Source organism: Choristoneura fumiferana, chromosome 24, assembly GCF_025370935.1.
Source record: "Choristoneura fumiferana chromosome 24, NRCan_CFum_1, whole genome shotgun sequence".
Taxonomy (NCBI): Eukaryota; Metazoa; Arthropoda; class Insecta; order Lepidoptera; family Tortricidae; genus Choristoneura; species Choristoneura fumiferana.
Genome location: NC_133495.1, coordinates 9,485,802 through 9,551,889, shown reverse-complemented (window position 1 = coordinate 9,551,889; position 66,088 = coordinate 9,485,802). Strand labels below are relative to the sequence as shown.

The 66,088-nt window shown below is 37.8% G+C and overlaps 5 protein-coding genes across 5 annotated transcripts; 4 read left to right on the top strand and 1 right to left on the bottom strand.

Moving 5' to 3' along the window:
• The first annotated feature begins 9,042 nt into the window (after positions 1-9,042).
• Positions 9,043-9,837, top strand: LOC141441954 (uncharacterized). Its single transcript, XM_074106842.1, has one exon. It carries the CDS (start codon positions 9,043-9,045, stop codon positions 9,835-9,837), a length of 795 nt encoding a protein of 264 aa, XP_073962943.1.
• Positions 9,838-11,875: 2,038 nt separating this feature from the next.
• Positions 11,876-13,642, top strand: LOC141441953 (uncharacterized). Its single transcript, XM_074106840.1, has 2 exons — positions 11,876-12,026; positions 13,476-13,642. The coding sequence occupies exons 1-2, from the start codon at positions 11,891-11,893 to the stop codon at positions 13,640-13,642; spliced, it is 303 nt and encodes a 100-aa protein (XP_073962941.1). The 5' UTR covers positions 11,876-11,890.
• A 1,958-nt stretch (positions 13,643-15,600) lies between these two features.
• LOC141441511 (uncharacterized) lies at positions 15,601-34,356 on the bottom strand. Its single transcript, XM_074106271.1, has 14 exons — positions 34,078-34,356; positions 33,370-33,501; positions 31,615-32,094; positions 30,605-30,732; positions 28,891-28,965; positions 27,928-28,063; positions 25,720-25,841; positions 24,206-24,269; positions 23,729-23,751; positions 22,860-22,950; positions 21,099-21,221; positions 19,835-19,945; positions 17,624-17,739; positions 15,601-16,405 (listed from the first exon to the last, which is right to left on the bottom strand). The coding sequence occupies exons 1-14, from the start codon at positions 34,183-34,185 to the stop codon at positions 16,204-16,206; spliced, it is 1,911 nt and encodes a 636-aa protein (XP_073962372.1). The 5' UTR covers positions 34,186-34,356; the 3' UTR covers positions 15,601-16,203.
• A 5,455-nt stretch (positions 34,357-39,811) lies between these two features.
• LOC141441671 (ecdysone oxidase-like) lies at positions 39,812-45,321 on the top strand. The gene is made up of 4 exons (XM_074106469.1): positions 39,812-39,961; positions 40,958-41,091; positions 42,207-42,370; positions 43,823-45,321. The coding sequence occupies exons 1-4, from the start codon at positions 39,817-39,819 to the stop codon at positions 45,219-45,221; spliced, it is 1,842 nt and encodes a 613-aa protein (XP_073962570.1). The 5' UTR covers positions 39,812-39,816; the 3' UTR covers positions 45,222-45,321.
• A 9,136-nt stretch (positions 45,322-54,457) lies between these two features.
• Positions 54,458-60,882, top strand: LOC141441570 (ecdysone oxidase-like). The gene is given in 5 exon segments (XM_074106343.1): positions 54,458-54,608; positions 55,094-55,227; positions 55,586-55,749; positions 59,364-60,652; positions 60,655-60,882. Coding segments are annotated over 5 exon segments (1,839 nt in total). The 5' UTR covers positions 54,458-54,463; the 3' UTR covers positions 60,762-60,882.
• The last annotated feature ends 5,206 nt before the right edge of the window (positions 60,883-66,088 follow it).

Sequence of the window (66,088 nt, the reverse complement as noted above, 5' to 3'; positions counted from 1 at the left end):
TATAATAAGTTACTCTTGAGCTTAGGTACAATGTTTAAATGCAAGTAATGAAATCGCTCCCTTCTTAACCGTGGTCCGGTTGTGTAGTCCGGCCAGCCGGACTGTGGAAATTTATTTTTTCCGTGATACGGTTAACCGCTCCAAGGAAAAGAAATAATTTTCAGCTGTCCGGTCAACCGGACCTTGGAAAATCTTAACCACTTGTAATAAATGCAGAATGTAAGCACATTTGAAACTGTAGAATGAATGAAAATTATTGCTTTCCGCATAACGTTCACAATATCTTGCGTATGTGCTTGACTAACATTTTCACAAACATTTGGTGCCTCTGTCAGGATCTCCCAAGTACCAGCTGCCAAATGCGCGCCGCACACACGAGTGTTTTGTGGTATTTAAAAGTTCAAGTCACACAGTAAGCGTACCCTTACCATGTCGGGTATCATTAATAAAGGCGTATTAGGACACCCGATAAATATACAATGATTTATATTTTCGTACGCTCGTACCAGACTCATTTTTCATACAACGTCAACCACTAATCTATGAACGTCAATAACAAAGTTGAGTGAACATAGGACATTATTGACAAGAGCGTCCAATGCTCCTAGTCCATTAGGTGAGCAACAAGGTTATATATATATATATATATATATATAATATATTATAATATATAATATATAGATAGTTAGATAGATAGAGACATATTTATATGTATTGTGTCATTTAGGCCTCGAGACAATTTAACCATTACACGTTATGTCGATTGTATATTTTGGCAGTGTACTTTTGTGCCACAGGATCATTATGATTGTGAGAACATTATGGGGATTTGTTCGCGTTCGCCAGCCGGACTATGGAAAATTTGTACTTTTCGATTGTTCGGTGGCGATATTACCGGACCAAGGTACAGTGTACAGATGTACAACCAACCAACAGTATCGCCACCGGACAATCGAAAAAAGAAATTTTCCACAGTCCGGCTGGCCGGACTACACAACCGGACCACGGTTAAGAAGGGAAATCGCTGCAGACCCGATATCATCAAAACTGACAGCTGCCATCGATTTTAGCTTGCATTTCCTTATATTGTGATCTGTGAAGGCGACAGGCTAGCAACCTGTCACTATTGTACCGTTTTTGTCAAACTTAAAACCTAAAATTGCTAAAAGTGGCTCCGAAGCGGTAACGTTTCGTTTCGTGTGCTCTGCCTACCCCATTTGGGAATACAGGCACAGAATAAAAATAATAGTAGTAGGTACGTAGTAGTAGTGCAGGCGTGATGTGTGTGTGTGTGTGTGTGTGTGTGTGTGTGTGTATGTAAGATAAATAAAGTAATATTACCGAATTACCATACCAACCATCGATAAGCCAAGGTTTGCGTTACAACATGAAAACAAGAAGGATTTTAAGTTTTTAACTCGCATTATATGCATTATAATATATTCTAGATCTACAGAAAATCAAATTGCAATATAACAGCGATGTACACGGTGATAATTTTGACAACTCGAAGCGGCAAACGCGCGTCCACGGTCACGCCGAAAACGCGCATGCGCGAGAAACACGCGCCATTGTAGCGACGCACGTTCTTGCAGAGCTGCCGGAAGTCATCTGCAACATCGAATAATGAATTAATGAATGAAAAAAGTTGAAAATTACAAAATTAGTTGAAATACAAATATGACAATGAAACAAGACAGGTGTGTACTCGAAAACTGACATGGCTACTACGAAGTTTGTGTCATGCGGTCTCTCTTACACTTATACGATACTTATACGACCGCACGACACGATTGGTGGTTGATATATAAGTGTTGTGGTGATGGTTTATATAAGTTTTTAATTTATTATCTTCAATCTACCTACTATTTTTCTCGCTGTAGTGAGGTGAAAAATTGTGTGTTTCGCTCGGCTGTAAAGTTGTTTAGCATCTCGTGCCTTTGAAACCCTTGACTACGCTCAGGATTCTTCTTTTGAACCACTCGCTTCGATCGTGTCGTGTTTCAATCCTAGAAAGCCTCGCTTGCTCGGGTTTCAATATAAGCACTCGCGCCAAACAGTGACTTTCCACCCTTGCATAATAAATAACTATTTATTTATTGTCTTTCTTATTTGTACCGTACTGTACCTAATTGTCTTCGACCTTAGTTAAGCTAATCTAGATTTGATTATACTTGGCGAAATAAAAATGGTTTGTGATATAAATAATGCCTAAATTACCTGTAACTTGGAACATAAGTGCCTTATTACAAATCACTTCCGCTGTCTTCACATGCGAGTAGAATTTTTCACAGGAATTGCAAAGGATAAACAGCAGGAAACAGTTTTTTAGGGTCCAAAAAATCATCAGTATTTTTCCGTATTGTGCCATGAACTAAAATCAAGATATGTTTTGAATATCAAATAATAAAATGTAATAAAAAAAATCGACTCCTTTAAACTATAAATAAAACCAATAAAGGAAAAAACAAGTCTAGCAATGCTAACTCTGTTACAAATCTATTGAATAATAGATTTTGAATAATATTGTATCTATTTTGCAGGTGGTACCTAGAACCTTTGAACTCCTGTAAATTTATGATTATGCACTTGTACCATTATACTTAGGAGGTGTCGAAACAATAACTCCATAGGATGGGGCCTACGCTAACTGACGCGGCTTTCACGGAGCGGGTTGACGCCTATTTAATAGTAGATTATTGTCGTGGCCTGGAAGTAGGCAATTGCTGGCTGAGTATGAGTATTAAACGGACGAGCTTGCGAGTCCCTTTAAGTAATACGAAGCTAGCAATTGCTATTCTAGCCAAGACTAATATAAAGCTTTTCTCAAAAATGGTGAATAATTCTGAAATAGAATACACTTTTTCTCAAAATATTATATTATAACATTTAATTTTATTCTAATATTTTTCTTATGCTTTCCCGCCTTTTTTTCATTAAAAATAAACTGCAGGTGTATTTTTTCCACAGAAAACACCACAAGCTGTTTCAGACCCAATTGAAAAAGTCCGGAGTTCCAACAAAATATCTGATACCGGCCATTAGACTTGGCTGTATACGACTTGTGTCATGGCCTTTTTAACTTTAAAAAAAAATTGTGACTGATTGCAGGCGCGCTAATTAATTATTGTCGAGCTAGCGCGCCTGCAATCTTTTCAACTTTTTAATTTTACGCTGACCATAAACTACTTATGCACTTCACCTTCCGATATGTAAAGAATAATGTCAACTTTTACGGACATTTTTAAGAAAAAAAATAGTATGAGCAGTACTAACTGGGCAGTGTGGTGTCGGTCGAGAATTACACCACCCCCTCTCTTCCCGTGGGTGTCGTAAGAGGCGACTAAGGGATAAACCGGAGGATGGGCAGCAGCGTCCTCCGCGAACTATCGGGTATAACTGCGGTCGCCAACCCGCCTTCCAAGCGTGGCGACTAAGGCATTTCCCCCCCCCCCAAGATACTTGGGGGAGGCCTATGTCCAGCAGTGGACGTCTTTCGGCTGACATGATGATGATGATGATGAGTACTAACTGCGCGCGTCGCGTGCGATGGATTTTAGCTGCACCCGCGCCCGCAGTCGTGCGCACGCGCAGTGCACCCGCTCCAGTTAGCGTAGAACCTTAAGTGAACAATCCTCAATTGAACATCCTAAATGAATAATCTAAAAAAACTTACAGAAGCAAGGCTTTCTTCGGGTCTTTGTATTTTGATCTCAATATTGACCTGCAGATAGATGATCACATGAGTAAATATTTCGAGTATTTCAAACATTATCTGTAAGAAAAACTCGTTATTTGGTACATTTTTCTAAAAGAGAGTAATATTTGTTAGTTAGGGTGAAGACACCAGTCATATCGCGTATGTTAAGCACGTAGTTATGGACAACAAGGATTCAATGCCTTATAGCTCACCATTCATAAACTTTAGTAGTTATGATCATCAGTAATCTGAGCTTATGCTCCCCCTTCTTTTTTGACTAATAATAATATGTACCTATTATTATTAGTCAAAAAAAGAAGGGGCCGTTTTTTAAAATCTGGGTTAACTGCAAACAGAATATTAGTTTTTCCATGACTGATGCCATCATCCTAGGTAAGTCTCTATTTTTTTGCCTACTTACCGGTACTTTACAGACTTTCTTGAACATGTCATATGCGTTTAAAATATATCTATAAGTTTGAAACATTCTTAGTGCCTTCTTGTTTTCGATAAACTCCAGTTTTACAATACTTCTGCTGCAGGCCTGCATCTTATTCAACCACATATCTAATTCATTTTCAATCAACCACATCATACAAAACGTGTAGACAACAATTACATCAAAATACACAAGAGGGAAGAGATTCAAAAACGCCGCAGTGCTAAAATCACCTACTAGAACAAAAAGAGCGCAAAAGTAAACTGGAACAGCAACCATTGATACCCAGTTCCAAAATATTAAGCGATTAACGCTTTTCTCTACAGAAACGAAATTCCTAAAAGCCTTTTGGAGGCTTAGGAGAAGGTTGACGTAGTTATCCGTGTTCATGATATTTGAGACAAATAAACAAATGAAAGCGACGCTATAGTAAAACCAGTCAAAGTAGACAGTAATGACGATGACAGACACACGAGTTGTCGTTTCGTTTAACACAGGGGAGGATCTAAAGCGAAAATAACAAACAACCAGAAGACCAATGGCTAATGTAAATGATCTTAATTTCCGACAAAGATTGTTTGGGGTTACAAAACCATCACAGAACTGAAAATGTGGGACCAATAACAAAGACATTGCAGTGTTGATTGGGTAGAGGATATTTTGAAAATTTTTGTCTATTAAATTGTTAAGGTATCGTTTTTTGGCTGGTAACTTTGACATTTTCCGATGATTTTGATGTTCTTGAACGAAGAGGCCATGAATAAATGTAACTTCAGTTAAGTGCCCGTACAAAAAATAATTCGTATGAGTGAGTGGTTTGGTGCCAAGATTATCTATGATTAACTAAAGTGTTAAGTTAAGGTTGGTTATTTGTCATGTCGGGACCTTAAACGATATACCAAGGCAATTTATCATCCTTGTCAAATAACCATCTATCTACAAAGTTGTTGCTTGCATAAACAGAAATTAAGCATCCCATTTGCCATAAAGTAATATATTCTGCCACTCGTCTGCCAACTTATGAACACCCTGCTACTCGACTCAATCCGTCTCGCTATCTCCTTTTCTATCTGCCTTTCCTTCGACCGTCCCAAGAAATCCAATGGGTAGCGATGAATTACACTATAGGTACTTACCGGCACAAATGGCACTCTAGATAGGTACCAAATTATCTATCTATTACTGCATACATTGGTGGGACCGATTTTTTGCCACTCAGTGTAAGTATTTTTAACATTGTTTCTCAGCTAGGTACACCATCAGTTACGACTGTGTGCCACATTTATGTTAACATTGAGGGCATGCTACCCCGGCTGGCCGGTAACATGGGTCGCTTCGGTGGCTCCGAGGAGTAACCTTCCGTAAATAATCCGGCACCAGCAGGGGAGGGCGGCGAGTCAGCCTGGCTCTATTACTACGAAGTGCAAAATTCGAACTTTATACGGTTAATACACGTACTTTTTCACATGTGTAGCCCATCAGGCCGTCAATCGTTGAATCGAAAGGAAAGGTTACTCTGTTTCTTAAAAAAATCAAACAAAACTTTGCCAACGATCAACATTTATAAAAAGTTTGTCCGAAATTATGAAAATAAATAGAAATATGCCTGTGGAGTGCTTGCTTACAATTATCTCACTGCGGAGTTCATATCCGCTTTCAAACCGTTTATACCATCCCCAATCATTATATCTCATTCCCCAATTCAATATTACTGACGGATTTATAACTCCCACCAATAAAACATCTTACATTAAATCCTTCTTCGGTGCAAGTTTTCTTGTCCAGTACCACTAAGTACCATGAGTTTACAGTGAACGTACCTACTCGATAGCGACGGCGTAAATTATATGTAGAGGCGTGACTATTCTCCATACAAATAATTTACGTCGTCGCTATCGAGTACGGTCACTGTAAACTCATGGTAGTGGTACTGTACAATTCTCCATATTCAGTGGTACATGAGTTTACAGTGACCGTACTCGATAGCGACGGCATAAATTATTTGTATGGAGAATTGTACAGCGCCTCTACAATTAATTTACACCGTCGCTGTCGAGTACGGTCACTGTAAACTCATGGTAGTGGTAATGGTAGTTGTACTGATGATCGTCTACCGTACCTTATTCTTATGGACATTGTGAAAAAATCACCCGCAAACACTCCGACATTTTGCATGACAACAACTTATTTTATTCTCAATGTTATCGGCGTTATTCTAACTTACATTGTCACTTTGCCAGAACATTGTGATTCTCATGCTTGCACTCACAAATTTTAATTGTAACATATTTTACGATATATGGCGTTTATATCAATTTACACCAAAATAGTGTTAGGTACATCGCAATAACAACTTAATAATAAAAAGTTGTAAAAAACAAAATGTATACAAATAAATCAATGCAAAATGTTATCATATAAATTTACAAAAGTAAATAAACTACAAAAACAGTCAAGACGTCCAACAAGCCGGCTGATATAGATTAGCTCAACATGTAGATCGTTTCTGCTGATAATTTATTAATTAAAATTATTCAGCTTTGTTTCTCTGACGAATTATTTATGTATTATAAATTTTTGGATCAGTAGCCCAACCTCCCAGGGTGGGCACTAGACCATACTGGGGTGGGCATAATGGCCCACCCGGCCCCCCTTTATATACGCCTATGCTCGTGTTTTAAGGACCCCTATTACGATACAGTTGCATAAATAACTAATGAACGCTAACATGCCAAGTCATGTTTTCATTCGATACCTATACCACAGCCTATACTTAAGTAGTTAAAAATATAAGAAAGATGAATATATAATTTTTATCATTACTTATTATGTGTCCATCACTTAAATTGTATTTAGTGTGTAACTTGAGGTCGTTTGTTTGTACATTGTGTAATGAAATGTTTAATTGTACGAGTGAACTACTTATTAATTTAACAAACCACTTTTAACACAAGTGATAATATGATTTGTGTAAAATAAAAACCGGCTGGATGTGAGTCAGATTAATAATAGGTATTTAAACTATTTACGAATTCCATATCGAAAATACAAACTGAGACATGGATGCACAGAAAAACCAGAAAAAGAGACCAGCGCTGGGAATCGAACCCAGGTCCAGCGGTGGTGTAGGGGTTATAGCACGCAGCACGGATTGCTGAGGACCTGGGTTCGATTCCCAGCGCTGGTCTCTTTTTCTGGTTTTTCTGTGCATCCATGTCTCAGTTTGTATTTTCGATATGGTTTCACGGGATACCCGTAAAAGTAACAAATTTGGAGTTGAAATAAAAAATACAAAAAAAGACTCCAAATAACCAATCATTATTTACGAATTATTTATGCAAAAACTTACTATACTTATATCAGTAATAAATAACAAAGGATTTAAACTTCAACACTACAATAACACAACATGAAAAATGTAATGCCTGAACTACGACAGGAAATTTGCATTTAAGTATAATTTCAATTAAACTTATAGAGTAAAAATGTTTTAAAAATAAAAACACGAACTATAGGAAATTCCTGTTAAGATGTACAAAATTAAACTTAAATATTAAATCACATTCAAAAAACAAGATACAAAGCATTTAGGTACCTATATTAAATAACGAAAAATTATATAGGTAGAGATAATTAATAACAATAATAATAATTATATAGGTAGATAATTATTGACAACTAGCTGTTGCCCGCGGCTTCGCCCCGTTGTAATTTTACCAAATTTTCTTTCATAAAAACCTTCTCCTCACAATAACAAACAAGACAAAAAAAGAATTAGCGAAATCGGTCCAGCCATTCTCGAGTTTTGCGCTTAGCAACACATTTTACGAACAACTCATTTAGCAACACATTTTACATTTTAGAAGATATAGATAGATAAAGTATTCTTAATTGAACTACAATCCACATAATTTGTTGAAGTGCTTCTTAGACACATTTTACAAGCTTTTATTTAGTTTCACCTGTCCCGTTGTCTGTCCGTCTGTCTCTCCGTCTGTCTGTCTGTAATCAAATCTTGCAAGTTTTTGACCAACTTCCAGTAGTCAGATTGACATGAAATTTGGTATGCAAATGTAGTTTGGGTGAAAATACAGCTACAGTCAACAAAAAGTACATAACAAATTTGGAGTTGAAATAAAAAATACAAAAAGACCCCAAAAACCAATCATAATTTGATTGCTTAGTAGCGACATCTCTTGTCTGGATGAGCGGTTGGTTCCGAAAGAGTGTGACGTCTGACGACGCCACATAGATGTCGCTAGTGCTGCTGCATAAGTAGCAAAGTAGAAATAAGCAACCTGAGATATATATGCATAGGAAAAAGAAGTCTAGATTCCTGTCCAGCAGTGGTGTAGGGGTTAAAGCACGCAGCACGGAATGCTGAGGACCTGGGTTCGATTTGGGAATCGAACTGGGGTGCTGGTCTCTTTTTCTGGTTTTTCTGTGCATCCATGTCTCAGTTTGTATTTTCGACAAAGGATATAGGTTAAGGTATACCGTAGGCGACAGGCTAGCAACCTCTCACTATTGTACCGTTTTTGTCAAACTTAAAACCTAACGTTTCGTGTGCTCTGCCTATCCGATTTGGGAATACAGGCGGGATGTTTGTGTTTTTTTTTTTAAGTTTTTATAAAACTGTGAATTTATGCATTAATTCTTAGCACAAGACGGAAGCAACTTTTGAACCAGTAAAATAGGCATATACCAATGAGCCCAGTAGGTAAAAAACAATTTGTCAAAAGGTCATTACATTGATGGATTTTATGAAATAATTGATAATTATTTTTTCCTGTAAGCCTTACTTCTATTAATCAAATGACTTACGATCGACGTGTTCACTAAGTAAAAAAAAATTATAATAATGAAATCTACCTTAAATAAAAAAACAAATAAGGTCATAAATATGCCTGTGGAGTGTCTATTAAACAATTACATGGAAAATGAATTTCGCGTAGCATATAGATCTCTTAACTTCATCGACAAACTGTTTCTATGTCCGAAATTTAATATTACGAACAGTTTCATAACACCGACGACTAAAATCACGAATATTCTCATCGTTTTCGGAGCTATACTACAAATATCGATGCACGTTTTTCGCTTCTGTTACATGAACAACGTATTCAAGAATCGTTCCAAAGGCTTCGCTGTCACCTTAACACTTTTTATTAACCAAGCTATGTTTGTTACCATCACAATATTTCATTACGGAAATATTATCATACAAAGCAAAAACTCGGTGCTGCTTATGATCAAACTGCAGCAAATATTTAGACTCGTTGATTTGGAAAAAGCTAAAATTTTGAACAATCACCGAAATTGGAATATGATCAGTGTATTTTTTATGTGTTTAATTTATTTCATATATACGTACGCACGTATACATATGGCGTTCATACGTCATATTTATGAGGACATGGCACATGGGATGATGTTGATAATAATAAGTTTGATGCTCATACTACCACCGATGATTTTTGATATGAATATAATATACATGACTCGGACAATTTATTTGATCAGTGGAATGCTAGCTTCGTGGAAAAACAAAATGGTGGCAAATGACGTGGAAATAGCGCATAAATATGAAGTAACACACGATTCAAAGTCAATTAAGTCTCTGTATTCTGTTTATACCAAATTGATAGGGGCTTTTTGCCTTTGCAAGAACATATTTCAAGTTTCGGTAAGCGAATAGGTACCTACTTCAAAATTATTACTTGCAGGAATATGTACAACTCAGCACATTATTTATTCACAATTGATAATGTTTTGAGCCGTGGTGGCCTAGTGGTTTGACTTATGACCTTTTAAACGTAGAATCGTGTGTAAAAATCTGGACCTTTGACATTTTCGAAATTACATTTGAAATTCACCACGAGTTGTACGGTGAAGGAAGCACAAGCTCTCTTATTCTGAGAGAAGGCCTGAATTTAATAGTCAGAAAAGTTATAATTCAGAAACGATGAAATTAATTTAATTTAATTCATGAGGAACTAATATTTATAACCTATGAACTAAAATAATTTCCTTGCTCACCCGCGACCTTACGATAGCTAAGCTTATGCAAAATATGCGTGTTTCATGCAGTCCTCCACCTCCACACTGTAAGAACACACACAAATCACAAAACCATCTATCACCACCACCACACTACACTGACGCGTTTCGAACTCAAACAGAGCTCATCCTCAGAGTGACACAACCGTACACCATCTACCAGTTGTTAGACTAACGAACCACAACCACCGTTTTAACTTGTCACTGTAACTCCCCAAGTACCACATACGTTTTATGAAACAAAACAAAACTACCACAAATTATTATTAAATTTTTTAACCGTCCTTCAAAACTGCCTTGATTTTTATTTATTTACTGTCAAGGCATGTTTTATTAACTACCATTGCTGAAATTAGATCCAAGCCGTAGCAAGGGAGATGAAACTAAATTTACCTGCTCATTAATAATAGACCCATACATAAGCTTAGCTATCGTAAGGTCGCGGGTGAGCAAGGAAATTATTTTAGTTCATTGATATGGACCTCCGCAAAGTAACGCCTGATTCAATAAATTATTTATACCTAGTTATTTCACTTGTTTTCTTTTTCAGATATTTTTCCACGTATTCCAACCTTTGCGTTTGCTTTGACCACACTGCAAATAATAATTGAATTGGGATCTTTTGAAGTCAACGTAAACAATGTAAGTGTTAAATCAACGAAAAACTATACCCTACCTCAGGCCCACGCTAGCTGGCGCGGGTGCACTGCGCAGGCGCACGTCTGCGGGCGCGGGCGCAGCTAAATCCGTCGCACACGCAGTTAGCGCTGCTTATACTATTTTTCAACAGTACCACTATACCATGAGTTTACAGTGACCACTACTCGATAGCGGCAAATTATTTGTATGCTGGATATAAACTTGAACCAATAAACAACCTAGTTTAACGGTTCCGTAGTCGAAACGACAAAACGGAACCCTTATAGTTTCGTTCTGTCATCCTTACCTATACTTTTGTCTCCGTCTCTTCTTTATTATAATCCCTTTAAGGGATAAGTTCGCCTTTATACATCTTATTACCCTGTGTTCTGTTATTTTCATGTGTTTTTATGTACAATAAAGAGTTTTACAATACAATATAATACAAAGTAGGTATCTAGGTATCTCAAAAGGCGATTGCTCTATCCGCCTAAATTTAATTCATTGAGCTCTTATCTTTGCGACCAACATGTTAGTTTATTGTGTCGTAGCTTAGAGCTGCTATTTTTAACTTCCGACGCAAAAAGAGGGGTGTTATAAGTTTGACCGCTATTGTGTGTCTATGTGTGTGTCTGTCTGTGGCACCGTAGCTCTTAAACGGATGGACCGATTTGAATGCGGTTTTTTATTTGACAGCAGGTTTTCTAGCGATTTTTATTCAACATTAGACATGTTTTAATAAAATCATTTTAGCCTTTTTGAGATATTGAACTTTGAAGGTAACAAAGTAGGGGGTTTTAGCTTAACTTAACAAGATTTATTAATTTCTTGTTTTTGTTTTACTTTAATTATAGTTTTCAATTTTAAGGGGCTGTTTCACCATCCATTGATTAGTGTTAAGTGACGGTTAAATGTGCCGCCGTCTCCGTCTATTCCAACAAAACAAATAGAGACAGCATCACATTTAACCGTTACTTAACACTAATCAATGGATGGTGAAACAGCCCCTAAAAGTTCCATTCAAATTCTAGGTTACCACTATTTTATCACAGATGTCATCGGTAGCATGGAATCTCAAAAACATCGTATTACTGATAAACATGAGCATGGCATGCAAGAAGTTTTATGAAATTGTAGAGACTAGCGAAGCTGCTTGCACGCATTTGGTGACTTCTTCCCATAACGAAGGTACCTATGCTTAAACAACACTTCATTTCGGGCCGAAGTCCGATGAAATTTACAGCCACCCGGCACCCAACCAGTGCCCTTAGTGTAAGTTTTCGGTTACAAAATACGTCTCTATCGCGTTCGCGTTAAAATCTCAATTTGTATGGAACGAACATCGCAAACGTTCCGCTAGAGGCGCTGTTCGTGTTTCCATATAAATTGAGATTTTAACGCGAACGCGATCGAGACGTATTTTGTAACCGAAAACTTAAACTAAGGGTACAGTACCACTACCATGAGTTTACAGCGACCGTACTCGATAGCGACGGCGTAAATTATTTGTATGGAGAATTGTACAGCGCCTCTACAAATAATTTACGCCGTCGCTATCGAGTACGGTCACTGTAAACTCATGGTAGTGGTATGCTATGCATCGCACCGCCTCGCTTCGAGCGGTTAGTATTCTTCTTATGGATTTGTATGGGTATGCGCTGACTACATCAATGAGATTTTAACGCGAACGCGATCGAGACGTATTTTGTAACCGAAAACTTACACTAAGGGGCTGTTTCACCATCCATTATAGTGTTAACGGACGGTAAAACGTGATGCCGTCTCCGTCTATTCGAACAAAACAAATAGAGACGGCATCACCTTTGACCGTCAGTTAACACTAATCAATGGATGGTGAAACAGACCCGGATACTGATATATCGCTAAAAGCGTTAGTCCGTTTAACGTCACAGTCTTGCTTGTGATTGGCTTATTTAGTTATTTACCAAATCACAAATGTCACGCAAATGTCAAAGTTGTCGAACAGACCACACAAGGCTAGCGCCATAGTACAGTCAACGTCATAAATAAGTGATAATTTCTGTACCTTCTCGCTTTCAGTCGTTACACAATTCGTATGGCTTTTCAAACATGACGTTAAAGTGACAATACAAAAGTGATCACTTATTTATGACGTTGACTGTATTAGCGCTGACTTACCTGTCACAGACACCCTAATGAGGGCTATCGCGTATGAATTCGCCACTAGAGGCGCTAGTGTAGCGTGAGGTCTCCGAAATGTCAAATCTCATAGTTTTTGGGTGAGCTTCCCGGGATTATTTATAATTAGAATAATTTTGTGAAAATTTTGAAATATCTGGAATTAATTATGGCAAATATGCGTTCCAGGGATTCATTGGAATGTCTGCGTTTTGAGACAGTTTTGTCTTTCAGAAACCTTTGTCCTCCCTTTTTTCCAAACAAAACGCGGCGGGGACTATGCAACACTGTGGCATGCTCGATATATTTATGGTACGGTTTTAAGGTGTATTAAATATGATTTTAATCTAAACTTTGTTTTCACGCCCGTAATAACAGACTTTGAAAGACATACTTAAAAACCTCACGCAACAGTGCGCCATCTAGTGAGACAAGAAACGATAGTCATTCTGAACTTATCCAGTTATGAAATTACAGATTTACGCAAGACATGTAAAAACGTGTTGCGGTTCAACCGCGCAGCGTTCCGCAAGTTGTCCGCTTTCGGCGTGTTCGCGGTGGACGCGGGGCTGCCGACGCGTGTGCTCGCTGCCGTGCTCGCTTACACAGTCGTGCTGCTGCAGTTCGCATTCCTGTCTGGCTAGATGTATACCTAACATGCCTGTATATCATCATCACATCATCATCATCACATTACCATCACCATCATCATCATTATATCAGCTGTACCCTACTACTTACCACAAACCGTCACTTGCTTCGGGTGCAAGCGGCATGCATACACTGAATAAGAATAATTTTATTTAGCAAAAAAACACACACGCACGCACGCACGCACAGTGGCAGTGTTGTGTGTTCTGTTTCGTGTATATGTATATATTATGTATTTTACATGTAGTTTATTTGTCTTGATATGTATTAGTTTATTGACTTTATTATTATGTATTAGTGTGTACCTATATTAATAATTATGCATGTAATGTGTATTTATAATGAATTGCTTGAGTTAATTTAAAATTTCGTTTCTTTTTATCTTTTCATTGTACTCGTAGTGTCTACTCTTGTGTCTGATATCCTGTCAATCGTTCAAAGGTTGACTGGAAGAGATCCCTTTAAGGGATAAGTTCGCCTTTGTACATCTTATTATCCCGTGTTCTGTTATTTTCATGTGTTTTTATGTACAATAAAGAGTTTTACAATACAATACAAAACTTCATAAAACTTTAATATTCATCCCATCCCAATCAGCTGGTAGACGAAATAAAGCTGCTGCTCCTACTACAAAATGCAAATCTGCTTTTGCTAGGAGACAATTACCTACCCAGGGTTTCTCAAACTTATGGCTCCACGTACCCCTGTTAAAGTTTCTAGACGACAGCGAACCCCTACCTTCCCCCCCAAAGAAGGTAATAAAATTGACTGTTGGAGAAACTAAGGTTATTTTTCATCATCATAATATAATGTACCTATATTATTTATTAATTATTTCAATAAAAGGTAACAAATATAGGTTAGAATCGTCTTGCCAACGAAAATACAAACTGAAACAAACAACAACAAATAAGTAACAAATTTGGAGTTGAAATAAAAAATACAAAAAGACTCCAAAAGCCAATCTTAATCATCTTGCCAGTTTTGCAGCCACCATCACGTAAACCTTGTCGCGAACCCCCTACCGTCGAATAGCGAACCCCTAGGGGTTCGCGTACCCCACTTTGAAAAACCCTGACCTACGCAATCAGCGTACCTATATATAACAGGATAAACGCAATTATCAATATTTATCCGCTTACATGGTATGATTGCAAAAAAGTATTAACCACTTGGTTAAAGGATCTGAGTTACGATGACACAGAAGCACGATTATACCACCTAGTAGATATCTGCGTCCGTAGGGCAGGCTCACACGCATACTCCCTTCCAATACCTCGCGCACACTCACACGTTTATATTAGCACGTACACATATGCGCACGCACACACACATACTCATACATGTTAACAGATTTTCTAAATATCAAGGCTTAATTTATTATTATTATTATTATTATTGTTAGCTAAAGGCTTAAACAATAATAATATTGTCTATTGCTTTATCTTGCTGCATTGTTATCTGAAGAAGCGGGGTCTTCTGATACAGGTATCCTGCATACCTACTAGAAGGTCCCTAACCTTCTCGCATGTTCTTCTGATTGATTAATAAATTCATTTCATTTCAATTAAGTTTTTGATTGCGCCCGCGCGAGCTACGTCATCAGGCGACAGCGGGGGTGAAGGCTGCCCCGCGACGCCGGCATCGAGCACCGTACATTTGCCGCTAACAGCCAGACCGACCACACGCGTGTTTTAATAATATTGTATATTTTTTTACTTCATTATAAGCTTCCAAAAACTCATCGTTTTAATTAAACTCTTATGTACGCTCGTACATTTTTATAAGCGAAGATAAAATATTATCGCATCTGCGTAGTGCGTGACACGCTTTGCGTCGAGAAGTACAGTCGGACAAATCGTAGGTAAAAAATAGATTAAACGAGATGACTATTAGTTAGTTCATCTTAAGTTTAGCAATAACAAGGAGATTATTGATATAAACAAACAGCTAGTTTTCAAAATGTGTATATTTATCGCCTTATCGATGCTTCCTTAGTTAGCTTCAGATTGGAAAATAAATTAAGTACTCCATAAGAGTTTGTTTGACATGCTAGTTGGCGATGTGTTGTGAGGTCCGTTTGACTACAATACAATACAATAACTCTTTATTGAACACCAACGCCATCTAGCGATCACCTGCCTTTGAAGTAACTTATTTGACGATGACAAGATTGACAAGCAAGGGCATCGCCAGCCGGTGGCCCATGAGGGGGCAAGTTGATATGGAGAAAGAGAAAAGTATGAATTGTAGGTATTTATTGGAATTGGTGAATTCATCCGAGTTTCAGTTTCGACGTACAGGAATGATCGATCAAGCAAGTCAAGTCAAAGGCTTAGGACTGGTTTGGTTGCTTTACATTCTTTTTTAGGATCTCTAGGGAGGGGGCAGCTGCCCCTCCCTGCTCCCCCTGGCGGCGCCCTTGTTGACAAATTACAGTTAAGATCTTGATAACAACATTAACGCCCTACAGTAAAACAAGCCAAGTTCGCCTTTGTCAGACACGACATGTAAGGAAAGGAAGGACATCATTATTATCATCATCACAGTAAAACTAAGTTAAAGTCAAATAATGCACAGTTTCTTCAGTCACATGGTCATCCGGCATCACATTGATAGCTTTGAGTTCCGGTTCTAGTAGGGGCAGGTCCATTTCCGGTTCCGGCAGACTGCCGTCCGAGGACTGTTCCTCGGTGTTCGAGTCCAGTTCTACTGTTTCTTGCGCCTCGTTACCTTGAGTTTTCTTTCGTCTGTTCCTAGAATGATAAATATATAATTTCATCAATCTATCTATAAATTTTTTTTTTTTTTTATAGTGGCTACATAATCTGTGAAAAATTCAAGTGTCTAACAATTACGGCTCAAGAGATAAGAGCCCTGTGACAGACGGACAGACAGAAATACAGCGGAGTCTCAGTAATAGGGTTCCGTTGGCACCCTTTGGGTACAGCACCCTAAAAAAAAACTGCTTATTAAGTTATTTTCCACTAAATTTATTAATCTTCGGTGTACACGAAAAACAGGGTCGGTATTGACATGCCGGTAATTATCTGGTCGGTATTTATCAGGATTGATCATCGCGGTACGATGCATACCGGTCTGATATATAGTGACATGGGTTTCAATGTGCATGTACACGAAAATCAGGGTTGGTATTTCCATGTCGGTATTGTCCGGGCCGGTAAAGACTGTCACTCGCTAATTCGCTTGGCTGTCGGCGGCCCTCGTGTCTTCTACGTAGGTATCTCCTCATTTTTGATTTGATCCCGTAGAGAAACCCCGAGCATAGTTTAGTGCATAACTAACAAAATGTATTATACTCGAGTACAAAATTAGGCTAACTAGATTGACAACTGAAAATTTTACCAGACATAGCAAAAAAAAATAGACAGGACAAAATTGTCGATAGACAAATTTGTCGACATAACCTTGTGTAGACGCGGAATGAAAATGTTTGTCACTTTTGGACTTTATTTTCATAGCTTTAGGCCTGAAAACGACAAAAAGGATAACAACAAATAATAACGTAACGAAAATTTTACAATAACGGAAAAAGTTCCAAGCAATCCGATGGCAGTTAAGTCGAATGACATACCTATATGAAATGTCAATAAAAAAAATGGCGGACGCGTCCTTCCTGATGTTAAAGAAAGAAAGAAAATACATTTATTCACAACACAAGACAACTATATTAATTAGGTACAAATAAACAACACAAAGGTATGTCATTGTATATGTGTGATTGTGTTGTTGTGTATGTGCATTGGGTTGATTTTCAACATTATTTTCGAAATCTCTCAAATAAAATATTTTTATTTCGTATTGAGTTTTATTCTAACATCGATATTAAGTTTTTTTTTAAATATCGATATTACAGCACTGGTGTAACTGTGGCAACATTTGTGTGTTATTAACTGTCAAGTTGGTTCGCCTAATTCTGGACTCGAGTTTAGATTTGTCTGGTACTGACTGACCTTTTAGGGTACGGTTGTTTAAGGTGAAAGGTGCGGTGGTGCAGTTTCATACTGTTGCTCTGAGTGAACCGTTTGTCACACAGGGTACACTGGAAGGGTTTCTCCCCTGTATGAGTCTGAAAAGTAGGCACTGTTAGTTAAATAATACTAACTATAAATAATTTATTGAATCAGGCGTTCCTTTGCGGAGGTCCATGTCAATGAACTAAGACAGTTACTTAGCTCACCCGCGACCTTATGATAGATATAGTCACTGGTAGACTTTGAACATGAAACTACCGTGAGACTCACTCATATTAAATATATTGACCCGGATAACTCATGTCTTAAATCGAGTTCCATCCACCATCCACCATCCACCATCTTGCTCGCTAATCCTGCCGTGAAGCAGCAGTGCTTGCACTGTTGTGTTTCGGCGTGGAGAGTAAGACAGCTGGTGAAATTACTGGCACTTGAGGTATCCCATCTTAGGCCTTTAGGTTGGCAACGCATCTGCAATCCCCCTGGTGTTGCGAGTGTCTATGGGCAGTGGTGATCTCTTACCATCAGGAGACCCACTTGCTCGTTTGCCATCCAGTCGAATAAAAAAAAAAGAAGAGTTTAGCTCGACATGTTTCGGCGCAGTGCGCGTGTTGCAGCAGCCGCTGAGTCGCGTTGCTCCGAAGATGAAGGGCTACGGATTAGCCCGAAACATGTCGAGCTAAACTCGATTTAAGACGTGAGTTATCCGGGTCAATATATTTAATATCACTGGTAGATGTCACTGCTGAACCATATTAATCGTTAAGCCGGGTCCAGACGAGTGTAACGTGTAATGAAATCTATCGTGTAATGTAACACGAATTCTACGTGTGGACGTCACTACGAGCATTACATGTAACGCTCGCGCGGCGCTCGGTGTTGATCCATCGGCTGTCGGTTTTTCGCGCGAACACAAAGGCGCTCGCAGTGCTCGTGCTCGTTTGGCTCGTGTGCCGTCCACACTGTTGACGCTAAATTACACGTAATGTTACATTACACGTTACACTCGTCTGGACCCGGCTTTACAGACACCATGAACAATATTAATTGTTATAGTTACCACTAGATGTCGCTGCTGAACAATATTAATTGTTACAGTCACAGTGGTGACTGTAACAATTAACACCACCACCACCACCTAGTGAGGTGTCGCTGCTGAACAATATGAATTGTTATAGTCACCACTAGGTGTCGCTGCTGAACAATATTAATTGTTATAGTCACCACTAGGTGTCGCTGCTGAACAATATTAATTGTTATAGTCACCACTAGATGTCGCTGCTGAACAATATTAATTGTTATAGTCACCACTAGATGTCGCTGCTGAACAATATTAATTGTTATAGTCACCACTAGGTGTCGCTGCTGAACAATATTAATTGTTATAGTCACCACTAGATGTCGCTGCTGAACAATATTAATTGTTATAGTCACCACTAGATGTCGCTGCTGAACAATATTAATTGTTATAGTCACCACTAGATGTCGCTGCTGAACAATATTAATTGTTATAGTTACCACTAGGTGTCGCTGCTGAACAATATTAATTGTTATAGTCACCACAAGATGTCGCTGCTGAACAATATTAATTGTTATAGTCACCACTAGATGTCACTGCTGAACAATATTAATTGTTATAGTTACCACTAGGTGTCGCTGCTGAACAATATTAATTGTTATAGTCACCACTAGATGTCGCTGCTGAACAATATTAATTGTTATAGTTACCACTAGGTGTCGCTGCTGAACAATATTAATTGTTATAGTCACCACTAGGTGTCGCTGCTGAACAATATGAATTGTTATAGTCACCACTAGGTGTCGCTGCTGAACAATAATAATTGTTATAGTTACCACTAGGTGTCGCTGCTGAACAATATTAATTGTTATAGTTACCACTAGGTGTCGCTGCTGAACAATATTAATTGTTATAGTCACCACTAGGTGTCGCTGCTGAACAATATTAATTGTTTTAGTCACCACTAGGTGTCGTTGCTGAACAATATTAATTGTTGTAGTCACCACTAGGTGTCGCTGCTGAACAATATTAATTGTTATAGTTACCACTAGATGTCGCTGCTGAACAATATTAATTGTTATAGTCACCACTAGATGTCGCTGCTGAACAATATTAATTGTTATAGTCACCACTAGATGTCGCTGCTGAACAATATTAATTGTTATAGTCACCACTAGATGTCGCTTCAGCCCCACGCTGGAGTGAAACTGTCGTCCGCACGCCTCGCACGGGAACATGGTGCTACGACTGTGCATGTTCTGATGCACGGCTACGCTGCCAGGCTAAAAAAATAACATTTTCATCACACTTGCTCGTCATTTATATATTATATGCCTGTATACTAAAGGACAATGGCCTAAATTATTCCCGCAGGGAGGTAACGAATTTACGTACAGTTTTTCGTCCCCAGGGAGGAAAAGTTTAGTATTAAAATTTGCAAACAAGTTAGTAAATAGGTAGGTACGTCATTTCAGACTAAAGAGGTTTCAAGTCAGCCAACGTATATCACTTTTCACACTAATTTACTTACTTCAGCTACTTATTTTGTACAATGTATACATACGTTACTTATTTGCATATAAATAAACTAGCCGTTACCGGCGACTCCGTCCGCGCAAAATATGTTTATCGCTATCCCGCGGGAATTACGCAATTTTCCGGAATAAAAACTATTCTGTTCTTCTCCGGGGCTCATACTATCTGTATACCGAATTTCATCTAAACCGGTTAAAAGTGGTTTATTCATTATTTATTTACTTATCAATAAAAATTACAGCATTACTACAGTACGTATTTAGACGTGATTGAGTAACAAACATCCAAACATCTTCACAAACTTTCGCATCTATCTATCTATATAAATTAATAAAAATGAATCGCAGAAATGTATGTACGCGCATAACTTCCGAACGACGGCACCGAATTGGATAATTCTTTTTTTGTTGTATTCCTTATTGTTTGGACAAGGTTTGTGCTAAACAAAATAAAAAAAAGATTGAAACGGGGGTGAAGCCGCGGGCAATAGTTAAGCTAGTTTATAACATTAGTAAGATAATACTTTATCACAAAAAAAATCTGGACCTTGATAAAATTTTAAACAGCATTCTCGGACCCTACTTTAGACTAATTAGAGACAGTGCCGGATTCTCACCGGCTAAAAAACCCATCTGCACGTCCCCGATTCCATAGAGCAGGGGTGGCCAACTTGATTACACCCAAAATCTACTGTTTACTGACGAAATACTCTGCGATCTACCAATTAAATACTTCTTGAAATCTTAAATGAAACAGCATAGTTCAGTATTTATATTTTTTGCCTTGCCACGATCGACTGGACTAATAGCCGCGATCGACCGGTTGGCCACCCCTGCCATAGAGCAGCGATATAATGGAGCTATATTAAAACTAATAAAAGCGGGTAAAAAAAGTCTTTACTGCAAGCGAAGCACCACAGATCTCGCAGATGTGTCTCTCTGTGGAGGGATAGAAGGAAGTTCGCGGGTGCTCCGCTAGATGGTGCTTCATACAGGCCGTCTGGGTGTCAAAGTGTTTGCCGCACTGAAAGGAGTCAGTAGGTACTGTATTAATATACGCTATATATATAATAGATCGCTAATACATATATAATAAAGCGGCAATTACACTAAGTCGTTCGCCGCATGCTGGATGCGGCGATCGCAAAAGTGTAAAGAAGACGGTAGTATAATGAGGGCTATCGCGTATGAATTCGCCGCTAGAGGCGCTAGTGTAGCGTGAGGTTTCCGAAAAGTCAAATCTCATTGTTTTTGGGTGAGCTACGCGGGTTTATTTATAATTAGAATAATTTTGTGAATATTTTGCAATACCTGAAATTAATTATGGCAAATATGCGTTACGGGGCAACGAATGTCTGTGTTTTGAGACAGTTTAGTCTTTCGGAAACCTTTGTCCTCCTTTTTTTTTTCGAACAAATCGGGACTACGCAACACTGTGGCATACTCGATTTTTTTTTTTTTTTTAATATTAATAACAAGCTAACCACTATACTTCAGGCATGACCTTTGTCTACAGTGGCGCCAACTGGTGAGCGCGAAAACGGTAGCCCATTAGCCTAACTAGTTTGATTGAAACAAGTTCGGCGACCGCGATAGGTGAACGACTCCCTGTAATCGCCGCTTTAGGCTGTCTATATACCTATGTTTTTTTTTTATATTTTGTGCATACTTAACATTTCCATCAACAGTAAAAAAAAGATGAATTTAATGGCGAAATGTAAAAGATTGCGAAATGCATAATTTTATTACTACTGTAAAATACTACTACTAAAGTTAATTAACGAAATTGTAAACTATATACTTTACCACCCAATTAAGGGTGGTTTTACAGTGACGCTTACGCAAGCGCGGTTGGTAAGCGTCGCGGGTCACGAGCTTTACGTATCTTGGATCGTTACATAGTTTAAAGCTTTGGTTTCCTAGGACAAGCGGTGCCATCATTGTAGCGACCGTAATAAACGATTAACAAAATGGCGCCTGTTTCCTAGAGAGCGATGTCAAGTGACACCGCTCGCGTGTGGTGGTGATAAGTCCCGTTTGTGGTATTTTGACTATGAGTGAGAATCACGAAAGTTTAAAACGTTATAACTCCTCATTTTGCCATATCTTAATATTATTATGAAAATATAGATATACAGATAATGTTTAGCGAAGAGAAAATTTAAATCGGTTCAAAATTGGATTTATAGTCATTTTTTGAAAAATCTATATACCTGTCTTTTACTCAAACGCTTTTCTCTATGCAGCAAGTATGGCGGTACTGGCGTGTGACGTGACATGCCAGTATGTCTTTCTCTGTCTAATCTTGGAATTACAAACCTTTATAACTTTGTTATTTGTAAAAATAGCTTAAAAATTGTTTTTCTATTCGATAACAGGCATTGTGTAGTTTTAATTTATAAAACATATACAAAATAGTCAAATACCGTATTACCGCACTCTAGGAGGAGGAGGAAGAGCGGTATCAATTACGGCCGCTATATGACGGCACCGCTGATCCTAGGAAACAAAAGCTTAACGTTCGTTTCGTTTGATCGTTTACATAGTTTTACGGGCCGCGCTTACCAACCGCGCTGGCGTAAGCGTCACTGTAAAACCACCCTTAGTAGATGCGGGTCTCGACGATGAACAGACCTATAAATTACCAAGATTAAAACTTTACCTGATAGCAGGAGGTCGGTTTTCTCCGTTTCCTCTTCGGCTTTTTCCGTCGTTTCGTATCCGAGGCAGTGATCTGCTCATCGTCAGGTTTCCTACAAACAACAATCGAGAATGATCTCAAAATGTCTCATTGTTGAGGTTACCGGCTCACTACATACAACCAAATGTCATATACCAAGTTCCTAGTACGCCGCAATGTCAAAACAGATTAGTTTCAAAATGTCAAAAAAAAAAATGAAATGACTTACATCTAATTCTTAAAACACCAAATTCTTGACATGACTGCAATTCAAATTAACTTGATACAAAAATGTCTCAAGGTTAAAACGAACAATTCTCAAAATACCTAAAACTCGTTCTGAGCTGCAATGGAAAAATGTCTGAATTTCGTAATCATTGTTTTTCATTTATATAGCGTTGAATAACTAAATTAATTATCAACTTTGAATTCATCCAATTTATCTTGTTACTATTTTTATTAAAAATACATTTAAATAATTCGATATTTGAAGGGGAGTTGTTCTTTTTACCAATTATATGTATATTTTGGAAATCGGATGTAATGTGTAAAGGTTATATAACATTTTAATATACGGAAAAAAATCTATTTGAGATTTTTGACATTTTGGAACTAATCTGTTTTGACATTGCGACGTACTAAGAACATGGTATAATGATATTCGGTTGTAGCGAACCGGTAACGTTATGAGCTAGCGAAGCATAATTTGTAGATTATGATTATGAAACTATTGTACTGTACTGGTCGCATTTGCCAACAGATTCAATTTTGTGAGCAGTTTCGATATCTAATTACTTATATGGATTTTTTCTCAATTGAATTTAAGATTTTTTTTCTAATTGAAAACGTACCTTTTCCTCAATTCTTTTGTTATCTGAAATAAAAAATGTTATTAGTTGACATTTGATAAATTATTGTCTCTGGTATACAAATGTTTATTTTTTTAAGCACCATATAAAACAACTAGCTTTTGCCCGCGGCTTTGCCCGCGTGGAATTCGGTTATCGCACGCTGTTTCTTCGGGAACTGCATTTTTCCGGGTTAAAAAGTAGCCTATGTCATTCTCTGAACCATAAACTATCTCTATGCCAAAAATCACGTCGATCCGTCGCTCCGTTTCGACGTGAAAGACGGACAAACATACAAACACACACACTTTCGCATTTATATTATTGGTATGGATTTATATGTAATTTTAGAGCTGGTCGCGATTTTGATCGAGTCCCGATTGTTGAACTTTAAGTTACTCTGAGTTATAGACCACTAGACTTGTTTTTTTTAGGTTTTTAATGGAGTCGGGTTTTTTATTCTTAGACTAATTCACCTACTTTGGCTCGTAGACGTTTGCCGAGAACTTTTCTTGGAATCGTAATCTCATCTTGTAATTCGTGCCTAAAACAAAGGTTTAGAGATTATCACTATAAAGGTTAAAAATGAAGATAAGTATGAAAGTCAAAACTATGGACTTCGGCGGCTCACCGACTAAAGCTGCGATCCCACCAGTGCGAGGTAGCTGAGCGGAGCGAGGATGTGGAACGTTGTGACTGTTTCCGCCAGAAATGTTTGTCATAAAATCGCACTCGCTTTGACGACCAGATGGCCTAGTGGTTAGAGAACATGACTACGAAGCTTGAGGTCCCGGGTTCGATTCCCGTGTCGGGGCAGATATTTGTATGAAAAATACGAATGTTTGTTCTCGGGTCTTGGGTGTTTACTATGTATTTAAGTATGTATCTATCTATATAATTATATTTATCCGTTGCTTAGTACCCATAACACAAGCTTTGCTAAGCTTACTTTGGGACTAGGTCAATTGGTGTGAATTGTCCCGTGATATTTATTTATTTACCACAGCTCTGGTGGAAACAGTTCAGTGGAGACAGGTTTTTGTAGATACAAAACAAGGGGAGGATCTGTGATAGGTATGCGTTGCGAACAATATGTGTTGTTTGAATTTTACGCACCAAAGGCAACTATTAATGACTGAGTACTCGCAACATCCTCGCAAGTCGCAACGCAACTCATTCCTCGAGGTTAAGGCTCTATTTCCACCAGAGATGTGCGAGGAATGTTTTTCATGAACCAATAGAAACGGTTCATTTACAAATAAATAAATATTATAAATATAATGGGACACTTAACACCAATTGACGTAGTCCGAAACTAAGCAAAGCTCGTACTATGGATACTAGGCAACGGATAAACATACTTATATAGATAAATACTTACTTAAACACATATTAAACATCCAAGACCCGTGAACAAACATTCGTATTATTCATACAAATATCTGCCCCGGCCGGGAATCGAACCCGGGACCTCAAGCTTCGTAGTCGGTTCTCTAACCACTTGGCCATCCGGTCGTCAGCTCCGCTCAGCTGTTTCCACAAAACACATTCCTTGCAACACATCCTGCACATTATTGGTGGAAACGCAGCTTTATTCCTCGTAACATATTCCCCGAGGTTAATTCAACATAGTTTAAACTAACCTAACCATAAAAAAATCATTTTTAATACAAGCTTTTTTTGCTGACTGTACTTTTTGTTGACTGTACTTGCATTCTCACCCAAACTACATTTGCATACCAAATTTCAAGTCGATGCTATTAACCGTTGAAGAGTTCCGTCCTGCGGAGACGATCCTGGCTGGAACTACCAGGATGTCACTACTAGATTATTGTATTGTCACGCGATTTACATAAGTATTCCAAATTTCAAGTCAATCTGACTACTGGAAGTTGGTCAAATTTTACTTACAATATTTGACTACAGACAGACGGACAGACAGACAACGGGACAGGTGAAACTAAATAAAAGCTTTTAAAAACGCAATGACTCACTCAACACCCTCTGTGTGTAACACAGAATGAAATTTATGTTCTTCAAACGCCTTCCTAGTGTCAAATCTGATGTCACATTTCTCACAGTATGTCTCCACTTCTTCGTCGTCATCGGGACTGTCCTGAAAGTAAGGATATATAAGTCAAAAAGATGTATATGTTATTTATTAGTTCACCTAAAATAAGTAACTAAAATCTCTTGCGAATCTTCTTGTGTTTGTATGTCGGTGTACGGACACGTCTTTCAGGTCGAAACGGAGCGACGGATCGACGTGATTTTTGGAACAGAGATAGTTTATGGGCCAGAGAGTGTTACAGGCTACTTTTTATCCCGAGAGAATGCACAGTTCCCGAGGGAACAGCGCGCGATAATCGAATTCCACGCGGGCCAAGCCGCGGGCAAAAGCTAGTACACACACACAAACATCACGCCTGTATTCCCATGGGGTAGCCAGAGCACACGAAACGTTACCGCTTCGGAGACACTTTTAGCAGTTTTAGGTTTAAAGTTTGACAAAAAAAAAGGTACACTAGTTAGTGACAGGTTGCTAGCCTGTCGCCTAATCCTTTGCCACCTCTTGCGACATCCACGGAAGAAATGGAGAGGTGTAATTCTAGTCGGACACCACACGGGGAAGCTAGTAAATAAATTCAAATCAAATTCAAATCATTTATTCATTAAATAGGCCGCAATGGGCACTTTTACACATCATTTTTTAAACTACCAGCGCTTTCGGAAAGACCATCATTGCCAAGAAGAATGCGCCGCAAGAAACTTGGCAGAAAGTCATTTTTTTAAAATAAAATAATTACAATTATATACAATTAAAGAAAAAATTACAAAATAATAAGAAACAAATAACACGGGACACTTGACACCAATAAACCTATTCGCAAAGTAAGCAAAGTTTGCGTTATGGGTACTAGGCAACGGAAAGACGCACTTAAATAGATATACAGATACATATACTTATTTACATATTTAACACCTAAGACTCGGTTTTTGCATACAAACCATCTGCCCCGACCAGAGATCGAACCTGAGACCTCAAGCTTCATAGTCAGGTTCTCTGACCACTGGGAACTCCCTGGTCGTCGAAAAATCGGCCACACTTAGTGTAGGGTTTTGTATTCAAATTCGACAAGCTATTGCCCGCGACTGCGTCTTCGAAAAAATCACTTATCGCTATCGCGGGAACTATGCAATTTTCCGGAATAAAAACAATCCTATGTCCTTCCCAGGGTCTCAAACTATCTTCATATTAAATCTTCTATCTAATCTAATACTCCTTTTAAATCGGTTCAAGCGTGAAGAGGTCATAGACAGACATACTTTCACATGCATAATGTTCTTGTTATTTTTAAAGTGACAACATTACTGGAGGTTCGCCGTTAGCTCTAAAAACAGTTCATCTGTACTGCAGATCTGGTCCCACTCCCTCCGCCAGTTCACGGTGGAAGCAAGCCGGTTCCAACCGAAGCAACTGGAGGTCTATGGGGGGGGGCGCTATGTCCAAAAGTGGACGTCCTACGGCTGTTATGACGATGACGACATGCAAACTTTCACCGGAAGCAGGCGGAGTCACACGCAACAGGTATAGGTAGTGCCACCAGAGTTGAGGTCACGCACATAAGAACATGTCGTGTTATGACAGCAGGATTTTGTCTTTTACTCATTAATTTCATTCCTTCTCCTTTTGTGCAATCAGTTTTTTTTGTAGCTGTGTGTGTAATCATTCACTTCAACTCTCGTGGCACTACCTATACTCTATAAAACCAAGATACTAAAGTGACAGTATGAAATGTCAAATGTAAAAATAATGTGACCAGCATAATACGAATAGTGCTGCTCTCTGATTTCGGTTTTCGACATTATTGCAAATAATCGATAAATCATATATTCTACTTTCCAGAGTCAAATGAAATTTAAACATCAACATCTACAAAAAGTCGAAATATCTCCTAAACAGTGGCATTTTCATTAGACCCATTTTACCTTTTTTAGAATGACTTTAAATACGTGTGTTAGTACGTCACAGATCCGTTCATATCTTAACATTTTAAACGTATAAACATAGGTACTTACTGAAACTCTTCGGTAATTACCGGTTGTGGTACATCACTATTTATGAGATGTTAAAAACAGGCAACACATGAAACTTCATTTTAGTATCTTGGTTTAATAAACAGAGTATTATAGTTACTTACAAATTCGTGGTCCACATGTTTGACTCGCTTGTGCTGGTGCAGCCCTGTCTCGCTAACGAACGAAACACCGCAGGCGGTGCACACATGCTCACTTCTGTGCGCCGTGCGTAAGTGTGTGTAGTATGTCGACGCGTGCCTGCGGAGTAAGGTACAGTTGAAAAAACTGTGTTTTGTTGTTTTAATGTTTATTTGGGCACAAACGGTACCATTATTCTTAAGGTCACAGCTCATTAGATCCACCCGGCACCCGACCCGCACCGCCTCGCCGCGAGCGGTTAATATTCTTTTATGGATTTGTATGGGCATGCGCTCATTACATCAACTCCGTAGCGTCACTGGATCGCCTCGCTTGGCGAGTACTTCAATTTATTAAAAATCTTTTCAAACTTAATTTGATTAAAACGATATCATCTTATTATTATTATTGTTAGCCTATTCTGTCCCACTGCTGAGCAAAGAACTCCCTCCCCCCAATACTTCCCCTGCTCTCTGTCCCCTGCATACAGAGGCCAGTCCTTCAAGAAGAAGTTCAGTTTATCCCGCCATCGCCGTCTAGGTCTGCCAGGTCGCCTTTTCGAGTTGGTGGGCATCCACTCGGTGGTTATGTTGGCCTAAAACTCGTCTGGCATGCGGCAAACATGGCCAGCCCAGTCCAACTTCAGCTTAGACGCCGATCGACCTACATCAGTGATTTGGGTTATGGAGCGCGGGGCGATGTTCCGGATCCAATCATCTTACGAAAATTTAATATTTTTTGTGTTTTAAATATCATCGTTTTTTTTTTCTAATTGATTAATCATTCATTAGGTAGAAACCAGCTAGAGTGCACTCTGTTTTTTAACTCGATACCTACTCTTTGGCTAATGTCAATCATCCGTGCCCGAAAGTCTCGGGGTATGTTCATGAAAAACACATTCCTCGGAACACATCACACATTTTTGGTGGAAACACAGCCGCACTAACCTGAATTCCTCGTTGCAATGGATACATTTCCTAGTCATGCCGCTGTGATATTCTTCGTGGAGTAAAGCCGAATTTCTGAAAAAAAATGCAAATTTTATATAACTTGTAAGTTACATTTGTATGAAAGGAAAGTTTTTTTTTGTATGTCACTAATCAACTAAAGCAGCGATATATTGAAAACAGTCCAGCCGTTTATGCTACAAAGGGGACCAAAGGAACGGTCGAAAAACAGAACCCTTTATCGGGCAGTCGGCAAAAGAAATGCTTGTATGTATTTTATTAACCTAGTCCCACACTACACAAGTAGTAAGTACTATGGATAAACGAGACTGTCTCTCTTCTTCTTCAGCGCGTTTTCGCCCACCGTTGGGCATAAGCCTCTCCAACCTTTCTCCATCCACACAGACTATCTGTCTCTCTCTTCCAGACCGGTCCTGCTGTCTCCACAATGTCATCGGACCATCGAGCAGGCGGTCTGCCCACATTTCTTTTGCCTAGCCGGGGTCTCTACTCCAAAACGCGCTTGCTCCACCGTTCGTCGTGTCGTCGGCACACGTGGCCGGCCCAAGCCCATTTCAGCTTCGCGACTCTATGTCCCACATCGATCACTCTCGTGCGTTTTCTAATAAGCTCGTTCCGGACACGATCGCGTAGCGTAACGAGATTGTACGCTGCAAGGCTACTACGAAACTCGAAACTCGAAGTTCGTGTCGTGCGGTCCCTCTCGCTCTCGTATTAAATAGTATAAGTGTCAGAGGGACCGCACGACACGAACTTCGAGTTTCAGAGTAGCCCTGCTGTTTTAATTTATCGAATCAGGCCTTACTTTCCGGAGGTCCATATCAACACGGTATACCTTTACTTGCCCGAATTTCATGTGCTATAAATATTCGCCCGCCATAATATTGTTTCTTATAAATTCATTTTCACTACTCATTGTTTACCATATTAATCAAATGACAGAATCTTTGTTTCCCGTAATATTAATTTCAATAATTTTATTTTTCATAATCATTGTAAGCCATAAGTATCACATGCCATAATATCATTTGCCATGCATGTAAATGGTGAGTATCGACACTTTATACTGATAAATCTCATACGTCAAACAAGCCTTTGAATTAGGTAAATTTTAATCACATAGATTAGGTTAGGTTAGAATTGCGACATTTGATATGTGCGAGCGAGCGAAGCGAGCGAGCAAGACGGTTCGGAGCAGAAGCGACTCGGATAGGTTAGGTTCCAAAGTTAGGTAGTTTGTTAGGTATTTTTTTATAGCAGCCCGGATAATAAAGATAATAGATAGATTAGTAATAGAAAAAAGCATTTTTAATCAATCATAATCAAAATAAACGCTATTTAGTATGGCGTTTGAATATTCTATTAAATAATATTATTGCACTTAATAATATGGAAAACAATACGTATTGCATTCGTATCAATATGGGATCTAATTTTCGGGAAAATAAGAATATATCAAATAAATTTTCTAGTAAACGAAACATTCGGGCAAATGAAGTTTCGGGCAAATGAAATTATGGCATATAACTTTCGGGCAAACAATGGATAACCTATCAACACACACGCCATACACATACAGTTCCAGTTAGCGCTGCCCATAGTATTTTTCAAATAGGCGTCCACCCGCACCGTGCAACTAGCGTACGCCCTTATAGTTCATTGTACACTCCTTAACATAAGTTGTGTCACTCACTCCAGGTTGCAGACGAACGGGCACCGCAGGCACTGGTACTTGGTGAAGTGTTGCCGCATGTGCACGCGCAGGTGGCTGTCCCATTTGAAGCGCATACGGCACAGGCGGCACTCGAACGCGCCCAGTGACTGCACAGTACAATAATAGGCTGTCCACTAACAATAAAGGTATCATAAAGGAGTAAATTGTTATTTTGGCGAGGGTGCTATTTCGAATACAGAGCGAAGCGAGGGATTCTAATGTAGAATCGTGAGCTCTGAGCTCAGTGACGGATTGAAAGCACGCCGCCCGCAATTCTGAATTATTTCTTTGAAAATTCAAAAACTAAGTATTTTTATAAGAATCGGTGATGCTACGAAACTCCAACAGACTTTAACATTTAGGTACTTGCGTTGTGAGACCCTATTTAACAAAATTTCAAAGCTCTAAGTCAAAATGTAGCACCTTGTGGGGTGTTTAGACAGTAATGGTTCTTGTGTGAAAATATAGTTTCAAAAGATTGAAAAGGAAGTAGAAAAATAGGATCGCCATTATATATTTCGGAGCGGTGTATGTAATGTATGCATGTAAACTCTTTATTTTACAAAATAAGTAACAAACACAATTGACAGACATTGAGATATATGTACAAAGGCGAACTTATCCCTTGAAGGGATCAATACCAGTCAACCTATGATGAGAGGAGCATTCAGGTGGTCACAATTATATTTAATATGAAATATGAATTCTAATGCTTGAATAATAGAGACCACCGCTCCGAAATATCTCGCACCTTCAGGACTGTAATGTCATTTTCACTTTATACCTGTTTGTTTTGGAACAAAGTTTATTATTGAAATGACAATATTTCGATTTGAGTCACTACTGTTCTGAAGGTGCGTCAGATTCTGATGGTGACTGTACATTTATTCACAACAACACAAGACACAAAAATATTATAACTAATACCTAACATACCTATACAGCACAAAAACCCTAAACGGAAAAAAAATGTTCTTCATGCATCTTACCTCACCATGCCTCAACTGCAGATGTCTCTGAAGCATATCCTTCTTAGAGAACCCCTTAAAACAATCCTTACACTTATGGTTAGCTTTCAAATACTTTGGATCATCTGATCTATATCTGAACTCCTTCACAGCTTCTTCTTCAGTCAATCTGTACTTCTTCCAGTTACTAGCATCTAGAAACCTTGTGCGTCTGTTAACTTTCCATGTATTCAACTCACAATTCTTACTTTTTCTTCTTGCCGTAATGTTTTTAGTCTCCAATTTCACTATTTCCTTCTTAATATCGACAAATACTGTCTCTGGATCAGGGTTACTTATACTATTGTTAATACTTTCTGTTTCTCTTTGGTCTTCTGGCTTGATGGTATCGGGCTCTGTGACCGTATATGACTGCACCTGATTGGTTACTGTCATTATTTGTAATGGAGATAAAAGGTTTTTGGCATTCCTGTCTATTTTGTAAACTGATTCGTAAGTTATCTGAAAACAAATGGAACACTTTTGTGAATGAAACAGTGGCGAAAGGTAATGGGGGCGAGGGGGGCGGCCCGCCCCAGCTGGTACTTTTAGGGGGCGGCAAAATTCCATAATAAAATATTGAATAAAATATTGATAATTAATTATTTCACATATTTGTCGCACCTATGATTCAGACTGATTAAAACGAGCACAATATTTTCCATTACTTAGAATGTGACGAAATCCTGGAATCCCTTTTCTATGAATGGTATCATCAGCCAAATGTGTGGTCTACCACCCTAAAGTTGATAATCAACTCAACTTCAACTTTTTTGCTTAGTGGCCATCGGTCGCTTTTGGTTAGCGTCCATAATATGTCCAGTAAAACACTTATAGTCCTCGAAATACACTTTATTCAGCTAGGGAGCTGTGCTTGCATGCATACATGGGAATGTGTGTGTCTACCCTACATCAATCACCTTTTATTATAAAAAGCAAGAGAGTTCTACCCACTTAATTATAATGTACATAACAGTCCATTACTGCCAATGACACCTGACAGCAGCAAAGTGTATGTTGTGTCAGACCGGTTGAATAAGGTTTCTAAACGGAGGTTGTCGGAGCGAGTTTGTTGCATACCTGGAATAGACATACACAAAACATAGGGACAGCACAAAACATAGAAGACAGTACAAAACATTTTGACATTACAGATCGGATCAAAGGAAGTTGATAATCGTTTGCATATCACAAAACAATAATGTCAATAGACGTGTGTGTCAACTTGAAAGTTTGACTTTAGCAACATATTCATTTCATAGGAACTTGTTTAAAGATTTATAGACCATTTATTTGGCTGATGGTATGATGACAGCTTAAAAGTGCTATGAGAATTCTGACCTCTGGTGATCACCATCAGTTACATAATTTTTCATGGAAGGCTTATATATATACAGAGAGAGTAAGACAGCCGGTGAAATAACTGGCACTTGAGGTATTCCATCTTAGGCCTCTAGGATGGCAACGCATCTGCAATACCCTGGTGTTGCAGTTGTCTATGAGTGGTGGTGATCTCTTACCATCAGGAGACCCACTTGCTCGTTTGCCATCCAGTCGAATAAAAAAAAAATATATATATTATGATAGGTATATACTACACACTAGCAACGCACCCTGACATTGCTTGGGTATAGTTTTTGAGAAATAAAGCTGGAAAATGTGAAAAGACCTTTTGTTTGATAATTGCACCCGCGTGAAGCTGGGGCGGGTTGCTAGTTAAGTATAAATGTTACTTACAGGTCCTCTCCAAAGCATCTCCCGTAAAGCTTTCTGGCCGCAATAGCACTTCTCTTTAAACTTGTGAAACTTGTGTAGCATTGTTGCGCATTCGTAGCAGAAATAATGAGGTAGCACATCATTATCACTAACCTGTAAAAATAAAAAGGGTAGATACAAAAATATTTATTATTTACTTTGGCACGGCATCAGTGGCAAACTAACGGTGGGGTGGTTAAAATATATTGTATAGGCCATAAGCAGTAAATGTTGCTATGATACATGATATCTAAAATGAATAAAATGCATTGTATTTCATATCCTATAATTTAATTTAGTAGTTTGAAATTAGGACCATTATTTTTTCAATGCAACATTCAACTCGTTCAGGCGTGTACAATTGTCTCTATGATTACATGAGACATGACTGTAGCTCTTCACTGGTGTTGCAGCTTGTTTTATTCACATCAGGAGCCATCCTTAAATCAACTTATTTAAGCAATTCTGGGATCTTTCTTATCTATGATAGTATTAAGATTTATCAACCAGACAGAAACCATTCGTTTACCAAATGGTTTCAAGAGCTTTCCTGTCAATGGCATAATCTGTAAACAGATTGCTATTGTTGTTTCTGTACTACATAAATGCTTAAACGAATAAGTCTACCTATTTTACTTTGCCTGTAATTATGTACACTAGATTGACGTAGTTCTTGGCAAATATACTTACTTTTAGGGCCATAACTTCTTCATAATATGATTTAAGTTGAAATCGATCGAGCTTGTACACTTTGCATTCGGTTCGCAAACAAATGCGACATATTTTGAAATCAGCCATTTCCTACAATGCAATGAATGGAGCAAATAATTTAACACCTAGAGAATGAGTAATTTAAACATTTTGTTGTATTCTTAATTATTTTGTAGAAGTTAAATAACTAAATAATATAAAATTAGCGATCGCTACGCTCGCCTTTACATTACAATACAGACAGACACGGGGGGGGGAAGCGTCTGTCTTGGTGACAGTGACAGGCAGTGACAGCGGGCGACAGTTTTAAAAGATGGGGCCACAGAGTACTTTATACATATACTCATGCAGACGCTCGACACTCGTTTCCAATGTCAAATCTGGTCACGTGACATTTTAGCGTTAAAGCTGAGAATGTCTTCGCTGGAAAAAAATTTTTCAATTTCATCAAAAACTTATATTTTTTTTTCCATTCACTCCAATTTCTTTTATTTGTACCCCGCTTATGTGAATGCGGGGCACTATTGCTACCTAAAAAAGTGGAATCAATTGTATTTTTATGTTAATTTGATTGGCTTCGGCTGAATTTTAAATTGTATGATAAATTGTAATAATGATTTTAAGTATATTCTTAATAATTTGACATGTACAATTTTTAATTTTCTGAATAAATTAATACTTATGAATATGAATAAGCAACATATCACCTGATTAAGTAAAGGATCATCGTTTGGTTCCACCCTGTATACTCGTATTATAACTATAACAATAAGGGGCTGTTTCACCATCCATTGATTAGCGTTAACCGACGGTTAAATGTGATGCCGTCTCCGTCTATTCGAACAAAACAAATAGAGACGGCATCACATCTAACCGCCAGTTAACACTAATCAATGGATGGTGAAACAGCCCCTAAAAATGGCAGGGTTCTCATGACACTAATGGCGGTGACACAACAAGACGTCCACCCACTGACGAACAAAGGCCTCCCACTTAGAACGCCACAATGGACGACAACTCGCCACTTGCATCCACCGGTTACCCGCAATTCTCACGATGTCGTCAGTCCACCTAGTGGGAGGCCTGCCAACGCTTCGTCTTCCGGTTCGCGGTCGCCACTCGAGTACTTTTCTCCTCCAACGGTTATCTGTTTTTCGACCGATGGTGCCCGCCCATTGCCAGCTTCAACTTGCATATTTATGTTTACAGCTAGTTCCTTGTAAAGTAGTAAATTAATTTCATTATAACTTTGAAGAATACATTTTTAGCGAGGAAACCCCCAACCGATGGTTAAGCAAGGTAGAATAGGACAAAACAATGAATGGGGCTCTTTGTCTCTGGGGTCGCTTAAGGTTGGAGGGGCCTCAACCCTCTTTGTGATTCCAGACAAATGAGGCGCCATTGATTAGAGGTAGTCGCTGAACACAAGCAGATAGCTTTAAGAAGAACTAGAAGTGACATACCGAAAAAAAATATAACCTAACCAACAAAAGTTGGAAAACCGCCGACTTTGTATCTTCAAAGTTCAATATCTCAAAAACGGCTGAACCGATTTTGATAAAACATGTCTAAGAACCATCGCTAGAAAGCCTGCTATCAAATAAAAAAAAAACGAATTAAAACCGGTCCACCCGTTTTCGAGCTAGGGTGCCACAGACAGACAGACACACATAGCGGTCAAACTTATAACACCTCTCTTCTTGCGTCGGGGGTCAAAAATATGACTGATCTATCTTTCTGCTGACTTTAGGGTCAGCACATCCAGTCGTAATTCAGTTTCGGTGTAGCGTCGACAAAAAATTGATGAGACTGTGGCTTTGCGTAGCCACCTGAGTTGGTCATTAACGTATGCTTCAGCGCTACTTCTATCCCCGACAAAATGCTGGTATAGCTAGAGATAGTTTAGTACAGGGTTTCTCAAACTTATGGCTCCACGTACCCCTGTTAAAGTTTCTAGACGACAGCGAACCCCTAACCCCAAAAGATAGAATAAAAAATACAAAGACTCCAAAAATCAAGCTTAATCTTCTTGCCATTCTTGCAGCCACCATCACGTAAACCTTGTCGCGAACCCCCTACCGTCGAATAGCGAGCCCCTAGGGGTTCGCGTACCCCACTTTGAGAAACCCTGGTTTAGTAAAAGGAGCGGCCAAACCGCGGAATCGCTGTCTCCGCGTCGGTGGCGATAGCAGGATTGATTCCTATTTCGTCGTATTCTTACTCTCACTCCTTAAGGTGGGAACCGACGATTTGTTCCTGATTCGACATTTTCCTAACTTATTAGTTCCTATCCTAACTGTCCATATTGCTAAAGGTCACAGCGCATTAGATCCACCGGCGCCTTGCCGCGAGCGGTTAGTATTCTTTATATGGTTTTGTATAGGCATGCGCTCATCACCGTAAACTACTTCAACTTTGCCCTCTGGCCCCAACATTGCCTGATTTGATTTAAAATCTATCGACTTAGCACTCTTATAGGTTTTAAACTTTTATTTACACGGGCGCATAAAAGTTTAAAAACCTAAAGGGTGCTATGTTATCGACTCTAAATCGAACCAGGCAATGTTGGGGCCAGAGAGCAAAGTTGAAGCAGTTTACGGTACATCAACTCCGTAGCGTCATCGGATCGCCTCGCTCGCGAGGTGTCCACGCGCGGACGGCGAGTAGACCACTCGGTGGCAGCTCGCTGCTCGTATGCTTGCCTCGTGTGAACCGCGAGCGGTCGGCGTGGCGCTCCCCACCCTCATTTCATAATAGACTTACCCCCTTATTCATAAAACTTAACAAGCCTATGTTAACTAACAAATGCTTTGTCCCTTTCTAACAAATACAAATGTCGAAGTGACAGATAAGGACAAACGAATTTTTGCGGCATTTTAACTAAAATAGGTTTGATTGTCGTTTATGAATAAGGGGGTAAGTACTCGGAAATTCGTGGACCACGCGACGTCCAATCGTTGACCACGCGACGCGAGGTCCACTCGTTGTCAACGCGGCGTCCACCCGTGGGTCCCCTGTCGACAACAAGTGGACGCCGAAAGTCGAGGCGGTGCTGGTCGGGTGCCGGGTGGCTCTAATGAGCTCTGTGACCTTAAATCGAATACACGTGTGCTTGCTGAACGAATGTTTGCGCGCGTGTCAATGCCCCTTGTTATGCATTGTGACTGATATTTGTTTATCCGTAAGGTGTGGTAGCAATCCTACTTTTTGCAGCTAAAAAATAATATTATAATTTATATAAAAAAAACCTTTAGGAAAACCTGAATTAATAAGCTTAATATTAGCTAGCTGTTTTAAGTGGCAATAATGTCCTAATTAATGTATTTTTGTGCGTATCGAACCATACCATACCTACCATACCATACCATAACATATAATAATATACCTATATATCTATATATATCGCATGCTTAGTAATAAACGGTCTTAACTCAAAAATCGTAAATTTTGGCAAATCGAGTTTAAAGTTTGAGTAATTAGCACTTCTCGTTTCCGTTGAATTATTTGGTAGGATTTAATTTTATTTACTATGTTTTTTATAATTCCTAACGTTGTATATAATGTCTACTTGCAGTTTTTTCTTATAAACCAATTTGTTTTTATATATTTAATAATATTGCTAAGGTTTAAAAAAAACATTGCATTCATATATCACTTTATTACAAAATGTAGCAAAATGTAGCGAAATAATAAAAATAATAAATGATGCAAGTTTTAGTACAACACCAAGTATTCAAGGATTATTTTTAATAAAACGAGGCAATCCGAATTACATCACTTCATTTTGCGTTTGATTTTTGTGCTAAAAAGAAGTAAATCCAAATATGCTTTTATTGGCTTAAAAGTTATTCAAAATACTCATTTTCCTTCTTGCAATAACGATCTATCTTCAAATGGCTCACGAAAGCCAACTTCTTGCTCGCAACTAAGTCGGAACATGACTGAAGTTAGCTGCTTTAGCACCAAATGAAATTTGCAATTTTGTTAAAAGTAAAACGCATCAAGTCGTGCTATCTCTTTATAATACCCGATTTAGGCTGGTTTAAGAAAGAGAGCCGATAGTGCTCTCAGATATAAGCCGTTTTAGTACAATAACTAATTTTTCGCCAATTTTGAGTTAGGCCCGTTTATTACTAAGCATGCGATATATAAACTAGCTTTTGCCCGCGGCTTCGCCCGCGTGGAATTCGGTTATCGCGCGTTGCTCCCTCGGAAACTGTGCATTTTTCCGAGATAAAAGTAGCCTATGTCACTCTCTGGCCCATAAACTATCTCTTTGCCAAAATCACGTCGATCCGTCGCTCCGTTTCGACGGACGGACAAACATACACACTTTTGCACTTATAATATTAGTATGGATATATCTCTCTCAATATCGTTCGCGGTCTTTCAATACCAAAGATTCATCCTCTCTGTCTGTCTGTTATCTCTTAACGCTTAAACTGCTTAGCTTGAGCCATTGGGAGGGCATAAGATCCCGGGAAGTGATATAGTTATTACTTCTTATGGTATAGTGTTATAGGAGTTCTTTGTGTGTGGTTGGTTTTTGTGTGGGGTTAGGTCACAGGGGTTATGCAATCTTTACTCAGTTTTCTGTTCAGACCTTTAGTGAACGATGGTTCAGCAATTAAAATTGCGTTTTTGAATGTGAAAATATTATTCGCAGATTAAAATAGAAGACAAAAGTAGTAAACATGAAAATTCAAATGATTGTTGGTACTATTTAAAAAAAAAACACATTTCAGCTGCTGTTAATAATTACATTGTATGTAAAATATGCATTGGCTTGTTTGCTTTCACAGTTCTCTTTTGTTAATAAATACCTAAGGATAAATAATATTGCTAAGTTTTGCAAGAGTGTAAGTAATTTCTAAAAATAAAGTGTTTTTTAACATTATTACTTAAGGTTAAGCCTACATATATCATGTTAATTAATTTTTGACGCCTTTTTTCGTTGCGAAAAATTGGTTTTTCTTTGTAAATAATACCTACCTACTTAATAGAATTAAATTAGGTTTTATATGTATAAGAACAAAACAAAAACAATATTTTGCAATGAAACGCAGAAAAATAATAATACTTAAGAACAATTTTAAACACACCCCCCCTATACACACATACACACACACACACACACACACACACACACACACACACACACAGGGGAGCTTGGTTAGAACTTCATATACAAGCCAAATTACTGGCATTCATTCAGTATAAACACAGGTAAATAAGGAAAGAAGGAAAATATTTAGATCCCAATATAATTTTATTGTAAATGAATAAGCCCAAATTGAAATCTGATTAAAAGATATTTTATTTGCATACCAAATTTCAAGTCGATACCTACAAACCGTTGAAGAGTTCCGTCCTGGCTGGACTACCAGGATGTCACTACTACATTATTGTATTGTCACGCGATTTACATAAGTGTTCCAAATTTGAAGTCAACCTGACTACTTGAAATTGGTCAAATTTAACTTTCACGATTTGATTACAGACAGACAACGGGACAGGTGAAACTAAATAAAAGCGTGCGGATTATTGCTACTTTCCTTCACGTAGGTATTTTGCCACAGCCATTACCGTGGCAATCTTTAAGCTGTTGTTGGTGTATGTATTTGCCTTAATGAATATTAATTGTACGTATGCACCTGTAGCTATATAAGAGCATGCAAGTTTTAAGTTAGACCGATTACAAGTTGTGCTTGATTCGCCATGGATATTCTATCTTCGACTCTGAACAACGCTGTCAACTTCAATCCAGCGACGACAATCGATTCTGTCGTCAGCTCCTTGCAGCTCTTGGCCACAGTAGCGTCTATCGCAAATGTCAGTTGGCCAGAAAATAGTCCAGTTAAAGGTAAATCAACATCATGAATTATATATTATATTATACATTTCCACTGTACTTTGGTCATTTATTGGAGCGTTTATGTTATTCGATTTACGTGGGTACATTTTTGTTTACATGGTAATAGTACATTGTGTCTTAAGGGCGGTAAATAAGGGAGTTACGAACGAGAGTCTATTAGAAGACTGAGGGCTTTAATGAGTCGATGTTCGTAATTCTAGTACCGCCCGTGCGACATACAATGTTTTTCATCACATTTGCGAGTAAAATTGTATATTTGTAAAAGAGAAGCTAATATTTTTCAAAAATTGCCGATACCGCTGACTGTACTCTTGGCAGCGCATTCCCCGCCGCCCTCCCCCTCCGCAGCATGTGCCCGACGTGCGCGCGCAAGTCCTCCTGCAGCAGCTGCGCGCGCCGCAGTATCAGTACGGGCACTGACTCATTTACCGACCACATTTCATGACAAGCACATTAAGGTCGAGGGTTTTATTTGGGGTGTTGCAACCAAGGTAGCCTGCGTGTTACGACACTGTTTACAAGCAAGTGCGATGAAAAATACTGTTACAGTTACCAGATGCAGAATAGTAGAAGTGCAGGATGTATAAAAAATTATCAAAAGCAACATTAACTTGCTACTCTATCGTATTGGGTAACTGTAATGATAGATGTAATGTTTATTAGAAATAAATAAATAAATAAATAATAAATAAATTAAATTCTACAGTGACCACGCAAATTGAAGCGGTTGAAATGTTCGAATAAAGGCTCCATTTCCACCAGAAATGTGCGAGGAATGTGATTTTCTTGAATCTACAGAAACGTTTCATTTACCTCGCCTCGCTCCGCTCAGCTGTTTCCACTAGAGATGTGCTGTGCGAGGATAGGTAAATGAAGCGTTTCTATTGGTTAATGAAAAACACATTCTTCCCAACACATCTTTGCACATCTCTGGTTGAAACTCAACCTAATTCCACGTTTATGCTGAAACGTCTACGGTTCCAGATGGTGACCACTTCGACATCGTCATCGTGGGTGCCGGCACTTCGGGATCTGTAATGGCTCGTCGATTGTCAGAGGTGTCAGACTGGCGAGTGCTGGTGATCGAAGCTGGCTCCGACCCTCCTCCCGCTACTGTGGTGAGTTTTAATCGCGTTTTTTATTTGTTCGACTGGATGGCAAACGAGAAAGTTGGCCTCCTGATGGTAAGAGATGACCACCACCCATAAACATGTGCAACACCAGGGGTATTGCAGATGCGTTACCAACCTAGAGGTCTATGATGGGATACCTTAAGTGCCAGTAATTTAACCGGCTGTCTTACTCTCCACGCCGAAACACAACAGTGCCAGTGCTGCTGCTTCACGGCAGGATTAGCGAGCAAAATGGTGGTAGCAATCCGGGCGGACCTTGCACAAGGTCCTACCACCTGCGAGTGCTGCCTTCTGGCCGAAAGACGTCGTGTTCCGACGGTTCAGGGGTACCATGCCGCAGATGATAGCGACGTCGGGGCGGTGACTCAACGGGGTCACGCAATTTTGTCACCAAATTAGTTTTAAATATTATTGATTATAAATATGTATGTTAGTCTGTAAGGTATTTATTGTATGGGCCAAGTTGCCCGAAATAAATGAATTTATTATTATTATTTAAGTGAATGAATGAATGAAAAAGTATTTATTTGACATTATTTTTACATAGTTTTTTTTGCACATAGCCCTGCAAAACTGTTTACACAGTTTGTCTGCAGGATACAGTCCTTATAAAAATATAAAATAATGTAATGTGTAATTTATTTTTACATAAACTTTTATAATTATTGTTACAACTATGTCTTATTGAAGAGTTTCTACTAAATACTTAAATAAATCACTCGGTTGAAGTATACGTTAAACGGTGCGTTAAACGCAATGCGTGTTGCGTAAACAGAATTAGCTTAGCTGTTCAGAGAGAGAACGCTTTCCAGCATCATCGTGCCTTGCCCAAAACGACTTCTTTACGCGTACGTGGGACGACCGACTGGTCGCCGCCCGGTTGGGCGACCCAGGTACCGCTGGGAGGACAGTGTCCAGGCGGATCTGCGACGTCTTCAAGTCGACGACTGGCAAGAGGCTGCGCACGATCGGGACAGATGGCATGCTCTCGCTTCGGAGCCCAAGACCCTCTTTGGGTCCCTGAGCCAAATTAGTTAGTTAGTTAACAGTAGGGTTCCGCTTATCACCCTAAAAAAGTTGACCAAGATCTTTATACGCAGATACCAGGACTCTGGCCACTGGCAACACATAGCCCTTACGACTGGGATTTCGTTTCCGAAGTTGACGATTGTACATCGCACGCGCTACATGGGAAAAGGACGGCACATACGAGAGGCAAAGTACTTGGCGGGAGCTCTACCATCAATCACTCAGTAGTACAAAGGTAAATCAATGTTTAACATTTTAAAAAGATACATAGTTAAGTAACCTTTGTACGCGCATCGCTCTAGTGGTTTACTATCTATATTCCGAACATTGTTACCACTAATTTTATGTCTGGAAAGCAAATATTCATATGATTAACGACTCTGAGGCGAAGTCGACGGAGCTCCGCAAAGCAAAGCGGAGCTCCTATGCCTACTAGTTATATAAGGCACTTCGCGCCTTGACAAAATACTAACATTAACCTAACCTATAGCTGCGCAACACAAACTAGAGTTTTCTTTGGTAATAAAATTTTTAGACTAAACAATTAAAGACCAAAAATTTGTATGCAAAAAAATCATAATGCAAAAAAGAAGTATACCATACAATAATATACCAAACAATTTCGACCCAAAGGTTTTAGGACATAAGCCTAAATGGATGGCCTCTTACAAATTAGAATGTTGTCTGAATTGAGACCAAAAGTTATTTATTTCAGGTTGATATTAAAAATGATATATTTTCCGAGTCTATACGTTATACAAATGGTCAAATTTGTTAAACTTATTATGGGAGATAATTCCATTTTTGACAATATTATTATCGCCTTTGTATCTTATGCTTGGATATTATGTTTTTGAGTTATGCTTGGACATATATATTTTTGAGTTGTTTGAATTATTATTATTTTTTATATTTTATTTATGACGATGAAATACACACTTCCACTCAACGTTGATATAGTTAGTGTTTAGTTTTGTAACTAAGGGACCCCATACATCCCTGTATTATAATTATTATTATTTTGTATTTTTTTGTTAATTGTATTTTGTTGTTTTTAAGTATTTTATTTGTAATTATTTTAATTAAAAAAAAACTGCCAAATTTCTTGCGACGCATTCTTCTTGGCAATGATGGTCTCTCCGAAAGCGCTGGTAGTTTAAAAAATGTCTTGTAAAAGTGCCCGTTGCGGCCTATTTATTGAATAATTGATTTGAAATTTGAAATTTGAATTTGAGTTGTCAATTTTCCATTTGTACTTAATGACACTAAACTTCTCGCGTAAACCATTAGATCTGGCAGTTGAATTAAAATTCTGGTGTTTTTTCCAATTTCCATCATCATCATCATCATCATCCCAGCCTATATATGTCCCACTGCTGGGCACAGGCCTCCTCTCAGAACAAGAGGGCTTGGGCCATAGTTCCCACGCGGGCCCAGTGCGGATTGGAAACTTCGCACGCACCATTGAATCGCTTCGCAGGTTTGTGCAGCTTTCCTCACAATGTTTTCCTTCACCGCAAAGCTCGTGGCTCGTGGCCAATTTCCATGATTCCTAAAAATTATATTGTGGTCTTTATTGGCGTTGTATGACGAACCAAACACCCATACAAAACGTCATAACTTCAGTGCGTATTTTCGTATTCTAGACTAAAATTAATTATTGAATGAAATTAATTTTCTTTTTCAGGGGTTCAAAACTAGATTTCGATGAATGGGTTAAAGCTGGCCACACTAACTGGAATTGGGAATCTGTGCTCAAGTATTTCAAGAAAGCAGAAAACATGCTCGATAAAAAACTGGTCAACGGACCAACATCAAAATACCACTGCGATAAAGGTCCATTCAGTGTTAAACCTCAAAGTAAAAATAAACTATTTGTAGAAAAAAATGGAAGACTGCTCAAGGGCTACTCAGAACTTGGAATGCATATACTTGAAGATCCGTTCGTACCAATCCCTAATGGTACTGGAGGATTGTATTTACATATCAAAGACGATAAAGAACAGAGCAGGAGAGCTAGTACTGCCGAAGAATATTTACTTCCGATAAAAGACAAGAGTAACTTTCATATCCTAAAAGAAGCACAAGTCATTAAAATACTGACAAATCACAATAAAGAAGCTATAGGGGTGAGAGTAGCTACGCATTTTGGTAAAATTAATGTATTTGCAGATACCGAAGTGATAATTTGTGCTGGTGTGTTTAATTCAGCTAAATTATTATTGTTGTCTGGTATAGGTCCTAAAAAAGACTTAAAGGGTCTAGGTATTCCTCTAGTTCAAGATTTACCAGTTGGTGAAAATTTTCAGGACCATGTGTGTGTTGCTGTTGTTTTGTCTGGGCAAAGTAATGTATTATCTGCATTGGATACAGCGGTATCTCTCACTGAATTGTCATCATTTCCACTTCCTAACGTTTCTGGCTTTTTCTCCTCGTCTACAGGAACTCTAGATTTACAACATTTCACTGCATTAGCTGGTGCTCTATCGCCACTTTTCTTTTATGTGCTTGCAGTAAATTACAATTACAATTTAGAAGTTTCGACATCTTACTACCTAACTGACCCTGAAAAAGAAAAGATTGCTTCTTTTGCAATGCTGAATACACCAAAGTCTAGAGGTAGGGTGATTCTTCGCAGTACTGATCCATTTGATTCTCCGAAGATCTTTAACAATTATTTCTCCGATGAAAATGATTTAGAGAGAATGATTGAAGCTGTTAAGAAGATCAAAGAACTGGAAAATGTTCCAGAATACTCTGATGTTGGTGGTCGGTTTATCAGACCACCGCTCCCGGAATGTGATGATTTGGATTATCAGAGTCATAGTTACTGGGCATGTTACGTCAAAAACATGGCCACTACCATCTTCAACCCTGCCAGTACTTGTGCTATGGGCTTGGTTGTTGATGATAATTTAAAGGTTAAAGGAATGAAGAAGCTAAGAGTTGTAGACGATAGTGTAATACCTTTTTTGCCGAGGGGGACAACAACTATGATAACGATCATGATAGCTGAGAAGGCAGCCGATATAATTAAAAAAGAACACGGTAAGAGTGAAGGATTAGATAATTTTCCTTGTCACTAAACAGAAATTAGTTGTTCTGATTATTAAAATTATACATTCGATTTGTAATGGTTTGCTTAAGTAATAACTAGCCGTGAACACGATTATACTGGACTAATGGGAATAAACATATTTATTATTATTTTACTTATTTTCTCCCGCTCCCGATCCAAAGCAGCCTGAGGCCGTGTTAGGTAATAATTACTGTTTATATGTTTTCAATTAATAACAAACTTAGTCTTGTTTTTTTTTTGTCAATTTCTATCCAAATTGCGCTTAGGCGTGTTACGATACATTAATTACTCCATATAAGGTAATTTTATTGGCGGATGATTGTTCTATGGTCATATGTGGCCACGACCCCAACACGTACTAATCAGAGGTAAATAAGGGTCTTCAGTGTGATCCACCGTTGGCTACTACTGAAATTGAACAGGTCAACGTGGCACGATTCTTGGGTCTTATGGTTGATGCTCATGGAACCTGGGAATCACATGTAGATTATGCCTCAAAGAAGCTAAATAGATTTGTTTTCGTGCTACGTAAATTGACCAATATTGCGTCTGAAAAGACAGCTTTACTGGCTGATCATGGTCATGTAGAGAGTACCTAACTTGCGCTATGGAATCTTGCTTTGGTGAAACTCGTCTTTCATGTAAACGCTATTTAGGATCCAAAAAAAATGCTTACTTGCCATTATATGGCATGGGACCAAGAGACTCGTGTAGGGCAACATTTTTTAAAACGCAAATTGGTTACCCTGCCTTCACTGTACATATTCGAGGTTTGTCTATATGTTAAGAAAAATATTTCTAATTTCAAAATTGCTACTTCCAACCCGAGAAACACATCGAAAACCCACGGCTTTCATCTTATTCTGCCTACTAGTAAGACTACACAATACAGGAAAAGCATAGGTACTCTACAAGTCAGTTAAAATATTTAATTACCTGTCGGAAGACCTCAGAAGATCTAAATTTCCCGAATACCTATACCTAAAAACAAAAATAATTGTCATTATGTAGGTAAGCTAATGGACTGATAAACAAACAATTAATATATTGTATCTATTAAACGATATTGTAACGGATAACTAACGTCTTAAACCGAGTTAAGACGGACCGGTTTAAGACGTGAGTTATCCGTTAAAATATCGTTTAATATGAGTGAGTCTCACGGTAGTTTCATGTTCAAAATAATTGTATCTAATTACAATTGAGAATCCAATAATTAAGTAATCAAAATTAATGCAATATTTATTTATAGCTAGACATAATTGACATGCAATTTTAAATATTTCAATATTATTATTATCCATTTAATATGTACCTAATTAAGCGAGTATTGATTGGATTGTAATGTAACTTAGTGAAAGTAGGTACCTAGTTAATTTAAAAAAAATTGTATGCCAAAAACTGGCTGGTTGTGCTGGTTCAATTATAAAATACCTAATTGTAACAACTATCTGTGATGTACCCACAATCTACAATTATAAAATATTTGAATTGAATTGATATAAATATTCATATACTACCCAAAAGAAAATAGAGGCCCGTGAGTTTATAATACAAAAAACACCAATAAATTATATAATTCTTTATAACATTTCTTGTCTAAAAATGGTTTTATTGAAACAAGATAATACAATACAAATACTTTTCTTTCAATTAACTGTATTCATATAAAACCGCAAACGTTTTTTGATTTTGCTTTACCCATGAAACTCAAGCGGCCCTTATTTTGACTAGCATAATTATAATTTCTACTAAATCCCGGGAATCCCGGGATTACCATTAGCCTAGCGCGTGTCAACAAATCCTGCTCCGGGAACCCGGCACAATACATCATAATTACGCTGGTAACAATTACCCCAAGGTCTTGAGAGAAGAGCTGGGCAGCGCACAGTTACAAAACAGTACAATGAACTAAACTTCGGTTACTATAATCATATTTACAATTTATGAATATAGACAAATATTTGGTTGTTGTCTCCAACAATTTCTTTTTATTATGACAAAGACAGTCATCTCTCACTCATCTCAAGTCATCTCAAGTTTCTATATCAGTAAACTAAAGAGGCCAATAAGCTGTTGTGAGGTTAGGTGCCTATAATCTAAATAAAGCACTCTGAATGTAGCTTGACATCATACGTCTGTCATCGGCACCAAAGTTATGCTCCCTGCAGATGAGTAATAACCTCCTAAGTCCTCGCGTACTTTATAAAGGACCTGCATCGTGTCAGGTTCAAAAGTCCCCATTGGGTTCCCTTTATCTTGCATAATATCGATTCTCCAAAATACACTTCGCATAACAGGTATATCATTTTTTTTTTTAGATGAATGATACTTTTGCATATAATCATAACTTTCCATAATTATCAGTTCGAATAATAGTCATTTCTCAGAATATTAAATAGCAGAACATTAGTTTCGTCGATTTTTATATGGCGTAATGGCATAGCAAAATACTAGTTTGGGCTTTCATTGGAATTTTAATGGCGTAATGACCATAGTTAAAGGAACTAACAGCTATTATAAGAATGGATTAAGGTTAAAGTAAGGCCAGCAAAGTAAGCGTGCTGTAAAAGCAGCGCAATTCTGTGTTAACCATGTCTTCATTTTATCATTCAATCTATTGTAAATATTAACCGACATACAATATACCTATATGCATTTCTTCCATATAATTTTGTGCATAATAAGACTGATCTTTATCTTTCTGGTGACTTTAGGGTCAACAAATCCACTCGTAATTCAGTTTCGGTGTAGCGTCGACTTAAAATTTATGAGACTGTGGCTTTGCGTAGCCACCTGTACCACGATCATGAGTTTACAGTGACCGTACTCGATAGTGACGGCGTAAATTATTTGTAGGGGCGCAGTACAATTCTACATAAAAATATTTTACGTCGTCGCTATCAAGTACGGTCACTGTAAACTCATGGTAGTGGTAATGAGCTAGTCATTAACATTTGCTTCAGCGGTACTTCTATCCCGGACAAAATGCTGGTATAGCTAGAGATAGTTTAGTTAAAGGAGCGGCCACACCGCGGAATCACTGTCTCCGCGTCGGTGGAGAGCAGGATTGATTCCTATTTCGTCGTATTCTTAATCTCACTCCTTAAGGTGGGAACCAACGATTTGTTCCTGATTCGACATTTTCCTAACTTATTAGTTATTCCTATCCTAACTGTCCATATTGCTAAAGGTCACAGCGCATTAGATCCACCGGCGCCTTGCCGCGAGCGGTTAGTATTCTTTATATGGTTTTGTATAGGCATGCGCTCATTACCGTAAACTACTTCAACTTTGCCCTCTGGCCCCAACATTGCCTGATTTGATTTAAAATCTATCGACTTAGCACTCTTATAGGTTTTAAACTTTTATTTACACGGGATTTTTTATTACGGGGGCATAAAAGTTTAAAAACCTAAAGGGTGCTATGTTATCGACTCTAAATCGAACCAGGCAATGTTGGGGCCAGAGAGCAAAGTTGAAGCAGTTTACGGTACATCAACTCCGTAGCGTCATCGGATCGCCTCGCTCGCTCGTGTCCACGCGCGGACGGCGAGTAGACCACTCGGTGGCAGCTCGCTGCTCGTATGCTTGCCTCGTGTGAACCGCGAGCGGTCGGCGTGGCGCTCCCCACCCTCATTTCATAAATGACTACTCGGAAATTCGTGCATGGATCACGCGACGTCCAATCGTTGACCACGCGACGCGAGGTCCACTCGTTGTCAACGCGGCGTCCACCCGTGGGTCCCCTGTCGACAACAAGTGGACGCCGAAAGTCGAGGCGGTGCTGGTCGGGTGCCGGGTGGCTCTAATGAGCTCTGTGACCCAGTGGCGTAGCTAGGTAACCTAGGGCCCTGGGGCAAATAAAAAAATGGGGCCCACTGCTATCAAAACTGGTAAGGTTTTTTGAAGTAAAATCATTATATATACAAATACTTTAAAAATGCTAAGCAACTTTATCATCAGCTATAAAGCAGAATTTCGAGGGCCCCCTGAGCTTGAGGGCCCCGGGGCACTGCCCCGCCTAGCCCCTTGGTAGCTACGCCACTGCTGTGACCTTAAATCGAATAAACGTGTGCTTGCTGAACGAATGTTTGCGCGCGTGTCAATGCCCCTTGTTATGAATTGTGGCTGATATTTGTTTATCTGTAAGGTGTGTTAGCAATCCTACTTTTTTCAGCTAAAAATTAATATTATAATTTATTTATTTCACTGTAGGTAAAGTCATGTACATTACAAAAGGATGTTACAGTTAGGTACATAAGTCAGTTCATGACGCCCTGCAAGGGCACACAATAATAATTAAAACTAAATTTAATTAAATTTACCATTACATTGTATCATATTTATATTGAATTCAATTATAATCAATGCATTTATATTGATTTGGTTATGATTAGATTACATTGTGGAGTTAGTAGGTCATACATACATGTCATCAAGTTTATCAGTGAATACTAGATTTATTTACATTTATAATGTTTTATACTTTCATCATTAAGGAATTTATTTACGGAATAATAACATTTTTCGATTAGAAACGTTTTTAATTTATTTTTGAATTTATTGTAACGAGTTTCTTGCCTAATCGATTCTGGGATTTTATATTTGCGACTTGGATACAGTTATATTGGGGACCCTTTTTGAACATTGCTAAGTTTGACTTCGGTAAAAGCAATTTTTTTTTTATATTGTGTCCTTGTCGTACTTATATCTTTACGCTCTTTGAATAGATCAGGGTGTTTGCGGGTAAAAAGTGCCGATTCTAGTATGTATAATGAGAGTAAGGTTAATAGTTTATGATTTATAAAGCGCTGACGGCAGCTTTCCGGAATACGTATGTTGGCTAGAATGCGTATGCACTTTTTTTGCATAATAAATAGTTGTTGTGCATCGGAGCAACCCCCCCACAGTATTACGCGATACCGAAGCCAGGCAAACGCGTACGAATAATAGGCAGTTCAAAATTTGTTCTGACTTTTAGAACACTTAGTGCATATACAAATTTGGATAGTTTTGTTTTTATGTTTTGAATATGAGCTCGCCAGTCTATATACCAGAATCTATCGTTACACCTAACAATTTAAATTCGGATACTTCTCTGTCTGTGTTGTTTACTTTTAACTTTAATTCCAAAGATGTTTTCTGTTTAGGTTTAAATTGTATAACTTTTGTTTTCAAATCAACAAATTGTCAATTGTCATGTCAAATATAAATCAAAAGTATAATAGTTATGTGGCCGCAATAAGAAGCACTTTGTAGTTGTTTAGTAACTGTTTTCTGCATGTTTTCAAGGAATTAGGTTTGTCTTAAAAAAGAAAAAAAAATATTGTCATGATTGGAAAAAAAAAATATATTGTCATGATTGGTTTTTTGGAGTCTTTTTGTATTTTTTATTTCAACTCCAAATTTGTTACTTTTACGGGTATCCCGTGAAACCGTATTAGATATTGTCATCATTCCTTTCGTTTGTTGTTTAACTTACCTACTTTGTTTACTTTGTGCATAATATTTTTCTAATAAGTGTAGTCATATCAGTGAAAACTTTACTGGCTCATGATTTACCTGCATGTATACTAGCTTCATGTATGATTGTATTGCTGTTTGTTTTCCTCAATAAAGAAAATAAAAAAATAAAAAAATAACACCAAGGTATTTAGTGAAACTCGCCCTTTCTATGTCCAGAACCGGGGCAGCCGCAACAAGGCTCTAAGCGCGTTATTGTATTGAACGCGGAGAGCGCTGTACGCTCTCTTGCTATATTTAACCCACAGGCTGCTCGTATAGAATGTCATGCAATAGGCTCTAAATAAAGTAATTTTGACAGTACGAGAACAGCGAGCGAACCTGCGAGCCATCATATTGATTCTTATCGACAACGCTCTCCGCTCCCTGTCTATATCTTCGTCGTGTCCTTCATGTCCTCGGTAACGATGTGACCCAAGTACTTGAAGCGATTCACCCTTTTTAAAGATTCACCATTCAGTCTGATGGGCGGGACTTTGGATGGACATTTTGTCCCTGATTTAAAAACTAAAAATTCACTTTTAACCGTGTTATATTTCAATCCATGGACTTTTGCGTCCTCTTTTGCGTACTCCTCACAAATACCCAACAATTTACGGAGACCACTGACTGACGCACTCAGCAATGCCATATCGTCCGCGTAACTGATATTATTAAAACAGACTCCATCCACATGACACCCGACGTGGCAGCTGCTGAGCGCGACAATCAGTTCGTCCATGTAAATGTTGAAGAGCGTAGGCGAGCTTAGACCCCCCTGTCGCACCCCGCACTCCAAACTGAAATCGTCCGACAGCATTTCTGACCATCTCACATTGTTGACCTGGTTTGCGTACCAATACTAAAAAATACGAATAAGTTCAGCAGGCAAATTTATTTGTGCAAGTTTCCTCCATAAGATGTTATAAGAGACCAGGTCAAATGCTTTCGATAGGTCAAGGAAACAAGCGTAAACAGGCGTGTGACGATCCGTGTAGTATCTGACGGCATGCTTTAAACACGCAATAGCACTCTCTGTTGAGACTTTCGGTCTGAAACCAAACTGATTTTGATGAGAATATTTACGTACCTACTTATTAAGTTGAAAGTTCAGCATACCATCAAAAATCCGCGCTATGGCCGTGGCCAGCGGGATAGGACGGTAGGTACTTAATTACTTTTGTCTGCAATGTCTCCGGTTTTATTCTTAACAACGGGTACCACAACCGATCTCACTAGCTCTTTTGGCAAGTATGAGTGACCTACGCAGAATGTAAAAAGCATTGCCAGGATACGTGGCACTCACTTGCACTCACTTCTTGTGGGTCAGTGTCCAAGAGGACGAAGGATGAAGTAGTCCAATTGGGCAAGTAATCACTCTTTGTATTAGCTTCTCAATATCGTGTTCTTTGTTCTTAAAATGTATTATCTCTGTCTGTCAGTTATCTATCGTTATATATCGCTTAAACTGCTGAATTTATTTGAAAAGAATATGGTATTTAGATAATAATAATAATAATAATAATGGTATTTAGATAGTTTGAGACCTTGGGAGGGCATAAGATCCCGGAAAGTGGCATAGATCCTGTGGGATACTAGTAGTGTTAAGCGAGTTCTTTGTTGGTTTTTATGTGAGGGTTTGTTGCAATTTTTACTCAGTTACTGTTCAGATCTTTAATGAACGATGGTTCAGCACTTAAGAGCGTTTTTGATTGTGAAAATATTATTCGCAGAATAAAATACAAGACAAAAGTAGTATCTAAAACATGAAAATTTAAGTGATTGTTGGTAAGTACCATTTTTAAAACACATTTCAGCTGTTAATGTCATATCCATATTAATTACTTAGTATGTAAATATGCATTGGCTTGTTTGCTTCCACAGTTCTCTTTTGTTAATAAATAAGGATGTTGCTAGCAAGTGTAATTTCTAAAAATAAAGTTTGGCCTACATAAATCATGTAAATTTATTTTTCGACGCCTGTTTTCGTTGCGAAAAATTGATTTTTCTTTGTAAATAATACCTAGGTACTGAATAGAATTAAGTTAAGTTTTATGTAACAACAAAAAAAAAACAATATTTTGCAATGAAAACGCAGAAAAATAATAATACTTAAGAGTAAGAATACTTTTAAACATAAATACAATACAATACAATACAAAGACTCTTTATTGTACACCAGACATAGTAAGCGATACAGAAAAACAGATACACAGAGAAAAAATTACAAGGTGAGCAATAAAGAACACTTTTAAACACACACACACACACACACACACACACACACACACACACACACACACACACGCACGCACGCACGCACGCACGCACGCACACACACACACACACACAGGGGAGCTTGGTTAGTACTACATATAACTACAAGCCAAATTACTGGCATTCATTCAGTAATATCATTTTATTGTAAATTAATAAGCCCAAATTGAATTTAAATTGTAACTAGCCTGTTGCCGTGACTCCGTTCTGCGTAGAAATCGTTAATCACATCACTGTCCTATTCTCTGTTCCTCTATTCTCTTTCCAACTATTCTCTGTTCTTTCCCGGGATTGAAACTATCTGTATACCAAATTTCATCTAAATCGGTTCAGCGTTTAGACGTGATTTGGTAATAAACAAACATACTTACAAACTTTCGCATTTATAATATAGGATAAATAGGAGTAAAATTAAATAAAAGAAGCGAAATCTAGTCTGTATTAGGTATTAGGACCAAAGTTTAATCTCAAATCTCAAAACAGTAAAATACGACTTAGTGACTTTTCACTCTACGGGGACGATTTATTTAATTTTAAATACAAATGACCATTATTTCCTATGACCTACGAGTATTATCAAACTTGTCAATTTTACCATGGGACAAGATTCCATTTTTGCCGATATTCAGGATAGACAGTTTTTGAATAGAATATAATAGATTCAATTTATTTGGTGTAAAAAAGTTTCTAGAAATCTTAAATCTAAATATAACAGTAGTTAACAGTGCACCAACATGGATGCCACTCAGCAAATGCCGATGTCTGAATTACTTCAGTCATGGCGCTTGTTTTCAGGGCAACCAAGGATACAACAGAATTATTAATATATAATTCTTTGTTGATGTATTTCAAATTAGTATTTTTCTGCTTGGACGAGTCGGAAGTATAATTTCGAGCTGTTGATTTTCTATTTGTACTCAACGACAGTAAATCTTAGTACCTACTGAAGCAAAAGTAAAAACCTAACCATAAAAGTTTCATTTCTAATAGAAGCGTTTTTTGCTGACTGTACTTTTTGTTGACTGTATTTGCATTGTCACCTAAACTACATTTGTATACCAAATTTCAAGTCGATACAAACCGCTGAAGAGTTCCGTCCTGCGGAGACAATCCTGGCTGGACTATCAGGATGTCACTACAAGATTATTGTATTGTCACGCAATTTACATAAGTGTTCCAAATTTCAAGTCAATCCGACTACTTGAAGTTGGTCAAATTTAACTTGCAAGATTTGATTACAGACAGACACAACGGGACAGGTGAAACTAAATAAAAGCTTGTATAATAGTGCGGTATATTGCTACTTTCCTTCACGTAGGTATTTTGCCACAGCCATTATTACCGTGGCTATATTGAAGCTGTGTTTGCATTTGCCTTAATTAATGTTAATTGTACACTTCCACCTGTAGCTATATAAGAGCATGTAAGTTTAAAGTTAGACTAATTTCAACTTGTGCCTGATTCGCCATGGATATTCTATCTTCGACTCTGAACAACGCTGTCAACTTCAATCCAGCGACGACGATCGATTCTGTCGTCAGCTCCTTGCAGCTCTTGGCCACAGTAGCGTCTATCGCAAATGTCAGTTGGCCAGAAAATAGTCCAGTTAAAGGTAAACCAACATTAACTTCAGCCTATGCTACATTTCCACTGTTGGGTCATTTATTGGAGCGTTTATTTTATTTGATTTACGTGGCCACATTTTTGTTGACATGGTAAAAGATTCTGTTACAGTTTCCCAATGCAAAATAGAAGGAGTGCAGGATGTCTAAAAAAATTTCAAAAGCATCATCAAGCTCTACAGCACATTAATAAAAATGTGACCATGAAAACTGAAGCGGTTGAAATGCTCGAATAAAGATTCCATTTCCACCAGAGATGTGCGAGGATCTGTTGCGAGGAATGTGATTTTCTTGAACCTACAGAAACGTTTCATTTACCTCGCCTCGCTCCGCTCAGCTGTTTCCACTAGAGATGTGCTGTGCGAGGATAGGTAAATGAAGCGTTTCTATTGGTTAATGAAAAACACATCCTTGCACATCTCTGGTTGAAACTCAACCTAATTCCACGTTTATGCTGAAACGTCTACGGTTCCAGATGGTGACCACTTCGACATCGTCATCGTGGGTGCCGGCACGGCGGGCTCTGTAATGGCTCGACGATTGTCAGAGGTGTCAGACTGGCGAGTGCTGGTGATCGAAGCTGGCTCCGACCCTCCTCCCGCTAGCGTGGTGAGTTTTAAATAAAGCAGCTTATACGATTAATGGTGCGTTTAATGCAATGCGTGATGCGTAAACAGAATTTGCTGAGCTGTTCAGAGAGAACGCTTCCAGCATCATCGCGCCTTGCCCAAAACGACTTCTTTATTTTTTTTTGTGTACAGTAATTTTAGGATAGTTAACAATACCTCGTTGAGTTTCTTGCCGGATTCTTCTCAGCAGAGGTTTTTCCGAACCGGTGGTAGATTTTTTTTTTGACGTTCATAAGTGCTTGTTATGGCCTAAATTGAATAAAGATATTTTGACTTTGACTTTGAATAGGGTTCCGCTTATCACCCTAAAAAAGGTGACCGAGATCTTTTATACGCAGATACCAGGACTCTGGCCACTGGCAACACATAGCCCTTACGACTGGGATTTCGTTTCCGAAGTTGACGATTGTACATCGCACGCGCTACATGGGAAAAGGACGGCACATACGAGAGGCAAAGTACTTGGCGGGAGCTCTGCCATCAGTCACTTAGTAGTACAAAGGTAAAACAATGTTTAACATTTTGAAAAGATACATAGTTAAGTAACCTTTGCACGCGCATCGCTCTAGTGGTTTACTATCTATATTCCGAACATTGTTACTACTAATTTTATGTGTGGAAAACAAAATTATTTATATGATTAACGACTCTAGAGGCGAAGTTCACGGAGCTCCGCAAAGCGAAGCGGAGCTCCTATCCCGACTAGTTGACAAAAAACTGACCTAACATAACCTATAGTTGAGCAACACAAACCTGGGTTTTCTTTAGTAATAAATTTTTTAAACTAAACAAATATAGACCAAAAGTGCTCTAGGGAAAAAATGTACTTATGCGAAAAAATAGGTATACCATACAATATAATATACCAAACAATTTCGACCAAAAGGTTTTAGGACAAAAAATTTTAGACCTTGCGAAGGGTACCCGTAAATTAATTAAGCCTAAATTGAATTTTGCCTCTTACAAATTAGAATGTTGTCTGAATTTTGAAGACCAAAACTTATTTCAGGTGGATATTAAAAATGATATATTTTCTGAGTCTATACGTAAATACAAATGGTCATTGTTTTTTAAGACCTTTATCAAATTTGTTAAATTTATTATGGGAGAAGATTACCTTTTTGACGATATCCAGGGTGGAAAGTTTTCCTTGCTGATACTTGATTGATATTATATATATATATTTGAGTTGTTGTTTGAATTATCATTCTTTTTTATATTTTATTTACAGTGAAAGCATTCTACACTACGACTGAGTGACGAACGTAGATATAGTTAGTGTTTAGTTTTGTAAGTAAGGGACCCCATACATCCCTGTATTTTATTTACTTTTTCCTTATTGTATACTTTATTTTTGTATTTTTTAATTATTTTTTAAAAAATTACAAATTCTTCTTGGCAAATGGTTTTCCGAAAGCGCTGGTATTTTAAAAATGCAACCTAAATTGAATGCAATAATTGTTAAATGTTTGTAACACGCTACTTTCACGATCTTTACGTGTTTGAATTGATTTTTCGTAGAATTCTATTTGCAAATTTTTGAATTTAAAATCAACCTAGATAGTCATAATTCGTACCTGAAGATATATAGATTGTTTCCGCGGGATGGGAATAAGTAAATTCAATAGAAAACCACACTGTCCGCGATTAAATTGAAACAGGTTTCCATTATTTCAGGTATCGATTTTTAAAAAACTTTCACTAATAGATTTTTTTAAATCACCTCAGTTTTCCCAGAGATTCCTCCAAACAAACAAACAAAGAAGCAGACAAAGTTAAATATTTCCTTATCCCATGGGAATTTCGAAAAATCCTTACTTAGTGCACTTCTATTATACTTTATCTACATGTGTGCCAAATTCAGGTCTGTAAAATTTGTATTTTAACTACGCGTCGTCTGTCAGTCAGTCAGCCTGTCACAGTATACTGTTTTATAGGTATGGATAAATTTTGTTACGTAATGAGTTGATTGGTTTGGTGTAGGTACTTAATGTGTCCTCCTAACCGTTAAGGAGTTATACCTTCTATCATCAGCTCACCTGAATAAACAGAAAGAATACAACTAAAGGTGTACCTATACATGCATATGATATTTAAAGAAACTTCATCTAACTCCTAACCGTTAAGGAGTTTAACCTTCCATCATCAGCTCATCCATGAGATAACTGAGACGAAATACTTAAATAACTCGAGATAATTATATAAAAAACGTAATGCGTGCCTACAAAATTTGAGGGTTGCCCTCGATTCCCTGAGACCGTCATCAGATTCCGATTTTGACAATGGGACTACCTCAGGAGTAGATATTAATTCGAAAAAATTATTTAAAACGGAAATTGAAATAACTACATAAATAATATATATAGCGGAATGCATAACCTCCTCATTTTTTTGAAGTCGGTTAAAGATTTTGCAGCGTATGCAGTATAAATTTTGAATTTTGAAATTTCAGCTTTCTAACCAGTAAAGAAAATCCTTCGAATAAAAAATCATTTTAAAAATGGACACATTGAGTGAGAAATCAGTAAACAAACATAAATAAATATATATAGCGGAACGCAGTCCTCCTTTTTTAAAGCTTTTTGCAGCGGTGCAGTATAAACTTTTGAATTTTGAAATTTCAGCTTTCTACAACCAGTAAACGCAAAATCCTGTTTTTTTCCCGTTCCCATAAGAATTTTGAGAAATGCTCTCTCAATGCTCCCCTACACTCCCAAGGAACCCACTTGCCAAGTTTCAGCTTTCTACGACCAGTAAAACGAAAAATCCCGTTTTTCCCCGTTCTCGTGTGAATTTTGGAAAGTCCTCTCTCAATGCTCTCTACATTTCCCAAGCAACCTACATGCCGAATTCAGCTTTCTACCAGTAAAAGAAAAGTCCTTTTTTTTTCCCTTTCCCGTGAATTTCGGGAAATCAGATTTCCTTTGTAGCTATCTACATCCCAAGGAACCTAAATGCCAAATTTCAGTTATTATTTTTCCGTTCCCGTGGGAATTTTGGAAAGCCCTCTTTAACGCTCCTCTACACTCCCCAAACAATCTTCATGCCGAATTTCAGCTTTCTAGGACCAGTAAAACGAAAATGGATTCCGTTAAACTGAATATAAATCCCGTTTATTCCTTATCCCGTGAAATTTCCCAAATACTTAATACTGTTTTTTTATCATTATAATCACCTACTTATATGCCAAATTTGAAGTCTAGTACTAATTATAGTTCATAGGATTCATGAAACTGAATATATAAATTCCGTTTTTTCCTTATCCCGTAGGAATTTCCACAAATCCTGAAATCGATTTTTTGATTAATGTAATACCTACTTGTGAATCAAATTTGAAGAGTCTAGTTATTATAGTTACTGAGATAGGGTCACTCGGAATCGAATATATAAATCCCGTTTTTTCCCGTTTCCGTAAGAATTTCCAAAAATCTCCAAATTATTGGATGCTAACATTGTATAAGGTATCTATGTGCAAAGTTTTAAGTCTCTAGGTCCAGTGGTTTCGGCTGTGCGTTGATATATCAACGATTGGTTTTTGATTGACTCTGTCACCACATTACCCCCTTTAGGGGTTGAATTCTCAAAAAACCTGAAACAGTGTTTACTTATTTATTGTTAAGAGTACTCCTGTGAAGTTTCGAATAAAATAGTCTAACTAATCTTGTTTCCCCATACTAATTTGGACCCCCATTTCACCCCTTAGAGGGTGAATTTTGAAAAATCCTTTCTTAGTGCACCCCTAGACCTTAAAAGTAACCTACGTGCTAAATTTGGAATCCCTAGGTCCAGCGGTTTGAGCTGTGCGTTGATACATCAGTCAATCACTTTTGCCTTTTATATATATAGATTAATTTGAAATTTGAAATTTGAATGAGTTGTTAATTTTCCATTTGTACTTAATGACAGTAAACTTCTCGCGTAAATCATTAGATCTGGCAGTTGAATTAAAATTCTGGTGTTTTTTTTTCAATTCCCATGATTCCTAAAAATTATATTGTGGTCTTTATTGGCGTTATATGACGAACCGAACACCCATACAAACATCATAACTTCAGTGCGTATTCTCGTATTCTAGACTAAAAATAATTATTGAATGAAATTAATTTTCTTTTTCAGGGGTTCAAAACTAGATTTCGATGAATGGGTTAAAGCTGGCCACACTAACTGGAATTGGGAATCTGTGCTCAAGTATTTCAAGAAAGCAGAAAACATGCTCGATAAAAAACTGGTCAACGGACCAACATCAAAATACCACTGCGATAAAGGTCCATTCAGTGTTAAACCTCAAAGTAAAAATAAACTATTTGTAGAAAAAAATGGAAGACTGCTCAAGGGCTACTCAGAACTTGGAATGCATATACTTGAAGATCCGTTCGTACCAATCCCTAATGGCACTGGAGAATTGTATTTAAATATCAAAGACGATAAAGAACATAGCAGGAGAGCTAGTACTGCCGAAGAATATTTACTTCCGATAAAAGACAAGAGTAACTTTCATATCCTCAAAGAAGCTCAAGTCATTAAAATACTGACAAATGACAATAAAGAAGCTATAGGGGTTAGAGTAGCTACGCATTTTGGTAAAGTTAATGTATTTGCAGATGCCGAAGTGATAATTTGTGCTGGTGTGTTTAATTCAGCTAAATTATTATTGTTGTCTGGTATAGGTCCTAAAAAAGACTTAAAGGGTCTAGGTATCCCTCTAGTTCAAGATTTACCAGTTGGTGAAAATTTACAGGACCATGTGTGTGTTGCTGTTGTTTTGTCTGGGCAAAGTAATGTATTATCTGCATTGGATACAGCGGTATCTCTCACTGAATTGTCATCATTTCCACTTCCTAACGTTTCTGGTTTTTTCTCCTCATCTACAGGAACTCTAGATTTACAACATTTCACTGCATTATTTGGTACTCTATCGCCACTTTTCTTTTATGTGCTTACAGTAAATTACAATTACAATTTAGAAGTTTCGACATCTTACTACCTAACTGACCCTGAAAAAGAAAAGATTGCTTCTTTTGCAATGCTGAATACACCAAAGTCTAGAGGTAGGGTGACTCTTCGCAGTACTGATCCATTTGATTCTCCGAAGATCTTTAACAATTATTTCTCCGATGAAAATGATTTAGAGAGAATGATTGAAGCTGTTAAGAAGATCAAAGAACTGGAAAATGTTCCAGAATACTCTGATGTTGGTGGTCGGTTTATCAGACCACCGCTCCCGGAATGTGATGATTTGGATTATCAGAGTCATAGTTACTGGGCATGTTACGTCAAAAACATGGCCACTACCATCTTCAACCCTGCCAGTACTTGTGCTATGGGCTTGGTTGTTGATGATAATTTAAAGGTTAAAGGAATGAAGAAGCTAAGAGTTGTAGACGATAGTGTAATACCTTTTGTGCCGAGGGGACACCAGCTATGATAACAATCATGATAGCTGAGAAGGCAGCCGATATAATAAAAAAAGAACACGGTAAGACTGAAGGATTAGAACATTTCCCTTGTCACTAAACAGAAATAAGTTTTTTTTTTTATTAAAATTATACATTCGATTTATAATGGTTTTCGTAAGTTATAACTAGCCCTGAACACGATTATACTGGACTAATGGGAATAAACATATTCATTATTATTTTACTTATTTTCTCCCGCTCCCGATCCAAAGCAGCCTGAGACCGTGTTATAGGTAATATTGTTTATGTTTTCAATTAATAAAAAGTAATAAAAACTTAGTCTTGTTTTTTGACGATTTCTATTCAAATTGCGCTTAGGTGTGTTACGATTCATTAATTACTCCATATAAATATTCATATACTACCCAAAAGAAAATAGAGGCCGTGAGTTTATAATACAGAAACACCAATAAATTATATAATTCTTTATAACATTTCTTGTCTAAAAATGGTTTTAATGATACAAGATAATACAATATAATTCATTCTGAGGGGAGGCCTGTGCCCTGCAGTGGGACGTATATAGGCTGGGATGATGATGATGATGATGATGATGAATACAATACAAACGTGTGTAATGTTTGTCATAAGAACGATTTGAAAATTTTCATTTCCTATAACACAAATATCAGAATTTCAATCTATCGAAATATTGAGAATGTATAAAAACAATATGCATATAAACAAATTGCCGAATTTGTCAAACCATATTATTCAATTAGCATAATTGTCTTATGCATATTAAAGTACTGTATAACAGTCATAATTTATCAAAGTTCAAATTTTTTTATACAAACATCGTGGATAATGATCGAAAAGTATAAAACACCTGGCAAAAATCCAACAGCAAAGATAATTTTGTGAAGCAATTTTATCTGGGCTGCTATAAAAAAAAAAACACCTAACATCGAAGGCTAAGGCGGGAGCTACGCTCCGCTTCGCTACTGCCTTAGCCTTCTGGACCAAACCTATCCGAGACGCTTTTGCTCCGAACCGTCTTGCTCGCTCACTTGGCTCGGTCGCACAAATCTAAGGTTTTTTATTTGCATTTGGCACGCATGATGTTATACTGTCTAATCATTATTCTAAATGTTATTATAGATTTTAATAATGATATGATTTACCGAATATTCTAAATGAAATTATTGAATATAAGCATTATTGCAATTGTTGTTATGACTAAAGAATGTTATATTATTTAAAGCTTATGCTCAGTAATAATATGAAATCCGTTTTTAGGCTAAATGAATATTATGATTCTTGAAAGTAGTAAAATGATAAAACCGCAAATGTTTTTTGATTTTGCTTTACCCATGAAACTCCCTTAAGCGGCCCTTATTTTGACTAGCATAATTATAATTTCTACTAAATCCTACGAAATCCCGGGAATCCCGGGATTACCATCAGCCTAGCGCGTGTCAACAAATCCTGCTCCGGGAACCCGGCACAATACATCATAATTACGCTGGTAACAATTACCCCAAGGTCTTGAGAGAAGAGCTGGGCAGCACACAGTTACAAAACAGTACAATGAACTAAACTTGGGTTACCATAATCATATTTACAATTTATAAATATAAACAAATATTTAATTAGAAATTGGTTTTGTCTCCAACAATGTCTTCCTATTATAACAAAGACAGTCATCTTTCACTCATCTCAAGTCATCTCAAGTTTCTATATCAGTAAACTAAAGAGGCCAATAAGCTGATGTGAGATTAGGTGTCTATAATCTAAATAAAGCACTCTGTATGTAGCTTGACATCATACGTCTATCATCGGCACCAAAGTTACAACCTCCTAAGTCCTCGCGTACTTTATAAAGGACCAATTAACACTAAGAATAACGGCCGAATGTACATTTATTATAAAGTACAAATTGTTCATTGAATAAAAAATTCTAAGAATTTTGAAATAATATCTAAAATAACAAAGCAAGTCAACCACGTTTAGGTCGTAAGCACTAATACTTCGAAAACTTAGAAGCCCATGATGGTCTACTTGAGATGCTATAGGGCAACTAAATATCTCACCACGACTTTTTTCTCAGCGTACATTGGCTTTTCTTATTTGGTGTGTAATCCTACTCATAATTATCATTATCAGTCGTAGGACGTCCACTGCTGAATATAGGCCTCCAGTTGCTTCGGTTGGAAACGGCCGGAATCCTCCGTGAACCAGCGGCTGTAACCAGGTCATCCGTCCATCTCGTTGGTGGACATCCTACGCTGCGCGTGCCAATCCGCCATCTCCATTCGAGAACTTTCGGTCCTAACGGCTATCTGTTCTCCGTGCTATATGGCCTGCCCATTGCCACATCAACGAGCTAATAATTCACTTGGCTGTGTCAGTGACCTTCGTTCTTCTCCGTATCTCCTCATTTCTGATTCGATACCGTAGAGACTTTTATTATCAGTGTGTAATCATACTGGTTTTCATAAAGCACTGTGACTGAAACTTTGCAAAGCGAAGACTAAATATAGTTCATGAGTTCTTGACCTTTAAAAGTGCGAAGAAGCAGCGTCTGCCTTTATAAAGCCCTCGGATTGCACTTATAAACCTTTATAAGGTGCTGATCGTAAATCCACTGCACCCTCACTGGTTCTAAATAGCGCATTTCAGAGCGAAAGCTAAAAATATTTCGTGTGCTTCAAAAAGGACAGTCTTTTAAATAATTTATTGAATCAGGCGTTACTTTGCGGAGGTTCATATCAATTAACTAAAATAATTTCTTTGCTCACCCGCGACCTTATGATAGCTAAGTTTATGCAAGATATGCGTGTTCATGCAGTTCCTCCACCTCCACACTGTAAGAACACACACAAATCACACAAACCCATCTATCACCATTACCACAATACACTGACGCTTTTCGAACTTAACCAGAGCGTCTTTTATCAGAATGCCTGAGAAGGAGGATTATGTTTTCGAACATAATAATATGTTTACGTTTACCACTAGCTTTGCGGTGAAGGAAAACATCGTGAGGAAACCTGCACAAACCTGCGGAGCAACTCAATGGTGTGTGTAAAGCTTTGCTTAGTTTGGGCCTGGGTCAATTGGTGTAATTTGTGAGAACAAATTATTATTATTATCATTTATGTCATATCGTCTAATTTCAGTTCAATTATTTGATGATCAATATTATTTTCCAGTGATTATAATTAATTTTTAGGTAGCCATGACTATATTGTTTGGTGATTCAGTTTTAGTGACACATTTATTATTTTGGAAACCAATATAATTATTTGATGATCAAATTGATTGAATTTTATTTCCAAGTAATTTTTAAATTAATTAGGTAACCGTTTTAATATTATTTAGTGATTCAATTTAGTGACAGATCTACTATTTTAGGAACAAATATTATTTATTAGGTGATCAATAAAATCATAATTTTAGGTGTAACAGGATCAAATAGCTATAATTATCTACTAAATAATTACAAATTTATATGTTTATTAAGCATTCCACAAAATATTTATATATAGGTAAGTATGTAATAAACCTTATGCCAATTTATGTAAATTTGGACAGTCTGTTTATCAAGCATTAATAAATCTTAAATAACCTTTACTACAAGTATATCCGTAACCCGTATCCCAATAGATCAATGAACACATAAATTGAATTGCTTTTTATCTAACTTGGATTTAGTTGAAATCTAAACGGGCTCATAAAATGCCTCATCGCGCTTTACTTAAGATTAACATCATTATAAATTACGATTATGAATTTAAATAAGCGAGGGGTTAGATTTTGACTCAAAAGCGACTTGTTATTATTAAATTTAAAGACGAACATACTGAGCCAGTGTAACCGTACCGTACCGAACCGTAATGACACATAATATATTGTTGTGTTTGTGTTGTGAATAAATGTAAGTATTTTGTTTCTTTATTTAGTTCTCTCTAACTATAAGCCGAATTGCTAATAATGAATCAAGTTTAATAAATCTATAATCTTAAGTACCTATACAACTATCATGCCTACATAATGTATGGGCTGCCTAAATAATAACCATAATTGAATTGCAAGGAATGTTTAGTATAATTATTATTTGCTTTTTATTATTCTTATGCAAAGTAATATTATGAGATATTATATCTTTCTGCGTAGTAACTATTCGAACATACAAATATTATTCTCATCGATATTATGTGATGTTAATATTCTTCTTTACAAAATTATGAGTAATGATAGTATGAGAAAAAATATATGCGAAAGAAAGAAAGAAAGGTTTATTTTGGCTCCATAAGTACCACCTAAAACTAAGACTAAAACTAGCACTAAAACTATGTTACTTGGTGACACGGCAGGATACCAAAAAGGGTCTCCACTCAGCATGTGTTGCCGCACATTATGTGCAGTAACGCTGGTTTTCTGTGGAGCCCAAAAAGTAATTCGGTGATATGATGTTTCTGCTCAAGGTTGTTATGAGAAAACGAAATTATGAGATTCGATTTTATGCAACATATTAGTGAACCGTCCCCATTATACTGGCTGCATGCTCCCCTATACCGCAATGGACACCTGTTGAACTTCATACTGACCACACTACATACTTAAATACATAATTATTAAACGTCCAAGACCCGAGAACAAACATTCTTATTATTCATGCAAATATCTGCCCCGACCGGGGATCGAACTTGGAACCTAAAGCTTCACAGTCAGGTTCTCTATCCACTTGGCTATCCGTTCGTCAAATTAGTTCATAAAGTTAACCAGGTAAGGTATTTTAGTAATGAACTGACCCGTCTGTTAATGTTAACGGAAATCAATGAAAACACGATAAACTCTCTACGTCTCGAGAATAACCTCAGTCCTGTATGACAGCAGTTCCTTTGGCTTTTTCGTTCGGTAAAAATAAATTCGCACAGAACGCCACAGTCAGTATTAATACCTTCCTGAAATTAGCTCATAATACTTAACACAATTCTCAAGTAATCTGCGCTGCAATTTGGAAGCTGTTACAGTCCCCATTTGGACCTAATGTTGTTAAACTTATTACTGCTCGCGGGGGGAAATTGCATTTTTTGGGGTACCGCAGGCTCTCGTTAAGGGCGAGAACCGCTTGAAACGGCGTACTTAGTTCTTGTCTTTTAATGTAATTACTGTCCTCTGGAATACGGCTTAATTATTAGTTTGACTTCTATTAGTTTCAGTTTGATGCCATTAAACTGTTGAAGAGTTCCGTCCTGCGGAGACGATCCTGGCCGCTCCAATAGAATTCCAATGAGGGCTATCGTTTTTTGTCTCACTAGATGGCGCACTGTTGCGTGAGGTTTTTAAGTGTGGCTTTCAGAGTCTGTTAATTATAGAGCGTTAAAACAAAGTTAGATTAAAATCATATTAAAGCACTTAAAACCGTACCATAAAATA

What these genes read in the sequence shown, in the direction of transcription:
- LOC141441954 (XM_074106842.1), top strand. Translation starts at nt 9,043, where the DNA reads ATGCCTGTGGAGTGTCTATTAAACAATTACATGGAAAATGAATTTCGC.
- LOC141441953 (XM_074106840.1), top strand. Translation starts at nt 11,891, where the DNA reads ATGTCATCGGTAGCATGGAATCTCAAAAACATCGTATTACTGATAAAC. An exon ending in GACTTCTTCCCATAACGAAG is followed by an intron (nt 12,027 to 13,475) that starts GTACCTATGCTT and finishes ATGAAATTACAG; the next exon opens with ATTTACGCAAGACATGTAAA.
- LOC141441511 (XM_074106271.1), bottom strand. Translation starts at nt 34,185, where the DNA reads ATGGCTGATTTCAAAATATGTCGCATTTGTTTGCGAACCGAATGCAAA. An exon ending in AACATGTGGACCACGAATTT is followed by an intron (nt 25,842 to 27,927) that starts GTAAGTAACTAT and finishes CCTTACTTTCAG; the next exon opens with GACAGTCCCGATGACGACGA. An exon ending in ACAAAAGAATTGAGGAAAAG is followed by an intron (nt 22,951 to 23,728) that starts GTACGTTTTCAA and finishes TGTTGTTTGTAG; the next exon opens with GAAACCTGACGATGAGCAGA.
- LOC141441671 (XM_074106469.1), top strand. Translation starts at nt 39,817, where the DNA reads ATGGATATTCTATCTTCGACTCTGAACAACGCTGTCAACTTCAATCCA. An exon ending in AGAAAATAGTCCAGTTAAAG is followed by an intron (nt 39,962 to 40,957) that starts GTAAATCAACAT and finishes CTACGGTTCCAG; the next exon opens with ATGGTGACCACTTCGACATC. An exon ending in AATCACTCAGTAGTACAAAG is followed by an intron (nt 42,371 to 43,822) that starts GTAAATCAATGT and finishes TTTCTTTTTCAG; the next exon opens with GGGTTCAAAACTAGATTTCG.